This window comes from Cucumis melo, chromosome 3 (assembly GCF_025177605.1).
Source record: "Cucumis melo cultivar AY chromosome 3, USDA_Cmelo_AY_1.0, whole genome shotgun sequence".
NCBI lineage: Eukaryota > Viridiplantae > Streptophyta > Magnoliopsida > Cucurbitales > Cucurbitaceae > Cucumis > Cucumis melo.
In genome coordinates, this window is record NC_066859.1 from 1,942,417 (window position 1) to 2,014,505 (window position 72,089).

Genomic DNA, 72,089 nt, shown 5'->3' on the forward strand with positions numbered 1-72,089 from the left:
TAATTTTTTTCTCCAAAGAGCGAAATCACCATTTCCATTAATCTTAAACACTTCAAACCACGTCGAAGCCATCTTTACAAAAAAATAATTTAACCGAGATATGCCAACTATGAACTACTACATAAAACCCAAATCTCCTTTGGATCGAATGGAGCTCTGATACCACTTGTTACGTATTCCTTCACTAAATCAGAAAACACAGCAGAACAACCAACCAGAACGCAATAGCCAGATAATCACGACACAAAGATATATAATGGTTCGACTAATTCGGTCTACATCCACTTTGAGAATCAGCTTGGAGGGGTTTTATTAAGAGCCAATCCAAGATACAAATTACAGAAATCAACACAATAATATGTAATCTGTAATTTTACCGCCCTAACCTGACTTTACCGTCGACCAAAACACCAAGAACATGAGAGACACATGTGTTGAAATATACCTTTGAATCTAAGTACGAAAAGCTTAGAAAATACCTTAGAAACAAGAACCAAACACATTGGATTAACACCCAATGACGAAACTGATCCAAACCCGTCGGAACCCAACGTCACTGCCCGAAAACTGAGACTCAAACGCTGCCCAAAACACTTTGTTTTTGTCCGTCGTCGTAATAGCCAAAAATCGCTGTCAAGCTTTACCGCGAGGACGCCGGACATCAAACGTTGTTGTACTCTCCAATCACAAAAATCGCCAATCTTCCTTCACCAGAAGACGCACTTGATGCCAAACGGAATGGTTCACCCTCGAACGCGACCTCTCTCTCAAGTGATGTATGTTGTCAATCTCTCTCTTTATACTGTGTATATCCGACTACCCCTTCTCTAATTTCAATCTTCTTCTTTTCTTTTAACCTAAAATAAAGAAGATTGACATATTTGCAAAAATTTCATTAAGCATAATTGTCATTCTACCCTCAACTTAAAAAACCTAATTTAAACCTACTTAAGTATTTGTCACTTTTCTACATAAACTATGAGTTTAGTCTCCACCTTTCAATGTGTGCTTGTTTGAATATTGTACATTTAATAGGTTCCAATATATATATATATATATATATATATATATATTCAACTTTATGTCAAACAAGTCTTTGAGCTTTAGAAAATGACTAATATGAATTCTTAAACTTTCGATTTTGTATCCAATAATAAATTTTTGGATTTGTAATTTTGTATCAGATAAATTATTGACATATTCAATAACTTTAAAGTTAAGGAAACTAAATTGCACATAAAATTGAAGTTCAAATATTTACTAAATATCTAAAAGGTTGGATGAGTTCTCTAACACAAAATTAAAGTGGTTAAAAATTTAATACCAAATAATGAAAAATAAATATCAAAATTCAAAAATCAAAATTTAATTTAACCATATAAAAACTTAATATTACAGTGCTATTATATTATACAAAACATGATTCCAAGTTACATAATTTAAAAATGTGAATTGGGAAAGTGGAAATAGTAAAAACTTTGTCAATTTTTCTTTTGACAAATTCTATAATAAATAAATAAAAAGGGTGTTGGGAATGGAAGTGTGACAATGTGAAGCATATAAGTGATTGAGAGGTGATATTAAATTGGCCTCATGCCTACTTTCACTTTATTTATTCATCACCCCATTTTCTTTCTTTTCATTTACAATTTCTTTTCATAAGATTATTTTTAAATATATCAAAATAAACTAAAATATTTATACAATATAACAAAATATTACAATGATAAACTACAATAGTCGATAGACGAAGATAGATTATTATATTTGTAGTTAGACCGTGATTTTAATATTTATAAATATTTTTAAAAGCTTATCATTTAGAATATTTTTTTATTTAAAACCATAAATTTCATATTTTATCTATAATTGATGAACGAAAATAAGTAAGTACCAAAATGAGATGGATAGAAGTTGAAAAAGTTATATTCTATCCTATCTCTAATCTTTTACATTTTATTCTATTTTAAATATCAACTTTTTAATTTTTCATTCCATTTTTAAATTTGTGCGTTCGTTTACTTAGATTCCAATGCTTAGTAGAAAAAGCTACAAAAATAAAAAATAAAAATAAAAGTATAATTATTTTTTAGAGAAATTGTTGAAAATAAAAAAAAATTAACAAAATATTGAAGGGTCTTATAAAAAATATATCAAAACGGTAAAATATTTACACTTATAGAACAATTTCAAAAACGAAAAAAACTTACAGACCCATAATAGAAAATACAAAAAATATCATATCAATCACGCCGTAAAAAACGCAAAATATATTTGGTACATAATCGTTTAAATTTTGCTATTGTTTTGTATAGGATCGCCAAATCTAAAGGATTTATTATTTCAATTATATCGTTTAATTTGGTTACACGATCGTTTAAATTTAGCTAAACAAATTTTTTCAAGATTATTTTGGTACACTATCATTTAGATTTATTTATACGATCGTTTATTTGTTTTTGATACACGATTTTTAAGATTTGGTTAAAGACGATGGAAAGAAATCACACTGGAAAAAAAAAATAGAATAGAAAGAAATAAGATTTGATTACCTAAATCTAAACGATGTAAAAAGAATAACAAAGTCGAAAACGAGAAGAAAGACGAAAAATAAACTTAAAATATTTAAAAAGTGATTGTGTTACCTGACCCGTAAATATTTTAATAGTCAGTTATATTAGTGAAAATTAACCAAATATTTATTCTACATATAAAATTCACCCTGAGAAACAAAAAAAACCTTCGAAATTTGAATTGTAATTTTTAGTTTCCCATTATTATTCTCTAAACTCTACTTTGTGTATGATGTGACATCTAACTGCTCAATCAAAATCTAAATAAAAGAAAGTTGTTTTATTTGGTTAAAATATGGTTCCAATTAAAATGAGTATCTTAATGCTTTGTATTCTTTTACTTTAAAACTCTTTCAAGTTGAATGATTGGACTTTCCACCAAACAAATTTATCTCAATTCATTCATTTAAGTATTTAATTTAACTGGTGATTAAAAAAAATACAACTTAAAAAGTTTATTTTTCTTTAATCTATGTCACTTTTTCATCTATTAACATTTATCGGTCTCCTACAAATTTTCAAACTTCTTTTAAATCGATTAAAGTTACTTCTTTTTCTTAAATACAAATTTATAGTTGATGCAATTTTCAATATCTAACACATGTACTTCACGAGATGAAATAAAATTTTATATCTACAATTGATTATGATAGACCAAGATAGACAACTATATATGTATCTATTTATATCATGATACATCGTAATATTTTACCATATTTATAAATATTTGAAGATGTTTTGTGATTTAAAATGATTTCTGATTAAGAAAAGTAGTTTTCATGTACAGTATTTGTGTTCCATGAGGGTATTTGAGTTCCAAGTGTAGTGGAAAAAAAAAAGAAAAAGAAAAACTACTTCCAAGTAATTAAAAGCAATTAATCATTCAAATACAAGAATTACCTTTCTCAACTTTTTGACTACTTTTCTAAACTGTTTGTAATAATTTCAATTTTACTTTTATATGTCCCTCCTAAACTTTGTATAATAAATCATATTAATAACATAATTAAGTTTTAAAACAAACCAAACATTAAATATAAGTAGATATTTTTATAATTTGTATGCTTTATTAATTTCAATGTCGGGATAGACAAGTTCAAGCATCAAATTATTAATTAGATTTTATTTAATAATTAGAATGTAATTATAATATTTTTCAATTTTATTTTTTTAATAACATTTAATTAAGGTTAGTTTACTCTTTTTACAATGATTGAGGCTATTTAAGTCTTGTCCTTTAGGTTGTTTAAAGTGGTTTTGATATTTTAAAGATTTAGAGTTTTCTATCAAATAAAATTCTCTTGGTAGATGATTGAGCATCATCAATTCTATTCTTGACTCAAGGTTGCATGTCAAGAACATTCAGCTAAGTTTGATTGTCATCTTGCTTGTAGAGTGTTCGAACTTGGATTGAAGAACTAGTTCTCCTTATCTTTTGGTCTTCAATTAAAGGATAATCCGAATTTAATACATTTCTTTGGATTGTTGTCAAATTGAATTAGAGATTTTAGAATTTGATATTAGGGGTATACCAATTGTGTTCATAATTTTAAAATCTTAGGGTTTCACACCGAGTGTTTGAAATGCATGTCACATGTAATGTCGTTGTTGCCATTTTCAAACCAAGTTTTTGCAGTAAAACAACGTATAGTCACATTTAAAATACGTCAGGACACGGAAAAATCATTATTTTAATATCATCTTTGCCCGATGTATCATGAAAAACGTCGAGAAAAAAGAAGCCAATCCCAACGCTTATCAAACGGCGTCGAAAATACGAGCATAGTTCCCAACGGTTACACAGGACGTCGGGATAAACTCGAACATTTATTATATGTTAGAGCAAGATCCTCGACGCTTCATGCATGGCGTCGGAAATAGGAATATAGTTTCCAACAGGTTACATGAGACGTCGGGATAAACTTAAACATTAATTATGTGTTAGAGCAAGATCCCCGACGTCATGCATGGAGCGTCGAGAATGGTTCACCTACTCTTGACGATATTAGTGATTCATCGGAACTTTATCTAACTATTCCCGACGAATAGATAACGGCGTCGGAAGTTTTCCTATATATTTCATTTCAATTCTCTAAAAGACAAAACTGAAATTTTGAAAATCAACGTCTTCTCCGTTCTTTTCCGTTCTTCGATTCGAACTGTTCTTCTCTGTTCACGATTCGCGTCACAAGTTTCGTCGTCTCTGTCACACACAACCGTCGTTGGAGATCCGTGTCTTGATCGGTCTTCAACGCGTGTCGTCCATCCGCCGCTCGTCGTGCCTTGCCCTCATCGTCATCTCCCTTGCCCTCATCGTCATCTCCCTTGCCGTCGTTCTTTCATTTTCGGTAAATTTCAAACTATTCCAATTAATTTCTTTTAGATGTTGGAACTGGTGATTTTCTTATTCCTTTCAAATATACAAATTATATCCCTTCTCTTATTCTTACCAAAACCCAACGATTAGATCATTATGTTCATATCAGTTTAATAAACATATATATTGGCATTGCCCCATCATTCTTTACCTCTTTAGCATGCTTTTAAGGATATTTATTTTACTGTTTGAATGAGGATAATAAGAGTTAGACGGTATATGTAACATAGAACGCCACAAGTCACACATTATGTCATAACAAGATAAATAACACTAGAATAAATAGCACAAGAGGACATTGCAAATCTGGACATTGGGTTCTGTTGTATGTATGTTGATGTTGTTAAATGTATATTGATGCTTTTGAATATATGTTGATGATTGTTCTGTTGTATGTATGTTGATGCTTTTGAATGTATATTGATGGTTGTTCATTTATTTCCTACAAATGTATATTCTGTTGTATGTATATTGTATCTATTTTTGATATCGAACTTGTTGTGCATTTCAGCATTATGTGCAATGGAAGAACTCAAACAGAAGAAAAGAAGTTGAACATTATTTTAGCTAGTTTGACCATAGAGACATGGGTAGCATGTGTAAAGAGGGTAGTTGGACATTATTACAAGTCACGTCCAAAGAAATACAAACTTGCTTGAAACAGAAAGAATTCTAACTTTGTTTCAAGCAACCTCGTGTTTCTCTCAACACAACTCGTAATAATGTTAAATTTCCCTCGTTGCACATCCTACCCATGTCCCTATGATCATACTAGCTATAGTGATGTTGAGGCAATGTGCAGAAGTTGAGAAACTGGCATCAACACTTTGAATTATGTTTAAGTTTTCATTTTTACTTTGTATTATTGATATAATTTATATTTGAACTACCTAGAACGTGTACTTTTTTAATATTTCAATTAATAATAAATTCGACTTGGTATTTTTGTAATTTTTTTCAATTTTACGTTAATTCTAATTCAATTTAGAATTTTAATATTTTTTTTATTAAGTTTACATTAATTAATAAAAGTTAGAAGTAAATTAATTTTTTATTAATTATATGTTAATTAATAAAAAATAAAATCTGATTGCACTGTCGACGCCGAGTATTAGACAAAACTGACACACACGACGACGACAATAGTGAGGTTTTTGGGATGCTGTTAACACGCGTCCGTAGTTCCGCATTGTCGACGTATTGACCATGTTGGCGAAGAGTGCACCGATATTAACCTTTGTAGACGCCGCCCTATTCTCACGTCGGGAGAGGTGACACCTACATATTTCTCGCAACGTCCTTGTCAATATTGGTTCTGACGTCAGCGCAGCTTCATTTCGGGATTCTGAGAAGCCGAGCTGCGTCGACATACCCCCTCCTTCTTATAGTGGATTAAAAATTTAACTATGGTAAATAAAAAAAGTTACAAACCATAATAAAGAAAGGAAATAGACTTACATTTAAAAGTAAAATAATTAGCAAAGCATATCGAAATCTGAAGAAAAAAATTATTTAAATAACATAACTTCTGAAAATATGTATAAATATAGTAAAATATCATAATCTCTTTGATCAGAATAGACTCCTATCTATTTAACATGGTAATGATAATGCAATATTAGATAAACGAAAATGTTTTGTGCATATTTTAGTTTATTTTATTAATTTAGAAATTAAAAAAAAAACAAATTGAATAGATAAATTGGCATGAAAATAACCAAATCTAAAAGCAGAGAGGAAGGACGAAAACAATTTCACCAAGTCCAATGACCAACCAATCACATCTTCATTTGACTCTAAAATTTAAGATGATTATGTAGTAATTATTGATATTTTTATGTACCAAATTTAGTTAAACAATAATGAGAAGAAAGTGGGATTAGTAAATCAGTGTCAACCAAACAACAAGATTCCTTCAATTCCATCTAAGGACAAAATAAAAAATTGTTAAAATAAAAAAGTGTTAAAAAAAAAAAAGAAAAAAAGAAAGTGGGCTCACATTTTCATGATAAAATTATAAACCATACATTTCAACAAATATTCAGAAAAGAGAAAGAAAGCATCTTGTTGGAGTGATTTGATTTTATGGATAAAAGACCCAAACCTGTAATCTCCAAATTTTTTCCACACCAAACACTCAATCAAACAACACCAAAGCTCTAAATATGGGACCATTCTTTTTAAGTTCAATATATATATATACAACTTTCTCGTAGATTTTAATTTTAATTGTAACCTTAGAAAATCTTCCTGTTAAAGTTTGAAGATATTTGTATAGTTAAATCTATTTGTTAGTCTCTTATTTTAGTTTTGGATATGTTATATATGCCTTTTGGTTTCTCTTAGCCATTTACTTATACATTATCTTCATCCTTATCCATTTCTTTATCTTCAGTTCTTGAGGATATATATATTGTTACTGTATTTTGGAAGGTTTAAAAAGCCAAAGAATAATAATAGTAATAAAGTTGTAATGTTTCAATTTTTCTAATTAGAATCGTTAATGAATATCGTTGAAATTGAACAGTAATGACAACTTCATATTCAAAAGAAAAGGAAAAAAGAAAGAAAGAATCAAATCCTTTTTTTTTTTTTTTTCTCTCTTCAAAAGAATAAACTATTAGGTCTCGAAATAATATCTTGAAAATTGTAATTATCTTCTTTCTTGTAGAAGCAAAGGGACAGCGGGCATTTGATTAACAATATTTTTAATGGGTATCTTTTTTGGGGTTCCTAATCCAATTAGGGAAAGTGTATTAGATGAAAAAAAAAAACGGTCTATGTTTTGCATATTACATGATAAATATGATAGGTAATTAGATATATCCAGAAAGTTAGAAGATTATTTATTTTTAAATTTGTTATTTTTACAATTTAAAAAATACATTATTAATGATGTGCAACAATTTTTTTTTTTTTTTAAATCTGTTTAAGTATAACAAAATTCATCAATAATAAATTGTATGGCATTACTAAAATTTTGGTATATTAACCAGACTTGAACTTAAACAGAGGCATTGAATGTGGAATGAGTAATTCATAATTGTCAGAACAAAAAATGAATAATTAAACGGAAAAATGTACCAAAGTTCTGATTTCTTTGACTGTGACCAACATCAAAAAAGACAAAAGAGTGTAGTCAACTTCATGTGGTAGATTGCCTATGCCTACCTTCACATTGAGGTTGAGTTAAATGCCTTCAAATAATTAACAAACCTCCTATTCTATTACTACCTTTTTTAAAAATAAAAAATAAAAAACTTTGTTCCTTCTTAGGCCACACTCTTCTGAACATAGGTTAGTCCCAACATGGCTAATCAATATGCATCACCATATCCCAAATATGATAAATATCTCCCTTTTTTTAACACTACTACTACACTACGAATTGAATTGAATTTAGATGTCTTGTCATGTTCACAAAATTGTTTCTGGAGCATTATTATATACAAGCAAAAACCATATTTAAACCTACCATCTATTATAAAATTTACGCATTAAAACTTCACCACATGAACCATGCTCATTTTAAGATATCATGTATTGCTTGTTAGAATATTGTTATCTGACAATTCAAACGATGAAGTATGTATTTGTTATCTTAGTGTAATTTATATTTTCTACCCTATGCTATCTTAGTGTAATTTATATTTTCTACCCTATGTTTAGAAAAGTAAACTATGTAGACACTCTGACCCTATAAATATGAGAGTTTAAAAAATAGTTGAAATTCGAATCGATTGACAAATCTAATCGAAATCAAATGCACGTGGTTCGATTCAATGTGTTAAAAAATTAATATATATATATATATATATATATATATATGTAAAGAATTAAATATATAAGTAAAACTTACTTAGGATAGATGGTATTGGAAGTGGAACTCAAACGGCATAAGGAGACGAAGATGACACCCTCTGGCATGCAAATTCTTATTTCATTCTCATCAATTTATTTTCATTCTAAAAGCTGTAAATTTATGTTTCTAATTCTTCTATTGGTTTAAATATTTTGTATATTATAGGCACTAGGCAGAATATAGCCAAAACGTCGACAATGTTTGAAACTTCTGTTTTTTACTTAATTATTGTACAGATTAATTTAATCTACGTTTGTAACTTTGTAGGACTTTTATTTATGTATAATGTTCCTAAAGTATTTCTTTCGGTTCTAATATTTATGTATAAACGGTTCAATTTCTGTTCGATTTTATTTATGTATAAACGGTTTGATTTCGATTCGGTTTGACACACATGGGTAGTTCAGTTCGGTTTCATATAATATTTCTTTTGCATTTTGCAGTTCAATGTAATTTTAGCTTCAAACCGAACCGAACGATGAACACCCCTACCTAGAGATGCTTTAATTATGTATTTTTTTTTTTTATCTTATAATGTCAGTGGACTATGTAGATTTGTATGTCGATTCTTTACTATTTTACAATTTTTATATTTTTTTATTCGATAGAAAACATTAGTAATATTTGGTTTAATTTTATTCTTCCTCCTCCTTCCACTATGAGCTATATCAGGGTGAAGTGCAATATTCCATAGCCCCTTTACACATTTTCACTTGTTTTAAACCAATCCTATGAGATGCTTTCAAACTACAAAGGTATAAGTCCAACAATATGTCCAGTGTGCTAAGAAAGCTTCTACTCATAATCCAATGATTTCACTCAATAACACAAAAAGACGAGAAGATTTAAATAAGAACAATATTGACCAATGTTAGGATAACAAATCTATAAATATCTTCACAACAGTATGATATTGTCCATTTTGGACATAAACCCTCGTAGTTTTGTTTTTAGTTTCACCCAAAAGACTTTGTACCATGGAAGGCCGTTGTTCTTTGATCCCTTATAAACTTATGATTATTCCTTTAGTTAACCGGTTTTGAGACTTTGATTGCATTTTCAACCACTCTAATATATATAAGGCCCATGAGTTTGGAGAGGCCATAAGCTTTTAGACATTTCCGTTACACAACATCTGAAAATAGAAACACGTACAAGAAGTCAAGGCTTAGACTTTCAAAGTGGCAGAATTCAAAAGTAAGTCTAATTTTAACTCCGAAACGGCGTAGAGACAGCTCAATATAATTAACAAAACAGAAGTGGAATATCCAATTACTTGGTTGGTTGAGGGAATAGGATCCAAACGTCAGATGGGTATAGATCAGACTTTAACTTGGTTTTCTGCATTGTTTATATAAACCCACTTGAAACAGTAAAACACACTACTTTTCTTAAAAGCTAGCTGGTTGTGCTACTGCTTAAGCACGCAAGTGACAGTAGGCTTGAGAACATGCTCTTCAAATACGACAAGATGAAGAGCGTGTTGTTACCATAGGTCCAAAGTTTAATATTTGTAACCGCATAGATTGGATTGGTCATTGGAGAACAAATATATACTCATTTTATTTTTTTGTCTTTCAGTGCAGAAGACAAGAATTACAGCACAGCATTACCATTCCAGTAGATGGAATGGATATTCATTGCAACTTGGAAGTTAATAATTGCAATGACCAGAAAATTACTTAGCAGAAAATTGTTGCTGATTCTTCCAACAATTTGAGAGGAAGCCCCTGCACCGAGCATAAGGGGAAAAGGATACCAAAAGAAGGTTAAATTACAAATTTAGACATCCAACTTATAAATTTTTTGAAATTGACAAATCTACTCTACACAAAAGTATATGATTTTATTAGACTTAAAAATTCTATCCAGTAGATCAATTCATTTTAAAAATTAATTAAAAATTTCAAGGATCTATGGTATTGGGCATTAAACACAAAATTAAAAGTTGGAACTTACTAAACAAGTTTGGAAAACAATTAGAAAGTTTTGAAAGCCTAGAAACTAATAGACACCAACCTTAAAGTTTAGGAGCTAAACTTGTAATTTAACTAAAAGCCCGATAACAAATAAAGCATATCTCGGCCTTGGCTTTTCATTTGTTAAATTAATGACATAATCAAATCTAAAAATTTACCCGTGTCCACCCAAAATGGCCACAGGCTACCTCGAGAAAGTAATTGGATGCAACCCTTCGATTCTAGGAAAATGAAAGGAGCCAGTAGAAAAGGGTAAAATCACTCACTGTATAACAAGGTTGCACTTTTATTTTTCCGATTAATGTTGTTATTCAGCGCATGATTGGTCAGTAGAAGATTCCAGATAAGAAATTACAAGATCAGCAGCTTTACATCCGGAGGCTATAGATTTGCCAACAGACAAACCATCCCTGTGGTTACCTACATGGTACGTGATTCATAAGGCTGACAATATACAATTCACAAGGCATCAAAAGTATGCAACATTTACTGTGTGCAACCATGCATCTAAGGGTGCATGTCCAATGATTATCAAACGCGGAGGGTCTAAATAACTGTTGCCACCATTTTTAAAGTCAAAATATAACGCCAATAATGAATAAACATGGAAATACGTGGCAACTTATAGACCTCCTATCATTCACCAATACAGTAGAAGAAATAAGAAAGCAAGCAGTGCGGAAATAAGGAGAAGCACGGTGTAGAAGAGAAATAGTTAGTTAAAAAATGTTACTAATAGTCTTTTACTTTTTGGGAGGAAAGTTAGTTAAGAATTTTGAAGTGTATTACTTTCTGTTTCATTTTTTAAAGAAAGAATAACACAAGTGCCCCTAGTCCAAAAATTGAGATTCTCTCAATTCTCTCATTCTTTCGTGATATTGTAACAAGGATTATTACCTTGAACATAATCAATAATATTCGTAAAATTCTTCAAAATCGGGTTCTCATCATATTGGCATCAGAGAGTGTGAAACCTGGGAAGGAAATCGAGAATTGTGCAAACACGGATCGAGGAGAGATTGGAAGTTTTCGATCAAGAAATGATCGGGACGAAGAGGGAATTAAGTAAAATACCAGTGATTAAGCCAAGTCAAAGTGAAATAACGAAGAACCTAGAGTTGATGAGATTGCAGTCGGAGAAACAGAAACAGGTGTTCATGGAGACGATGGTGAAAGGAGAGGTCAATGGCGAGTGAGAGATTGACAGAATCGGCGATTCGCGATTCTACATCAACGAAGATGAAGGAAAATGAAGGTTCATCAAGCCGCGATACCGTAATTGAAAGACATGGAAAAAGAACAGAGAATGACGATGGAAAAGTTTCGTGGATATCAAGAATTAACTATCTGGGTCACTGGATATCAAAAAAAGGGGTAGAAGCCGATGGCGAGAAGGTGAAATCCATGGTTAATTGGCCTCAGCCCACTAGTGTCTCAGAACTAAGAGGGTTCCTTGGGTTGACGGGATACTACCGGAGGTTCGTCAAAAATTATGGAAACATTGCTGCGCCGCTGACCAAATTACTACAGAAGAATGGGTTCCATTGGGGTGAAGACGCTACAGCAGCCTTTGAATCGTTAAAACAAGCGATGATATCAGTACCGGTTTTGGCCCTTCCAGATTTCTCGTTACCATTCATCATTGAAACCGATGCTTCGGGGACAGGTTTGGGGGCTGTTCTTTCTCAAAACCACAGACCGATAGCCTATTTTAGTCAGAAATTATCTCCTCGAGCCCAAGCAAAATCCATTTATGAAAGGGAGTTAATGGCGGTAGTGATGGCTGTACAGAAATGGCGCCATTACGTGCTAGGCAGAAAATTCACGATTATTTCAGATCGGAAGGCTGTGAGGATTCTCACTTCTTTCTTATATTCTTTTACTAACTCAAGGGCAAAAACAGAGGCAGCACTCTGTGTTTATATATTTATATTGCCAAAAACAGTAGATACAAGATATATGATAGAAATAACTAGGAAATAAAACAAGGAAAACAGTAAAGAACAACCCAACCTATTCTCCTAGGCTAAGGTAGGGTTCCCCAGCCGCCAATCTCTCTTCTTTATCAAAACATTCTTCATAAATCTCTCATACCTAGAATGCTACCCTCCCCTTGCTATTTATAGGACATTTGGCCGAATAGGACACACAAGATGATCCTGTAGGGCCCACTTGCTGCTCCACTAACCCACTATTTCATTTCCATTCTCTCTTTCCTCCTTGCTGTCATGTAACTTTCCTTTCTTACCCCTCCTCTTATACACATTAATAATAGGAGGTCTTACAATACCCCGGGGTTCCAAAATCACCTTGTCCTCAAGGTGGAATGAAGGAAACTATTGATTCATTGAGTAAACTGATTCCCAGGTGGCTTCACTGTCTGGCACTCCTTTCCATTTCACCAGCCATTCATTGGCTCCCAATTCAGGACTCCAACGTATGCCTAAGACTGTCTCCGGCCAAAGTTGTAATTCGAACTCTGCTGTGAGCTGTGGTTGTTGGGTTTGGACGTTGTGTTGGTTGCCTAGTTTCAGTTTGAGCTGTGATATGTGGAAAACATTATGAATTGATGCTTCGGGTGGTAAATCAAGTCGGTATGCCACTTCTCCTATGGTCTCAGTGATGCGATACGGCCCATAATATTTAGGAGCTAGCTTTTCTGCCCTTTTCCTTGCTAAGGAGCGCTGCCGGTAGGGTCTCAACTTCAGATAGACTTCATCTCCTACTTTAAACTTAAGTTCTCTCCTCTTTGAGTCCGCAAACTTCTTCATTCTGTTTTGAGCGATTGTGAGATTTTCCTCGAGCGCACTAATAGCCAAATCTCTTTCTTTCAGCAATGTTTCAACTTCATCATTAGGTGTCTTCTTATCTCCATAGGATATCAGGGGTGGTGGGGGTCTACCATACACAGTCTGAAAAGGAGTTGTGCGTGTTGACGAATGGAATGTGGTGTTGTACCATAACTCTGCCCATGGAATGAACTGATGCCATTTGTTTGGTTGCTCATTACAAAAGCACCTTAAGTAGGTTTCTAAACACTGATTGACCCGTTCTGTTTGGCCATCAGTTTGAGGATGAAAGGCAGTGCTTCGTTTAAGGATGGTATCCATGGCATAAAATAGTTCTTTCCAAAAATTGCTTACAAATATTTTGTCCCTATCTGATATAATTGACTTAAGGATGCCGTGTCTTCGAACTATCTTATCAATGAATTCCATGGCAACTTGCTTTGCTGAAAACGGATGCTTCATGGTGACAAAGTAAGCATATTTACTCAGCCGGTCTACGACCACCATAATCACGTTCATACCTCCTGCTTTAGGCAATCCTTCGATGAAGTCCATAGTCCAATCTTCCAATATGCGGTCGGGTATGGGTAATGGTTGTAGAACCCCTGCCGGTTTGGTTGCTTCACTCTTATTTCTTTGGCAGATTTCACACTGTTCAACATACTTCTTGATGTCTTCTTTCATACCTTTCCAAAACAGCTCACCACTCATTCGCTTGTAAGTCCTCAAAAATCCTGAATGGCCACCCAAAATCGAATCATGGAAGGTGTGTAAAAGGCTGGGTATAATTGAAGATGATTTGGACAGCACCACCCTTCCTTTATACATTAGCGTGCCATTTGTTAAAGAGTATTTTCCCTCCAATGCTGGGTTAGTCTGCAACTGTTGGACTAGGAGTTGAAGTTCTTCATCTTTCTCGACTTCCTTTGTAACTACTTCCATGTCTACAATCCCTGTTGTTGACAGCGCCTTTAATTCTATTGAATGATCCATCCTTGAAAGAGCATCTGCTGCCTTATTTTGGAGTCCCGGTTGGTACAAAATTTCAAAGTCATATCCCAATAACTTGGTTAACCACTTTTGGAACTGTGGTTGTACCTCTCTCTGCTCCAATAAAAACTTTAGAGCTTTTTGGTCTGACATAATGGTGAATCTCCTTCCTAAAAGATAATGCCGCCACTTTTGCACGGATAATACTACAGCCATCAATTCTCTCTCGTATATGGACTTGGCTTGAGCCCTTGTAGACAATTTCTGACTGAAGAATGCTATGGGATGGCTGTTCTGGGATAGTACTGCTCCCAATCCACTACCTGAGGCATCAGTTTCTATCATAAAGGGTAAAGACCAATCGGGTAATGCCAGTACTGGTATGGTAGACATTGCAGATTTCAGACTTTCAAATGCAAGGGTGGCATTCTCATCCCATTTGAAAGCGTTCTTCTGCAGTAGTTTAGTCAGGGGTGCTGCAATCTCACCATAACTTTTGACAAAACGCCTATAGTAGCCCGTCAGCCCCAAAAAACCCCTTAAACCTGTCACATCTTTGGGTTTCAGCCACTGTAGCATACATTTAACTTTATCCTGATCGGCCTCTACTCCATATTTTGAGATAACATGGCCCAAGTAATGTATTTGTGAGTGAGCGAAAACGCATTTCTTGCGATTAGCATACAACTGGTTGTCTCTTAGTGTTGCAAACACCATTCCTAAGTGTTTCTCATGTTCTGTTATGTCCGAACTATAGACTAGTATATCATCAAAGAAAACCAAAACACAACGCCGGAGAAAAGGCTTAAATACCTGATTCATGAGGGATTGAAAAGTGGCAGGTGCGTTGGTTAGACCAAATGGCATCACCACGAATTCGTAATGGCCTTCATGCGTCCTAAACGCAGTCTTCTCGATATCTTCTTCTTTCATTCGGATTTGATGGTAACCTGACTTTAAATCTAATTTGGAAAACACCGTGGCCCCATGTAACTCATCCAAGAGTTCTTCAATAACCGGAATGGGAAACTTATCAGCTATTGTAATCTTATTTAGCTTCCTGTAATCGACGCAAAACCTCCAGCCGCCATCTTTTTTCTTGACTAACAGCACTGGACTTGAGAGAGGGCTGTGACTTGGTCTAATGATTCCGGTTTGCAGCATTTCAATGACTAGCTTTTCTATCTCTTCTTTCTGTTGATGGCCGTACTTATAAGGTCGGACATTGATTGGCTTCTGCCCCGGTAGAGTGAGTATGCGGTGATCGATGATTCTCTTGGGTGGTAGAGTGGTCGGACTGTTAAACACATCGGAGTATTGATGGAGTAAGAACTGAATCATTGGTAATCCCTCTTCATCTCCTGTTTGGCTCGTGTTTTTGCTATCAGCATCCTCATTTTCGATCTCATATCTTTGCCAATCAAGCAAAAAACCTTGATCTTCCGCTTCCCATGTTTTCTCTAAGGTCTTGAGTGAACATTCTGCCCTTATCAAAGCCGGGTCTCCTTTTAAAACCACCTTATTCCCTTCTTTCCAAAAGACCATTGTCAACGATGGCCAATGAATCTTCATGGTGCCTGTTGTATCCAACCATTGCATTCCCAGCACCACGTCTATTGTCCCCAGTCCCACAACCAACAGATCAGTTACTACTCTTAGCCCTTCAAGCTGGATTTCCACTTTGCTACAAATGCCCTCTCCTTTACAACTTGTGCCATTGCCAATAGTAATCCCAAACTGAGTGTTTCTATTGATGGGGATTTTCCTTTCCGTGACCAGCTCATGATGAATGAAATTGTGGGTTGCCCCACTGTCAATCAATACAATAACCTCTTTTCCTTTGACTATTCCTCTCAGCTTCATAGTTCCCTTAGTTGTCAAACTGGTGATGGCCCGGTATTCGATCATAGTTTCTTCCGGCTCTTCCAACTGATTGATCTCTACTGGTCCTGTGTTTGGTGCCTCTGAACCTTCCCCTTCCTCGGTGCTTTCTTCTTCATTCAAGATAAAGAGCATGAGCTCCCTTTTTTCTTTGATTTTGCATCGATGTCCATGAGAGTATTTCTCATTACACCTAAAACAGAGACCCTTGTCTAAACGTGCTCTAAATTCGGCATCAGACAGTCTTTTAACGGGGGGCTCTCCTTTTTGATAACTTCCCTTGAGGGGTATAGTTATTTGCTTCATTTGGAACTCATTTTTCCTCATCATCCCTTTATCGTTGTTCCATTGCACCTTATTACCAACTGATTCGCTTCTTTTTGGTTCGATCATACCCACCTCTGCTTGTGCCAATTTGAGTGCTAAGTTACGGTCATTCACCAACTGGGCTGCCATCATACAATCTTCTAGTGTTTGAGGGTGTCGACTCATCACTTCAGCTTGAAGCGCAGGTTCTAAGCCAGTTAAGAAGGCACACGGAGCACGCTTTCAGCCATGTGTGGGAGAGGTGCCGAGTAATTCACGAACTTCTTAACATAATCACTGTAGGAGCCTTCTTGTTGAATGCGTATTAGCCTAGCCCCCAAGCTTTTCTGTCCAGTATCCCTGAAGAATTCAAACATTCTGGTCTTCAGATCTTCCCACGATTCCACCTTTCTCCTATTGTGGCTCCACCTGTACCAGTCCACTTCATCTTGTCCAAAGCTCACCACTGCCACCTTGACCTTTTCTGCTTCTGGTAAGTTGTTGATCTCAAAAAAGTGCTCTGCCCGGTAAACCCAGGATTCTGGATTTTCTCCCAGAAACATGGGCATTTCCAGCTTCTTATATTTGCTTCGATCGATCTGGTGGATATGTATTTCTCCAGTTACATCTGTCTCTTCCATTTTTCCTTTCATTTTCATAACGGACCCGTCGGATGTGCCCGATTCTTCCTTTTTCTTATAAGACTGGTCCCTCAACTCATCGGCCAATCTGTCCATACTTTTCTTCATCTCCAGCATCATTTCCTTGAGGCTCAACACCTCTTTTTCCGTTCCCTCCAGCCTTTCTTCCATTTGTCGTTGTGCCATCAGTCTTGTAATCACTCCCAGTTTGACAAGGCTCTGATACCAATTGTGAGGATTCTCACTTCTTTCTTATATTCTTTTACTAACTCAAGGGCAAAAACAGAGGCAGCACTCTGTGTTTATATATTTATATTGCCAAAAACAGTAGATACAAGATATATGATAGAAATAACTAGGAAATAAAACAAGGAAAACAGTAAAGAACCAACCAACCTATTCTCCTAGGCTAAGGTAGGGTTCCCCAGCCGCCAATCTCTCTTCTTTATCAAAACATTCTTCATAAATCTCTCATACCTAGAATGCTACCCTCCCCTTGCTATTTATAGGACATTTGGCCGAATAGGACACACAAGATGATCCTGTAGGGCCCACTTGCTGCTCCACTAACCCACTATTTCATTTCCATTCTCTCTTTCCTCCTTGCTGTCATGTAACTTTCCTTTCTTACCCCTCCTCTTATACACATTAATAATAGGAGGTCTTACAAAGGCATTGAAATTTTTATTGGAGCAGAGGGAGGTGCAACCACAATTCCAAAAATGGTTAACAAAATTGTTGGGATATGATTTTGAAATTCTGTATCAACCCGGTTTACAAAATAAAGCGGCTGATGCCCTATCACGAGTGAAGCTACCGGCCGAATTCCACTCTTTAATGGCTCACGGGCTGTTAGACATTGACATAGTAACAACGGAAGTGGAAAAAGATGAGGAGTTGCAAGGTATCATTGAAATCTTGAAGGAAGACCCGGAAGGCAAAGCCAACTACAAGTGGAAAGCGGAAAATTTATTTTACAAAGGAAGGTTAGTTTTATCCAGAAAATCCACCCTTATTCCATCACTACTGCACACCTTCCATGACTCGGTATTAGGAGGTCATTCGGGGTTTCTCCGAACATACAAGAGGATGAATGGAGAGATACACTTGATGGGCATGAAAAACGACGTTAAGAAGTACGTAGAGCAATGTGAAATTTGTCAAAGGTGAACTTTGAACCCACCGGTATTGTAAGACCTCCTATCATAAATACGTATAAACGTAGAGGAAGGAAATCCAATATCCATATAGACAGCCCGGCCCAAGACAAGAATGAATAACGAATAGGCTGAGAGAAGGGGTGGGACCCACTAACAAAAAAAGAGGGGAATATTTAAGGGATGTTTAGGGATTGCTGAGGGCAGGTTTTGATTTTGAGAAAAGACTGCTGTGGAGGCTGAAGGGAGACACCAGCATCTCTAATTGCTGGAATTCTGCTACTGTTTATTTTGTTGTTATTTTCTTTCCGTTAGCTAGCTCTTTGTTTGAGTTGTTTAAGCTTTCTTGTGAACTCATTCTCCCTTTATATAAATAAAGAATCCACAGAGTGCTGCCTCTGTTTCTTGTAGTTTGTTGGGTTTTTCTGAGTGCAGGTGAAGGTTCCTAACATGTTTCTCTGATGATAATCTCATCAACTCAATACTCTTTGTTAATTCGCTCAAATTCGCTTCGATTGCAGGTATTTTGCTCAATTCCTTTTTTATTCCACGCATTTTTTGATCGAAAACCTCCCATCGTTCTTCTATACGTGTCTGCACCATCTTTGATTTCTTCCCAATCAATCACACGCTCTGATACCAATATGATGGGAACCAGAGTTTGAAGAATTTTCTGAATATTATTGATAGTAAACAAGATAGGAATCCTTGTTACAATATCAAGAGAGTATGGGATGAATTGTTCTCTCAATTCATGAACTAGAGCACCAACGGTTATCCTTTCTCTCAAGGATGAAACTGTGAACTATTACAAATTGAAAACATTAACCGACTTTCCCTCTCAAAATAAAAGACTATTTATAATGCGCCTAACTAACTTTCTTCATCCACTCCCTGCTTTCCTTCTTTTCCACACGTGTCAATTTTCTTTCTCCTTCGGCTATATTGGTGAATGATAGGGGATCTATCAGATTATAACAATCTCAAAGTCTAATTCTAATTCAGTACACTTAAAAGATATCCATCTACAGATTCAATACTAGTTACCTGCATAAAAGAAACCAGGAAGATTTTTTTCCATTGTTTCAATCGCCTTCACAACTGAATCATAGTTAGTTAAAAAATGTTACTAATAGTCTTTCTTTTTGGGAGGAAAGTTAGTTAAGAATTTTGAAGTGTTACTTTCTGTTTCATTTTTTAAAGAAAGAATAACACAAGTGCCCCTAGTCCAAAAATTGAGATTCTCTCATTCTTTCGTGATATTGTAACAAGGATTATTACCTTGAACATAATCAATAATATTCGTAAAATTCTTCAAAATCGGGTTCTCATCATATTGGCATCAGAGAGTGTGAAACCTGGGAAGGAAATCGAGAATTGTGCAAACACGGATCGAGGAGAGATTGGAAGTTTTCGATCAAGAAATGATCGGGACGAAGAGGGAATTGAGTAAAATACCAGTGATTAAGCCAAGTCAAAGTGAAATAACGAAGAACCTAGAGTTGATGAGATTGCAGTCGGAGAAACAGAAACAGATGTTCATGGAGACGATGGTGAAAGGAGAGGTCAATGGCGAGTGAGAGATTGACAGAATCGGCGATTCGCGATTCTACATCAACGAAGATGAAGGAAAATGAAGGTTCATCAAGCCGCGATACCGTAATTGAAAGACATGGAAAAGGAACAGAGAATGACGATGGAAAAGTTTCGTTCAACGAAGGTGGAGATGCCGATTTTCAATGGAGAAGATCCCGATTCTTGGTTGTTTCGCGCCAACTGGTACTTTCAAATCCATAAACTTACTGATACTGAAAAAATTATCGTAGCCACAATAAGTTTTGAAGGACCGGCATTGAATTGGTATAGGTCTCAAGAAGAGCGAGAGAAATTTATAGATTGGGCGAATTTGAAGGAATGGTTGTTAGTCCGATTCCGATTGATTAGGAAGGGATCGATATGTGGCCAATTTCTGTGGATTAGACGAGTCGACAATTGAAAAGTATCGAAACTTGTTCGGCAAGTTAGTGGCTCCATTACCCGATCTACAAGAGAAGGTGATCGAAGAAACATTTATGAATGGTCTCTTACTGTGGATCAAAGCAGAGGTTGAGTTTTGCGAACCAAAAGGATTATCACAGATGATGCGAATAGCTCAAATGGTAGAGAATAGAGAAATCATTCGGGGAGAAGTATATCTTAAAGGGTACTTTGGAGGGAAATACCCATACTATCCTTCTGTAAACACTATATCTAATATAGTTACTACGGCAAATGAAAACAAAAATAATACTACTTTTCCAATGAGGACTATAACATTGAGAGGAGTAGCTACAGAAGAAAACCACAATCGAAAAGATTTTCTGACTAAGAGACTGTCTAATGCTGAATTTTAAGCAAGAAAGGAGAAAGGGTCATGCTTCTAATGTAATGAGAAATATTTTCTTGATCACAAATGCAAAGCCAAGGAACAAAGGTAGCTTTGGATGTTTGTAGTTAAAGCTGAGGATGAAGAGTTTGAAAATATAGAGAAGGAAACAGAGAGGAAGGAATTAAATTCAGTGGAAATTACCAAGGAAAGCAGGGCTATGGTAGAGCTCTCCATCAATTCTGTGGTAGGATTATCCAATCCGAACACTATGAAGGTACAAGGGAAGCTTCAAGACAAAGAAGTGGTTGTGCTAGTTGATTGCGGTGTCACACATAACTTTATATCAGAGAAACTGGTTAAGGAACTACAATTAACCATGAGAGATACTTCAAACTATAGAGTTATTCTCGACTCGGGCACAGCGATTAAGGGAAAAGGAGTGTGTGAATCAGTGGGAGTATTATTCAACGAATGGGAGGTGATTGAAGATTTTTTTGCCATTGGAGTTGGGTGGAGTGGATGCCATATTAGGAATTCAGTGGCTATATTCCTTGGTTATCACAGAGGTAGATTGGAGAAATTTAATGATTTCTTTTATGCATCAAAATAAGAAGATAGTTATTAATGGGGGCCCAAGCTTAACAAAGGCCGGTGAGTTTGAAAAATATTATGAAAACATGGGAGGATTCAGATCAAAGCTTCTTAGTAGAATGTAGAGTGTTGGAAGGAAGTGAATGGTTAACAGGGAAGGAGGAAATTGAAGAAGTCCTAACATTGGAAGAAAGAGGAGGAAATTGAAGAAGTCCTAACATTGGAAGAAACAATGGCTGTGGTTTTAAAGAGTTTTGGAGATGCTTTTTAGTGGCCTGAAAAACTACCTCCTCGAAGAAGTATTGTGCATCATATTCACCTTAACAAGGGTAATGATCCGGTGAATGTTCAACCATACCGATATGCATACCAACAGAAAGCTGAAATGGAAAAACCAATAGAGTAGATGTTATCTTCTGGAGTGATCCGACCAAGCACCAATCCCTATTCTAGTCTAGTACTATTGGTGAAGAAGAAGGATGGGAGCTGGAGGTTTGCATTGATTATCGAGCCTTGAATAACGTGACTATACTAGATAAATTTCCTATACCAATGATAGAGGAATTGTTTGATGAATTGAACGGTGCAGCATTATTTGCCAAGATTGATCTGAAAGCAGGCTACCATCATATTAGAATGTGTGCTAAGGATATTAAGAAAACAGTTTTTCATACTCACGAAGGGCATTATGAATTTATGGTGATGCCATTTGGGTTTGACGAACGCAACTTCCACTTTTCAATCATTAATGAACGCTATATTTCGACTATATCTAAGGAAGTTTGTATTAGTGTTCTTCGATGACATTCTGATCTACAGCCGTGATTTGGAAACACATATGCAGCAGTTGAAACAGTCTTAGAAGTGTTGAGAAATAATGAGTTGTATGCCAATAAGAAGAAATGTAGTTTCGCACGAACTAGGGTAGAATACCTTGGGCACATTATTTTTGGTCAAGGAGTGGAGGTAGATCCAGAGAAGATCAGAGTAATTAAAGAATGGCCCGTCCCTACAAACATTAGAGAAGTCGAGATTTCTTGGGTTTGACTAGCTACTACAGAAAGTTTGTGCAACACTATGGTTCTATAACAGCACCATTAACTCAATTGTTAAAGATGGGGGGATTTAAATGGTCGAGTGAAGCTAAAGAGGCTTTGATAAATTGCAGCAAGCAAAGATGACTTTACCTGTATTAGCTTTGCCAGATTTTAGCATGCCTTGTGAGATAGAAATCAATGCATCAGGATTTAGGATAGAGGTAGTCTTGATATAGGCTAAGGCGTCCAATTGCATACTATAGTCATACATTGGCTATAAGAGACCGAGCTAAACCGGTTTATGAGAGAGAATTAATGGCAGTAGTGCTCACAATGCAAAGATGGAGGCCATATTTACTTGGAAGAAAATTCATAGTGAAGAGTGATCGGCGATCCTTGAAATTTTTGTTAGAGCAAAGGGTCATACAGCCACAATATCAGAAATGGATAGCAAATTGCTTGGCTATTACTTTGAAGTCATATATAAGCTCGGACTAGAAAACAAGGTCGTTGATGCCTTATCTAAAATGCCTCCAACGGTCCATCTCTACAATTTGACAGCCCCAACTCTCATTGACTTGGCAGTTATTAAAGAAGAAGTAGAGAAAGATGAGAGTTTAAAGAAGAAAATGTTTGAATTAGAGGAGATCGAAGGGAAAGCAAAGGGAAAATACTCTATACAGCAGGGAATATTAAAGTATAAAGATCAGTTAGTGATTTCTAAATCCTCTACCTTGATTCCTACAATCCTACATTTTTACCATGATTCTATATTTAGTAGACATTCGGGGTTTTTGAGAACATATAAACGTCTAACTGGAGAACTTTTTTGGGAGGGAAAGATGCAAGACGTTAAAAAATATTGTGAGGAATGCTTGGTTTGTCAGAAAAATAAATCACTAGCATTATCCCCCGTAGGGTTGTTACTTCCTTTGGAAATCCCTAATCGTGTGTGGGATGACATATCCATGGATTTTATTGAGGGGTTGCCAAAATATTATCATAGTACTGCATATCATATGTGGGATGACATATCCATGGATTTTACTTCCCCTGGGATGGCACGAAACTAAACCATAGTACTACATATCATCCACAGTCGGATGGTCAAATTGGAGTGGTAAATCGAGGATTAGAGAACTATTCACGGTGCTTTTGTGGAGAACGACCAAAAGAATGGATTCGGTGGTTGCATTGGGCAGAATTTTGGTATAATACTACATACCAAAGGTCCCTCGGAGTAAAACCATTTTGATATACTAAGGTGATAGAGATACCCCAAATTCAACGCTTGATGAGTAGTTGAAGGAGAGAGATGTGGTTTTAAGGGTGTTGAAAGAGCACTTGAGAGTTCCACGGGATAAAAAGAAGAAACATGCATATATGAGGAGAGAAGTGGAGTACGAAGTAGGAGACATTCTTTTTGAAAATTAGACCATACCGGCTAGTTTCATAGAGAAGGAAGAGAAATGAGAAATTGTCTCCTAAATTCTTGGGTCCCTATAAGATTATTGAAAGATTAGGGCTAGCAGTGCAGCCATACACCCGGTGTTTCATGTGTCACAATTGAAGAAAATGTTTGGCCAGCATACTGAAAATCAGCATGACATACCTTATATAACAAAAAATCATGAGTGGAAAGCAATTCCTAATGAAGTGTATGGGTACTTAAAAAACAAAGCTGGAGGATGGGATGTTTTGATAAGTTGAAGGGTTGCCAGAAGCTACATGAGAGTGCTATGAAGAGATTTAGCAACGATTTCCAGAGTTTCAGCTTGAGGACAAGCTGAGTTTGGAGAGGGAGAGTAATGATAGACCTCCTATCATTCACCAATATAGTAGAAGAAATAAGAACGCAAGCACGTGCGGAAATAAGGAGAAGCACGGGGTAGAAGAGAAATAGTTAAAAAATGTTATAAATAGTCCTTTACTTTTTGGGGGGAAGTTGGTTAAGAATTTTGAAGTATATTACTTTCTGTTTCATTCTTGAAAGAAAGAATAACAGAAGTGCCCTAGTCCAAGAATTGAGATTCTCTCAATTCTCTCATTTTATCGTGATATTGTAACAAGGATTATTACCTTGAACATAATCAATAATTTTTGTAAAATTCTTCAAAATATGGTTCCCATCACAACTGCCAAAAATGAAATCGTACTTATTATTTAAGATAGAAAAATTGAAAGTAACAAACAGTATGACACATCAGATTAAATCATAGGATTTTAACATTTTGCTTAGGCTCCAAATAGGTAGGAAGCTAGTCGAAAAGTAAAATAAAACAAAAACAAAAACCAAAAAGTTCAAAGTTTAATATGATTTAAGAAAGAAAGCTCGATGATTGTATAAACCTTGAACTTACCAGCTTTTAATTAGAGAAATTTAGCTTAAAATTTTGAAACTAGTAATTATTTAAAATAGTATCAAAAAAGAGATTCTCGATTTGAATCTTCATATGCTTCTCCTCTTGAAAGGAAAAAAAAAAAAAAAAAAAGAATCTTCATATTACTATGTCTCATGTTAGTCATTGTTAATCAAAATAATCATTTTCTACGCAAGGACAACTAATCATCAAATCCAAATAAAAGAAGATGCACAAAAAATAAATTTTGGTCCAACTTAAAAGTTTTACGAATTATGATGGGAACCAGAGTTTGAATAATTTTCTGAATATTATTGATAGTAAACAAGATCGGAATCCTTGTTACAAAATCAAGAAAGTATGGGATGAATCGAGAGAATCTCAATTCTATGAACTAGGGTACCAACTGTTTTCCTTTCTTTCAAGGATGAAACAGTGAACTATTACAAACTAAAAACATTAACTGACTTTTCCTCTCAAAATAAAAGACTAATTATAATGCCCTTAACTAACTTTCTTCATCCACTCGTGCTTTCCTTCTTTTCTGTACGTGTCAATTTTCTTTCTCCTTCGGCTTTATTGGTGAATGATAGGGGGTCTATATTACATTCCTTCTCCAAATTTAGCTTGTCCTCAAGATGAAGCTCTGTAAATCATTGTTGAATATCTTCATAGCATTTCCATGTAGCTTCATGTCTTGGTAGCCCCTTCCAACTTACCAAAACATCCCATCAACCAACTTTGTTTTTCGGGTGCCCATACACTTCATCAGGCACGCCCTCCACTCATGATTCTCTGCTACATATGGAATTTCCTGCTGATTCTCAGTATGCTGGCCAAGCATTTCTTCAATTGTGACACATGAAACACTTGATGTATAGCTACACTGCTAGGCAATTCTAGCTTATATGCTACCGATCCTATTCTTTCAACAATCTTATAAGGACCAAAAAATTTAAGAGAAAGCTTCTCATTTCTCTTCCTTCTCAATGAAACCTACCGTTGATCTTCAAAAAAACCATGTCTTCCACTTGATACTCAACTTCTCTCCTCAAGTTTGCATATTTTTTCATTTTATCCTGTGCAACCCTTGAATGCTCTTTTAAGGCTCCCAAAAATACATCTCTCCTTCAACTGCTCATCAAGCGTTGAATTTGGAGTATCTCGATCTCCATAATATATCAAAGGGTAACTTCCTAATCCTTGGTTTACTATCACAACTTGCTCATCGATTGTGGATGAATGCAGCGTTGCGGTTTAACCTTGTGCCAGCCAATTTGAAAAGTTCTTTCGAAAAATTACTCAAGAACACATTGTCTCTATCGAACACTATCGATTAAGGATAGCCATCAAGCCTCACTACTTCTTTAACAAACAAATCAGTCACTGTCTTTGCATTGTAGGGGTGCTTTAAGGCTAAGAAATGGCCATATTTGCTAAACCGATCCACCACCACTAAAATCACCTCGAAACCATTGGATTTTGGTAGCCTCTTAATAAAATCCATGGAAATGTCATCCCATACACGATTAGGAATTTCCAAAGGAAACAACAACCCTGCAAGAGATAATGCTAATGATTTATTCTTCTAACACGCTAAGCATTCTTCACAGTACTTCTTTACAACTTGCTTCATTCCCTCCCAAAAGATCTCCCCAGTTAGACGTTTATGTGTCCTCAAGAATCCAAATGCCCTCAAAATACAGAATCATGATATGTATGCAACATTGTGGGAATCAATGTGAATGATTTAGAAATCACTAACCAATCCTTATACTTCAACATCCCCTGCTGTATAGAATATTTCCCTTATGTCTCTCCTTCAACTTTTTCTAATTCAGATATTATCTTCTTCAATTGCTCATCCTTCTCCACCTCTTCTTTAATTATTGTCAAATCAATTAAGGTTGGAGCTGTCAAGTTATAAAGATGACCTGTTGGAGGCATTCTGGATAAGTAGCCTTGTTCTCCAAACCAGGTTTATACACCACTTCAAAGGAATAGCCAAGCAACTTTGCTATCCATTTCTGATATTGTGGCTGAATGACCTCTCTTCTAGCAAGAACTTCAAGGATCGTTGATCAGTCTTCACTATGAATTTTCTTCCAAGCAAGTATGGTCTCCACTTTTGCACTGTTCTACTGCTGCCATTAGTTCTCTTTCGTAGACTGGTTTAGCCATGTCCCTTATAGCCAATGTATGACTGTAATATTCAATTAGACGCTTAGCTTGTATTAAGATTGCCCCTATTCCAAACCTAGACACGTCAGTTTCTATCTCAAAGGGCATGCTAAAATCTGACAAGGCCAATACAAGGAGACTCATCATGGCTTGTTGTAAAAGCTTCTTGAGCTTCTATTGACTACTGGGTCAATGAAGCTACTATGGATCCATAATGTTGCACGAATTTTCCATAATAACCAATTAAGCCCAAAAACCCCCGAACTTCTCTAACATTTGTAGGGACAGGCCACTCTTTGATTGCTCGAATCTTCTCTAGGTCTACCTCCACTCCATGACCAGAAATGACGCGCCCGAGATATTCTACCCTGGTTCTTGCGAAGCTACACTTCTTGTTGGCATACAACTCATTTTCCTCAAAATTTCCAAAACTAGTTTCAAATGCTACATATGTCCTTCCAAATCTCGACTGTATACTAGGATGTCATCAAAAAACACTAGCACAAACTTTCTTAGATACAATCGAAATATAGTGTTCATCAGTGATTGAAAGGTAGAAGTTGTGTTTGTCAACCCAGATGGCATCACCAAGAATTCATAATGCCCCTCGTACGAAAAGTTGTGTTCTCAATGTCGCCAACACACATCCTGATTTAATGGTAGTGTGCCTTCAGGTCAATCTTTGTAAACAAGGTTGCACCATTTAGCTCATCGAAAAGTTCCTCTATCACGGGTATAGGAAATTTATTTGGTATAGTAACGTTGTTTAAAGCCCGATAATCAACGCAAAACCTCCAGCTTCCATCTTTCTTTTTCACTAACAATACTGGGCTTGAATAAGGACTGGTGTTGGGACGAATTACTCTGGAAGATTAACATTTCCTCCACTAATTTTTCCATTTCAGCTTTTTGTTGATATACATATCGATATGGTCGGACATTTACAAGATTTGTACCCATTTTAAGGTGAATGTGATGCTCAATATTTCTTCGTGGAGGTAATTATTCAGGCCATTCAAAAATATCTACAAAACTCTTCAAAACCACTACCACGGATTCTTCCACAGTTAAGACTTCTTCAATACCTTCTTCGGATAACAATTCCCTCCCTTCCAAGGCTCTAGACTCTACTAAGAAGCCTTGATTTGATTCTTCCTACGTCTTCATGATGTTTTCCGGACTCACTCTTGCTTTTGTCAAACTCAGGTCTCCTTTAATAATGATCTTGTCCTGATGCATAAAAGTCATCGTCAAATTCTTCCAATCTACCTCTGAGATGCCTAAGGAATATAACCACCGCATTCCTAATATGGCATCCACTCCTCCCAATTCTAATGGTAGAAAGTCTTCTATCACCTCCCATTCACCAAAAGTGATATCTACACTGATTCACACACTCCCTTCCCTTTAATAATTGCGTCAAGCCTAATATCACTCCATAGTTTAAGGTATCTCTCATGGGCAATTGCAATTCACTAACCAACTTATCTGATATGAAGTTGTACGTGGCACCACAGTCAATTAACACAACCACTTCTCGATCTTGAATCATCCCTTTCACCTTCATAATACCCAGGTTGGATAGTCCTACCACGGAATTTATGGAAAGCTCCACCATGGTCTTGCTTTCCTTTGTGATTTCTACTTAATTCAGTTCTCTCTTCTCAGTTTATTCTTCTTCTATGATTTCAAGTTCTTCATTCTCGCCATTAACTACGAACATTCGAAGTTCCCTTTGTTCCTTAGCCTTGCATCTGTGGTCATGAGAATATTTCTCATTACATCGGAAACACAACCCTTTCTCTTTTTTTTGCTTGAAATTCGGCATCAGATAGCCTCTTAGTTAGACCTTCCTTTCGGTTTTCTCCGGTGGTCACTCCCTTTAATGTGATCGTCCTCATCGGAAAAAGTATTACTCTTGTTATCACTCACATTTGTGATCATATTAGGTTTAGCACTTATGGAAGGGTAGTATGGGTATTTCTCTTCGGCGTATCATTAGTGCTAATCCTTTTGGTTCGTAGAATTCAACCTCTGCTTTAATCCATGGCAATAACCCGTTCATAAACGTTTCGTCAATCACCTTTTCTTGTAAATTGGGTATCGAAGCCATAACCCGTTCATAAACGTTTCTTCAATCACCTTTTCTTGTAAATTGGGTAACGGAGACACCAGCTTGTCAAATAAGTTTTGATATTCTACAATCTTATTGTTGCTACGTTTCTTCTTGAGATCAATACCAATTAAATGTCGATCCTTCAAAACTTATTGTTGCTACAATCATTTTTTCGGAATCAGTAAGTTTATGGATTTGAAAATACATGTCCGCGCGAAACAACCAGAAATCGAGATCTCCTTCGTTAAAAATCGACATCTCCACCTTCTTGAATTTTCGTTCATTACTTCCGTCGTCACAATCTGTTTTCTTTTCGCGCTTTTCGATTCTTTCGATTCCGGTATCTCTGCTCGATGAACCTTCACCTTCTTTCATCTTCATGGATAGAGAATCGCATATCATCGATTTCGTTAATTGTTTGCTCGTCACCGATCTTTCTTTCACCATTGTCTCCATGAATCTCAGAAGAATCTGCTGCTGTTTCTCCGATGGTAATCTCATCAACTCAATACTCTTTGTTAATTCGCTCAAATTCGCTTCGATTGCAGGTATTTTGCTCAATTCCTTTTTTATTCCAAGCATTTCTTGATCGAAAACCTCCCATCGTTCTTCTATACGTGTCTGCACCATCTTTGATTTCTTCCCAATGATTCACACGCTCTGATACCAATATGATGGGAACCAGAGTTTGAAGAATTTTCTGAATATTATTGATAGTAAACAAGATAGGAATCCTTGTTACAATATCAAGAGAGTATGGGATGAATTGTTCTCTCAATTCATGAACTAGAGCACCAACGGTTATCCTTTCTCTCAAGGATGAAACTGTGAACTATTACAAATTGAAAACATTAACCGACTTTCCCTCTCAAAATAAAAGACTATTTATAATGCCCCTAACTAACTTTCTTCATCCACTCCCTGCTTTCCTTCTTTTCCACACGTGTCAATTTTCTTTCTCCTTCGGCTATATTGGTGAATGATAGGGGATCTATAAGATTATAACAATCTCAAAGTCTAATTCTAATTCAGTACACTTAAAAGATATCCATCTACAGATTCAATACTAGTTACCTGCATAAAAGAAACCAGGAAGATTTTTTTCCATTGTTTCAATCGCCTTCACAACTGAATCATAGTTACGCCCATATAAGGGAAATGCTTTGCTCCAATAGAAATGGCTGTCATTACACACATAATGAACCAGAAGAAAGTGTGAGCACACAGGAAAGTTCTTGACATATTTATTTCTAATCAAAACCATTAGAAGTGATAAGATGAAAATTGATTGATAAATGAAAATTCATGTACTTGACAAAAGTGGGCTCTCCTTCAACTCCCAACAGCTGTCTCAGATCCGTTGTAACAATTTGCTTTAACTCGTCTCTAGAAAGCAAGTGAAGGAAAGGTTAGTTGCAATTTGCGAGAATAAAACAGTAATAATAAGAAAACAAAAAAAATCAATTTGTTGAATTAAATCATGGCAGGAAGAAATTTTTTGTTTGTATGTTTGTTTGTTTGCATAATAATGAAAATCAAAAAGAGCTCTCCTAACGTTGATGACTTTGCAAGCTCCCTGTTTCGACTCCCTCCAATAAAAGTAGTATACAGATATTCATCGTTTGATGCACGATTTGGAAACATCATGGAGGAAAAGAGCGTGCCTGTAGAGCAGAATTATTCATTTGTTTGGAGGAACAACGTAAGTTTTCAGTAATCCAAAAGAACGAATAAATGTTACCAAGGGTTCTTAAACCATTTTGTTGTTCTAAGGAAGGTACAAGAACTCCAAATCCTTCCAGTGGTCGCTTAACACTCTCCTTTCTGAAGGTAGTTATCATGACGGATAACGGCATGTAAGCCACCTGTAATAAAAATAGTGAAGTCTACTTCAGGTACTCTTGAACAACGAATGTCAACTATACAATTTTCATCACCAATTTTTATGATTTTCCAACATCTGTGCAAGAACTAAGACAGACAAAATCTAAGTTTCTTTGCGGTTTTAGTAGACCCCAATACTTTATGTGTACCAAAAGAAAGAAAGAAAAAAGTCATGAGGGGAGTTCAGGTGTTTAAACTATGGGATAACAGATGGGGAGTTGAGTTAGAAAGTACGCAAGGATGATGTCACAAACATCCATCTAGCTATTGAAGTGAAACACTGAGAATAGAACTTGGGCAAGAATTTATGCGTGCATCGGTTTAAGGTGTTACAACAAGCAACAATCCAAACTATTGAATCAGAGTATATACACAAGTACAGAGGTGGTTGAAAAATTCTTCATATTTACTGAAGATTATACCTAGATACAACAGAGAAGCAAGTCAATGATGTTGGACAAGAGCTTCGCCAATTAAACTAAAATAAAAGAAAAATTCAGACTGTAGTGACTTCTTGGCGGACCATATTTTTTACTTGTATAAATACTTGGAAACAACCATACCATCTAGCCCAAAGAAAAATTAAGTTCTCCGAGAGAGAACAATAACATATTGCTCTTCTTTTCATAATAAGTGCTTGTTACCTCGGGAAGAAAATTTAGGGGAAAGGGAATTCCTCCTTTCATAAACTTCATTTCTCTGACACTGCAAACAGGAGCCTGGAATAAGACAAGCTCCAGGTCAGCTACATTATCGCGTTGTTAACTAAAAGAGTCATTAGATGCCTCAACTTATTTTTAATCAGCAGAAAAAATATAAACTTAAAATAAGACGCTTTAGAAAATAACAATCAATTGATAATAATATTTAAATATTTGTCTATACTCAAGATAGAGTAGGTATCTAAAACAAAAATAAATGTAATTAATATTTAAAACTGTCCCTAGGGATGGTTCCAGTCAAGAGAATCTAAAATTTAGGTTTTCTTTTAACCAGTGGTACCCAGTTCTAAACTTATAATGCCCCAATATAGTGATATCATGAACTTCGCTCATTTCCCTTTAATGAAGGAAAACTTACCACAGTACCTTCAGTAAAGATCTTATAACATAAAAAGAATTGTGCACATCAAACACATTAGTAAGCTAAGATATGCATAAAAAGGAAACAAAATTCTTCAATGGGGCTAACCGTCATGATAACAGCATCAGCAATTAAATCCTTTGAATTCTTGTCCTTAGAATAAATGAGTGACCAATTTTGTGATGCGTATTTCCCAGCATTGTAAGATAGTGACAAAACTTCAGATCTTAACTTAAGTGCGTCCTCACCAAGCTCTTTGCTTAGTGTATCAGTGAGTGTCTGCCACAAGATAGGATTAGTGTATCAGTGAGTGTCTGCCACAGGATAGATTAATCCAAACGTTTAGTTTCAGCTGAGGACACAACAGTTATCCATGTAAAACAAGGGTTATTGACATTTATCAAGAGACAAGTTAATAGAAAATGAACTCAACCACAGTGAAACTAAATGAACCAATCCTATAAAAGAGGGAGTTAAAAGAAAATGCCATAGAAGGTACCTGCATTCCATTCTGAAAGGAAAAGGAACCACGGCGAGGTTTCCTTTTTTCTGTAGTACCATTTCTCACTCCACCACTCTCCTTTTTGGTAGAGAATTTTGAGAGGACTAATCCGGCTAAAATAGAACCAAACCTGAGGAAAGAGGAAGCTTACCAACAAAAAAATCGACACATATTGTATAAAAGGCATTACAATGTCATAGCAAGACTGCTTCTAATTATAGACAGATCAATTTATAAAGAGCCAATTCTAGAATACTTGTAAAAAATTTAGCCCAAGGATGTACATCGTATGCAGCTAGAAAGGCTAAAGCAATTCCAATTTGATTTTTCATTTGCTAGATAATGATACTGCATGGTGCAGTGCAACAAAACTTTTAGACCCAGATTACAGAACGTGTAGAGCCATCCATCAACACACTGATTACAATAGTCGTAGAATTGTTAAATTTCATCAATTTGGAAATAAAGTTACCAAAAGATATTTTCCTGATACTCTTCCTAAGTGCATGATTTGCACCAGAATGACTTGATTGAAGTTCAATTAGAGCAGTAACAATTTAATGGGTTATAAATAAAGAAATACGTAACTTATTATTTAGGTTTCTGAAATCATAATAATAATAATAAAGTAATTCAAAGTGAAGATGAGTATTAATATTACCTTTTCTCTATATTCCACAGCTCCGGAAATGAATGACTCATCTATTAGCAAAAGTTAAAAAAGGAAGCAGAACCGGTTTAGTTACAATAGGATAACAACACATATGCTCCGCATATCAGTTGATTGATGACAAATTTGCAGCATTTTTCATGCATGATTGGAAGCAAAACTCGACCCTAAGCATGACAATTGTCAAATATGCAAACAACGTTTGAACATTAACTTGAGTTTATTTACTAGTATGATTTAAAAGAAATAATAATAATACAACCATGTTTGTTTTATAACTAAAAACAAGAAACAGAAAAGCTAAATGCAAGTACTTACAGAAAGAGAGTCAGGATCTCCAGCACTTGTACCAGCAACAATAGGGTCAATTAGATAGTCAACAACCTTAAGATTCAAGACAAGTAGAATAAAGAAGGCATGCTAAATACAATACTCAATAACAAATAACTAAATTATTAGAGGCCCTTTTGGTGAAGGGTTTAAAAAAAAAGATTTTTTAAATTCATTTTTCAAACTAGTTTCAATACTAACGATCATGTTACTGCTATTGTGCACATTGGATTTATTATTCACAAAGTTGTGATTTACAAAGAAAGAACTTCAGTTATTCCAAAAATCAGTTCGTTCATGCGAACACTCTAAAAGAAAAAAAAAAAAAAGAAGAAGAAAAAATCCAAACGTGTTCTTATTGATTTTCTTTTTTGAAAAAATGAAGAAACCAACTAAACATAAAATTACCTCTTTTCCAAAGTGGCGCTGAAAGAACCCACCCACACTGAGCCAAAAACATTAGAAACCAGTGCTAAGATCACTTCCTCAAAAAGTTGGAACAAAAGAAGTGAAAATTTTGGTGAAGTTATTTTTGAAATCTAGAGAAATGAGTCATCACCTTTCATCAGTACCATCATCTGACACTTTCGATGAATCGTACTTTTTCCACAAAAATGGCTCCAAAATGATCTGAAACTGCAGTGGAAAAGTGAATCAGTAATATGGAGGAAATCTTTATAATGTGTGTTTGTGTTGCAAGAACTCCCTGCAGAGAGAACTCTAGGAAATTCGTGTACCCTGTCAATGTAGCCCATGCCCAATAAAATACCACTAACACCTTTCACCTCCCTCCTGCCAGGACTCTTTCATATGCATTTCAGTACCATCAAATTGCCAACTCATAACACTTTACAAATACATAGAACTGAAAGACACAATAGGACAACCTATTAAACAGATCTTGTTCAACTAAGGTCATAACATTTACCAAAAACTATATATTTTCACAAAAAGCTATATGAATAAAAAGTACTAAAGTATTCTCCATAGGTATAGCTACTTCCTGTAGGCTGATTCATCGCTCTTCTTTCTTTGTGCATGGGTGGAACTCTCTGTGGGCTTATCATCACTACCTTCCATGCTTACTTTGCAGTTCACCCAAACTTAGGAGAAACTGAAAGAGAGATGAAATGCCAAGAGACTTCTAGCTTCAACTTCATCATAAGTATAGGGGCCACCATGGAGAACTAAAGAGAGGAATATCTTGATTTTACTGGATTACTCGTCCTTCTTTTTGTTCTAGCTTTCCTTAAGAAAAATGATTACTGGGTCTTTTTTGTCTAGCTTTCATTGAGAAAAGTGAATGCAGGGTAGAAACCTCACGAAAGGAGTCTTGATATTAACTATGTAGACGGGCTCCAATTTGAAAGAATAAAATCAAGCTAAAAATTACAAAACGGCTGAAAGATTCACCCCCACAAAGAGGTGGTAAAGCTAACAAGTTTCCAAATCTCCTCCATGATCTATAACCCCTTCTAACACTCCTACTATTCCTCTCGAACTGGCAAAATGAGGGGGGAAAAGGCGTGTCAAAAGTCTACGTCCTTGTCCTGGAAGGAAGGCTTCAAAAGAAGCTCTTCCATCTTAGAGCACCAACCTAAGCGCAAAACAGTGGTTCCACAAAGACAGAGCAAATTGGCAACCCCATATACTTTTAAATTGATACACATATTACAGGATAAAGGTGTCATCAGACCACAGAATAATGGCTATCAAGAAGAAACGCCAGAAGGCTCAAAGTTCCCCACTCTTCTATCGAATATCAAACTTGTGTAAGTATTCGTACATTTGTAAAAGAGCTATTCATTATAAACACTATAACATAAATACTTCGCTGAACATCCCTCTAATGTCAGTTAGTAAACAAACCTTTGATTTTGCAGAGAGAAAGTTGCTCTTGATCAATGCAATGGGATTTGTAGGCAACTAATCTCAGTCGTGCAAACAAAACAACATAAGAGAAAGACTAAGAATGTAAAACAAAATTCGTGGCATACCTAAATCATTTATTAGAAGCACAAAAGAAAGGACTTACCAGTACTGGCACCCCATTCCTCACTATATATCGTTTATTTTGAGAAATTGGCTGCATGAGAGAACAATTTATCTACTTAGATACATTCCAATCAGTGGTTTCCATGCATGTACAAAATGGAAAATTAAACTTAATCATACATAAAGAAAGAAAAGACAATTACAAATTGTTGTTTGTCTCGAAGTCCAAGATCATCAAGTAAGCACTGGACCTCTGGTTCACTCTCAGTCTACATAGGCTCAAGAAAATAGTTCAGCTAATTCAGTGGCAGAATATTTGAGATGGTCCAAAATATTGATGAAAATCTCTAGTGAAGAAAAATGTTAGTCAAATTACTGTCAAGAAAGCTTGCCATTGTATTCGCTCCTTCATCCCAGATAAGTCCTTTGTATGAGACACTTCTTAACTTTCCTCCAGCTCTTTCATCTGCTTCAAGCACCGTAACATCGAAACCATGTGATTTCAATTTGTAGGCCGCAGCAAGCCCACTTAACCACAATACAGAAAAAATCAAAGTCAGCCTAACTGGAGGATACTCACACAGGTCAAAGAAATTATCAAATCACAGATATTTTTTATAAGAGGAGACAATAATATTAGCAAAGAACAAGGAAATGAAGTCACATAAGAGCTTTCGGAAATTTTTAAAAGTGTTGAACCGTGTTTGGCCCAAGGGTTATGATAAATGGGGATTAGGGTTATCCTAATCCCCATATAACCCTATCTTCTCCTCTCTTTTCCTTTCTTACAACCTTATATTACCCTACCCAAATAACCCAATTCAAATTCTATTATTGTTTTTTAAATTACTACAATCATAATCCTTCCCTCCAAACACATATTATTATAACACTACTATCATAATCACTTCCCCAAACACGTACTATCATAATACTACCTTTCATATTCCTTCCTCCAAACACATACTACCATAACACTACCAATCCTCCAAACACATATTATCATTACACTAGGATTATCATAATCCTAAGGTTATTATAATCTTTTTCCCTCATAACTCTTTCCCTCCCCAAACGCACCCTAAAAGTTCTTCGGGTTGTTTCAATCTAGATATGTCATAGGAAAGCTCTAGTTGCACAATTCTAGAGGATCTTAGCCTTTTCTTTTAACCAACTCCTGTGAGAGCTTCAAGCAACCACTAAACAATAAATGGTTTCTCCGTCTAGTTGCACAACTCTAAAGTATTTAGCTTTGTGTTTCCAAAGCAACACTTGGGACCCTGCGGGATAATCCATTAAACGGATGTTCAATCTCCAATGGTGCATTACTTCTCTCAATTCATGCATTGTTTCTAGTGTGCCGACCCGTTTTCTTTACACCAATAAAAGTACTGACCAGAGAAAAGGAGATAAAATTTGAAATTCAAAGCCCGTATTATGAATTATAGGTGAAAATTACTAATCTAGAAAGACCAAGCGAAGACAAGTAGAAAACATTATAAAATTAAAAAATTAAACTAAATCATCATAAACGCGAATGCAACTAAATTATCGAAATGTCATTACCACAACTCAAAAATTAGTACATAGACTTCATTTCTATGCCTCACCACTTAAAATATAATCAGAAGCTAGAAAATCAGAGAGACAACAACATACCTAACACCAGCGCCAACAACAGCCACCTTTTTTCTGGAGGCTACAAAATCGAAGAAGATGCACTAAATTTCAGCTCAAAAAAAAAAAAAAAGGCATCATCTATATAGCTACGTAAACGGCTACGATAAAGATAATTTGAGGAGAAATGGAAATCTACGACAGACTCGTATAAGAAGAAAGCTGGTGATAGTTACATTGTGAAGACTTCATAGTAGAATCGAATTAGAGAATGAGGATAAGTAAGAAGTGATTAGTTTTATGAATGATGAATGCAATGAAAGTGAAAATGCGGTTAAGAGAAAGAGAGACTTGGCTGGTCTTGTTTGGGTGGGGAGGCCATTTGTGTGTGTAGCTTGGACCTTGGTTAAGTAAATGGTATGTCAAAGTTCTTCAGAATCATCCATGAGAAAGTTGGGAAAGAGATAACCGTCAAGAACACAGGAAATGCCGCCGGTTTCATTTGAATGGGCCGTTGGGCTATTGACGTCAATACTAATGGGCCTGCACGCGGGTACTGACTCCATATTCACAACCCCTTCAAAAATTCACCATCCTAAACAAAATTATTACTTAGTTAATAAAAACAGTCACTAATAATAATGGTTTAGGGGTAATTTTGGATTGAATGATATAATTGTCCTATGATAAATAATAAAAGCAATAAAATCAAGAAAATAACAAGGTTTGGATCAAAAATAGCACCCTTCATTAAAAATGGCTTAGATGAGAGGATAGTTTGTGTCGAAGCCTGAATTAATGTGTTTATCCTCGACAAACTCTAGCAAAAAGTGAATTGAGTATGTTACCTAGCATCCCGATCTAAAGCATCATCATATGACCAAAGTGGATTTACGGAAAAATACTTGGACTCGACCAAGACCAAGATTGACCCTAGCCAAACGCGAAATAGGGGTGTCTCTTTCAACCTGATAAGGATTAATCAACACTATAAATAAATTGCTATAGATTCGATAGGTAGTTGTATGTACTTGCTGGTGTCCACGTTGTTTCTAAAATGTCAAAGTACGTGTGTAACTTTCAGGTATAAAATAATCTTATAAACAATTAATAAATTTTGAAAAAATTTCATAAATATAACAAATCAACAAAATATTTACGGCCCATGTAATAAAATGAAAAAATCCATAAAAGTGGCCTTTTTTAGAAAAAAAATATTTCAGGTTTGTCTTCCTTTTCATCATCTTCTTCTCTTCCTTTTTTTTCAAACTATTATTTGGTTCAAGATCTTGTACAAAATATAAATATCTATTTTTTATTTTTTATTTTGAAAAAATTGTTATTTGGTTGTTCAAGATCGTGTACTAAATATAAAAAATCTTAAAAAACATTTAGATTTGGGTAGCCAAATCTAAACGATTGGTGTATAAATCATTTAGATTTGTGTGGCCAAATCTATACAAAAGATAAATGATCGTGTAGCCAAATTTAAACAATGGTTTACATTTTAAAAAAAATATTTAGATTTGGGTAGTCTAACAATTCCAAAATGTGAGACATAATCAAAATTCCTTATACGGAGGAAACAATAGTAACTGCCTCACTTCCCCAAAAGCTGTTAGGGGAGACAAACGGCCTAGCGGAGACCAAAAAGCCCTTCCAAACAAATATGAAATCTCCAAATAATAGCCAAATCTAAACGATGTACCAAATATATTATGCGCATTGTTGACAGTGTTGTTGACGTGGACATTTTTTGTATTTTCTATTGTGGACATGTGGGTTTTTTCTGCTTTTTGAAATTGTTCTATACAGTGTAAATATTTTGTCGTTTTGTTATATTTTTTAAAATACCCCTAAATTTTATGGGTATAATGGTTTGTTTTATGAATATTAAATATTTATTTATAAAAAAAGTATCATATATATTATATATAAAACATAAGATCAATAATAATAATAGTAAGGGGTCTTTTAAAAAAATATAACAAAACGGCAAAATATTTATACTGTATAGAACAATTCCGAACACGGAAAAAGCTCACAGGCCCATTGTGAAAGATACAAAAAATGTCCCGTCAACAACGCGCGCGTAATATATTTGGTACACGATTGTTTAGATTTGGCTACAATTTATTTTTTCAATTATATTATTTAATTTTTTTACAATCATATAAATTTGATCGTTTAGATTTGAACCCAAATCTCTTTTTCAAAATTTGGTACATTTATATTTGGGCAAACAATTTTTTTAATTCTTTTGGTACACGATCGTAGGGGTGTAAGAATAACCCGACCAACCTGACAACCCGGACTACCCAACCCATATTATATGAGTTGGGTTGGGTTGTGGGTTGGAGGGTTGAAAAATTCAAGTCAACCCAACCCAACCCGAATTAATATAATAAATAAATATATATTATATTTCATTGTTATTTATTTATTTAATAAAAGTTAAACAATCTTGAGTTACAAGAGCTTTTTTCTTTACTTAACTTGATGCAAAACATATTCTATTTACGGTTGATGATTTCCATTTATAAACATTAAAATTTAGAAACAAAAAAAAAAAACAACAACAACCCGACAACTCAACCCAACCCAACCCATATTCGGGTTATTCGGGTTCGGTTCGGTTGGGTTGGAAACTTAATTCGGGTTATTCGGGTTGGCAACCCAACCAACCCGAAAATATGGGTTGGGTTGAGAATGTCTCTCAATTCAACCCAACCCGTTTACACTCCTACACGATCGTTTAGATTTGTTTATACAATCATTTGTTTTTTCAAAATTCTTTAGTACACGATCGTTTAGATTTGGTTAAACGATTTTTTAATTCTTTTGGTACACGATCGTTTAGATTTGTCTACACGATGATTTGTTTTTTTACACGGTAATTTACTTTTTTTACTTGATCGTTTATATTTGACTACTCCAATCTAAATAATTTTTTTCAAAGTTCTTTATACACGATCTTTTAGATTTTGTTATTTTTTTGTACACGGTCGTTTAGATTTGGTTACCCAAATTTAAACGACATAGAAAAAGAAGAAAGATTATGGAAAGAAATCACAGTGAAAAAAAAAAGAAGAGGATAAGAAGAAAGACAGAAAGAAATCGTAGCGAAAAAAAAGAAAAAAAAGATAATGAAAGGATTAAACGACGTAAAAAAGAATAAAAAAAGAAAGACTATAGAAGGAATCGGAAAAAAAAAAAAAAAAGAGAAATAAAAGAGAGACGATAAAAGAAATCGCAGTAAAGAGGAAGACAATGAAAGAAATCGCAACGAAGAAGAAGACAATAAAAAAAATCGTAGCGAAAAAAATAAGAAAAGAAAAAAGATAATGAAAAGATTAAACGACATAAAAAAGAATAAAAAGAAATACTATAGAAGGAATCGAAAAAAAAAAGAGAAATAAAAGAGAGACGAGGAAAGAAATCGCAGCGAAGAGAAAAACAATGAAAGAAATGGAAGGGACGAGGAGGAAAAATATGGGAAGATAAACCACAGAAATATTTTAAAAGCGATTAACTTTAATAGGAAGAATTTAATTAAAAATAACCTAAAAACAATAAGAATTAAAAAGGAAATAGAGCCAAAGTTATTTTCATAGGATACAACTCCCTAGAAATCATAATAATAATAATTGTGACATCGACAATGTTAATGATTTTGAACCAATTTCAAGCAATCAGAATTTGTTCTCTTACCAATATGGTTTGACTCATCCTAATCAGCTTGAATTTTTCTTCATTAATTTATGAAAATTAACAGGTTCCAAATATTTAGCTTATGAGTATTGTCAATTGGCCATCAATAATCAATTTTGAAATTAATAATTGCTTCTAAAACACATATTTCATTTTTCGCCCTCTTGTTAGAATTTTCTATCACCCATACACCACCCATTCCATATGTAACTTGATTATGTTTTATGTTCGGTTATGTTTTATTTTCTTCATACCATTTGATTATGTGTTGTTATAATTGTTTAATCATAATAAAATGCGAGCTACTCTATAGTTTGATTGTAAAATTAACGGTGATCTATCTGATTGTATTTTGAAAATTTGAAATTCACAAAGAGACATCGTTATTGTTTTCATTATGGTTATAGAAACTATCATTGTTACAATAAGAGAATTATGCATCTCTCACATTTACTGTTATCGGTACAAACATCACTGTCAATGACCCTAAACAGGAAGACAATACAAACTTTAAAAAGATAATTGTAATAGATAGCAATTTTAGAAATAATAACCAATTATATAACAATATTAAAAAAAAAAAACAGATAGTAAAGTTAATTAGCAATAGAAGTTTATATATTAATAATAGACTTTATTATATCTACAAATTTTATAAATGTTGTTATATATATTAACACTTTGGATCTAATTATTATATTTTTCACTACGTCTTTTTGTCTTTAATAAAAAAGACGTAATTATAATCAAATTAATTACACACGATGTATAAATAAACGAAATAAAAAACAATTAAATTACTTTTGCAATTGAAAACAATAATGTAATTAATCTCCTTACTATTACACCAATATTGATTATAAATTAATAAACATTGATAAAAAATTAAATGACATAGGGATACATATAAATATTCTTAAATGTTGAAATAATCTATGATATATATTCCATAGGACATATTGTGTATTTATAGTTAAAAGAAAGGACAGTGGACCAAATGAAAATCATACATAGATTTCATTGTGGTACAAGAAACAATGATTTTTGGCAACACATATATACATAACATATAGTTTGAACATCACACATATTATTTAGTATGATGAGTCACTTGGTTTTGCCGTCACCTTAATGTTTTTCCTAATGTCATTACTTCCCTCTTCCTATCCTTCCTTCAACCCCACGTTAATTATATATGTTTGCGTTTTCTATTTATGTATTTACTTATTTTTGTCCCTAATAATGTATTTTAGAAACATATATATATATATATATATATATATATATATATATAAAAGAATCGGCCACTTTGAAGATAACTACCAAAAAAGAAAGTATATAACAAAATGATTGTTTAATTTATATTAATAAATTATGTTTAGGGTAGCTAGGTACCTACAACAACTAGGAAACATATTTCTAATATATATGATATAAAAAAAACTTATTTTAAATTATAAAATTTTTAAATCATTTGTAACTAGTTTATCTTGATTCAATCGTGTATATATATCAATCGTGTATATATATCGTGATATTTTATAAATATTTTGATTCATTTTACTATATTTAAAAATATCTCGTTAATAAAAATGGGAGTCTTGTTCGATTTTTTTCTATATAAGATTTTCAATGGGTCTAAAGTATATATTAATAAAATTTATGTCTATTTCATTTCATCATTAAAATTTTAAAATTAGAAATTTAGACGATTTTTAAAAAATTTACAAGTTGGAGCACTACTAGAACCAAATTTGTAAGTTTAGTGTTAAACTATATTCAATTAGATTATTCATTTTTCAAAATTTAAAAAAATTTCACAACCAATTAAATATTAATTGTATTGAATATTCTTAAAAAAAAGTCTTGTTTTAGCCATCAGCTTAAAGACGGTTGGTGGTTAAGTGGAATAGTCTATTATAATTTATTCCATGTGTTTCGGATCCAACTACTAAAACTTATTATCGTCTCTTTCTTTCCATCTTTATTATTTTATATTATACAATTAAAATAGTTTACACTCTAAACAAAAAATCATTATAATATCATAATAAAAGAGCATGTGTTTCAAACACAAACTATATATTATAACTCACAAACTCTTAAACAAGTTGAATGAATCATCTCATTTCATGCATCAATCTTCTATCTAACACCTAAATATTGAATGACACTACATATATTTATAGACTAAAGAATAACAGAAGTTTGCTATAAAGTTTGTTTCAAAATAACAATATTAAAGCTTCACAAACTTCAATTCTTCAATCTTCTACACTCATTGTGTTATTTTAACACAGTTAATAAGAATCAACTTAAAAGAAAAAACATTTATTGCTTGAGATTGACGATATTGGAAGAGAAGCAAAAATTGGGAGTCTTCTTTTGGCTTATATTGTAGAGGGATATGATTAAAGTGGCCCCTACTTTGTTAACCCTAAACTTAAAACTTAACTATTCTATATTATTGTTTGAATGTCGTCGCCTCCCTCTAGTTTTCAAATGCTTAACTTTTAATCTTATCGTTACACTTGCATGGCTTTTAATTTCACCAACTTTTATAATTTGAAAAAAAAAAAAAAAAAAAACCCTTTTTAAACCATATTAAAAGAAGTGTCAAAAAAGATTCAAATTTAAATCTGGCCATACAAATGTCTAATTCAAAACACTCAAAATAAATTTTAAATTAATTACTTATTAAAAGACTAAAATAAAGTTAACTAAATTAAAAATTTTACCTATAAAATAATTCAAACTTTGGTTTTAATGTTGGAGGATAGTTGTTACTTTCTTTTTCTTGTAAAGATATAATATGTAGACGCATGCATATATAGAAATTGTGTTGTGTGCATCTATCAACTATCAACTTAATAATAATAGAAGCAATTTTTTATTCGATTAATTATAGATGGGGATAGAGTTTGTGAGAAAAGTTTGATTTAAAATGAATAATGGATAAGTAAATTGGATTATGGTATAGATGAAGAAGGTGTATGATGATGATGTGAATGGACCACAAAAGTGTTGGAGACATGAAAAGCTCCAAATGTGTTGATGTTGAGTTGAAGAGAAGGCTTGGGTTGTGGCGCCCCCACGAATTTGAATTCTAATGGAGACATTCGGTTACCACTTACCAAATCGGCATCACAATATGTGGGGTTGAAAACCTTTTTTAAAAATTCCTCACTCTATCATAATCCATATATCTCTCCTTCCATTTCCTAACTTCACTTTACCATCCTTTTCTTTCCAAGATGAAAAAATAAATCTAAAACATAACATTATGAATTATGAATTATGAGTAAAAGAAAACATATATTAGAATTAGATTGAAGTTTAAATAGCATTCTTTAATCTATAACGTCTTTCTTCTAAGAAAGTGCGTCAAAGCGTTGAAAAAATTATGAAAGTGAAAAAAAGATATCTTTCCGTCTCCAATTCCATGACCTTACCCTCGTGTCAATTTGGTTTAACAACTTCTTTGTATAACACCTTACTTTAATAAACAAAATACTGGTTTTATATAATCAATAATCTTACCTTCTATTTATATAGAAATTCATTAAATAATAATTATCTTCTGATAAAAAAAAATATCATGTAAATGTTAATTTGGATTTAGAGATAATCAATTATAACAATGATATGTTATTAGTTGAAGCATATAATTACACTTTAGTTAATTTTATACGGAAAGCTTGTGGAGATGCTTCAAAAGGTATTAAAATACTAATGATATTTCTTTTTACTCGAAGATAATTATTATTTAACGAATTTCTATAAAAATATGATGTAAGAATTGTTAATCACATAAAGGTTAGTATTTTCTCTATCAAATTAATATTTTGTATAGAATTTAAAACACCCGTGTGATTTGGTACATTTTCATTATCCACTAATTTTACTTAGAAGAATCGGTAATATATTTTTTAAAAAAATAGAAATTTTGATATTTACAAAAAGTTTTAGTTTTTTAGTTTTTTAGTTTATTAGCAAAATGACAAAATACCAAAATAATTTTTTTTATCTATTTTACAATATTCGTAAATATTAAATTGATCCTTTTGCTATATATATATATATAAAGCAAAATTTTTTGTTTATATATAATAATTTATTATAAAATGTTTAAATAAGTAATATATTTAAAATTAAATTTAACATCGCTAAAAAAAAATATGAAAAGAAAATACATGATACAATATGATAAATAATTATAAAAGAAGAGTGATATTATATTTTTTAAAAAAATAAAGGAAATGTTTTTGTAAAGAAAAATGAAATTACGTAGGTCTCATTTCAAATAATTAAGATTATTCTAAACTTAAAAGGAACCTTTTTTACTAATAACAAAAAAGAAAAATTACTGGTGTAAAATCCGCACAATTGAAATACAAAAATAAAAAGGATAAATAAAAACGGAATGTTTCACATTTCTCCGCTATCTTTAAATTTTATGGATTTTTTTTCTGATGTGTATATGTTACAAATCCACCTGATGTCATTATTTATAAGTAATTTGACAAGCATAAGGTGACCACTAAAAATGAGTATGAATATATTCAAAATATTTGTCAAAAATATCAAAGGAATAAAGAGGTGACACAGAGTGAACACTAAACTTAATAATAGACATCTATTTTAATTTTTAGAATAACTATCACATTTTTTCTAAATAAGTTCAACTTTGTCCCTGTTAGTTTTGTTTTCGATTAACCAGATTTATGTGAATGGACAGAAATTGTAATTCCCTTACTAAAAAAGAATCAAATAAAAAATTGGGGAAGAGTTGTGAAAGTTGAAGACATTGGTGGGGACTTAATTGGGTGAAGCCAATTGAACTCAAATGAAAGGACAATAAAGAGTTTCGATGGTTTGAAACGCCAAAACATAGCCATTAATAGAATGATTGAACGGTTGAGATTGAGAAGAAAACAAGTCATATAGCAGTTTAATAAAATTTGTTAAGGTTTTACATTTCATAACTTGGAATGATGTAATAGTTTGTTTGAAATATACTTTCAAACGTAAAATTTATAAAATAAAGGCATTTTAGAAAAAATTTCAAATATTGGTAACCGTTGGATCAAAATAGTTTAAATAAAATTAAATATTTTTTTCCTCTTATAAGTTTAGTTTGTAACCTTGGTTAATTTATTTTTTATTACACTCAATAAATATAACTTGTGACATTCCTATGAATAGTCATGAGTTGTAATGAATAATGGATATTATTCAGTTAATTGTTTTTTGTTATAAATATAACACTTTATAATTATAATTATTTTATAAATATTGAGTAATGTGTGAATGATTGTCGAATTTTTTTCCAATGATATATTTAATAATTGTAATGTTACTAAGTATATATTCTCTATTGACACTTTTTGTTTAAATACATTACCAATTATTAGTCAAATGGGAACTTTGTGTTTTCCTTTTTATTGGAAAAAAAATTACATAATTAACTAAATATCATATGATAGTACTTAATCTTGTGTGTTATTAGTTAGTTTTTCTTTTCTGTTGGAGACATACAATTTTGGTTATCAAATTTTAATTTAGACAATATTTGAGTCCCTAAACTTTCTAACCCAACAATTTTATTCCTTCTTAATAAGCACCTTTAGTCTTTCTATTAAATTATTTGCTATTTAAAAAGAACATGAGCTAAAGAGAAGGAAAATCCTTTTCAATGTGAATTTCATGTCTGAAAATAAATTTTAAATATAAAACGTAGTCTTCGTTGATTTTTCTTTAAAAGAAGATGATTGAACCAAAGAATTTACGATTTTAATTAGATATTAATAAAAGAAATTGTGGGTTTAAATAGGAGGAACTGGTAAAGAACAAAGAGAAAGATGAGAATTTGGAAGTAAGGTAAACGTAGGAACAATAATTAAAGAGAAGTTTAGAAGATGTGAAATTAAAGTTTAGAATCATTAAGACAGCCAATCCAAAGTTTAGAGATATTAAATTATTTTTGAAAATTTTAAACTAATTAAACCCTAACGCTGCAAAATTTAAGAGTAAAATAAATTCATTGAGTTTGAATTAAATGAAACTTGATTTTCCCAAGTGTGCGTGTTTAGGGTGTGAGACTGTCAATCCTAAAGAAGACATAAACATTTGTCTATTAATTAGCGACAGATGTTAGACATTATAAACTCAATTTGTTGATTCAAATTACAATAGAAAAAGCTACAAAGTGTCGGGAAAATTCCCCTAAAGAGTACTCAATAAACCACGTGTCAGTTAATGGTTGGTTGAAAGAATTCCCCACGTACACTCGTTGAAGCTTCCTAAGAAGGAAAGAAGAAGAGTGTAGCTGCCGGCCGGCAGCGTCCGGCGCGGCGTCATATCTTAAAATAAAGGGGAAATTGTCCGGCAGAGATCTGAAGTGGTCCATATCGATCTAAGAAGGTCAAATCCCTTAGTTTAAATCGTTAAAAGAGAAAAAAAAAAAAACTAAAAAGTCCGTCACGTTCCGCCACGTGCGATCTCACATGCACCGCCGACTCCTCTGTCGTCTGTGGAATCGGCTCGGCTCCACTTCGCCCTTACAGATAAAATTTAGGGTTGGGGTCGTCACTCGTCAGGCCGTGGGGGCAACCGGTGATTTTCCACGATCTTCACATTTTCGTACATTCATTTTCCAGGATCTTCGCACCTTTTTTTTTTTCCTTTTTCTACTTTCCAATTTAATTTCTAAGGATGTGTTTCATTTGCCTTTAAAAGAATTTAAACTCGAAAAAAAGTTATTTCCAAAATTTGGAAATGTTTTTGTAACTTTCTAAAACGTATTTTTAAAAAATAATAATAAAAAAGATCGATTTATAACAAACCGAGAAAATAGGTTTTTTTTCGGTGATTGATTTGAAATTAGGAGATTTATTAAAAGGTCAATGGGACACATGCTCCGACGATTGTTTCTTCACTCTTATGATCAATAGTTTGTAGATTTAAATCTTATATTAGTAAATTTTAATATTTAAATTTTTTTACATGTGTTTATTAATCTTGCTATATAAAATTTTTGGATCCACCATGGTTGGAATTCATGAGATTTTTCATGTTATATTAAAATTACTAAAATATCTCTCATATTAGCCCTCGCACACAATTTTTATCTAGCCAAATGATTTTCTCTTCTGTTGTAAAATGCCGACCAATTAGAGATTCTTTTTAAATTGCACTAACTTCTTATGTCTAGTTGATATTACTTAGAATTTATTATTATTATTATTATTATGTTTTGTTGTTGGGATCGATTATAGTTTTTATGATTACAAATTTACATATTAAGATATTTGAGCTTCTAAAATAAAATTGTCTACAAAAATTTGTGTCTAGTTTTAATTCTAATAATTTCAAATTTCTTAAAAATCATCGATTTCAAGTTACATGTGCTTGATAGTGTTTAATATGGTCCTTTGTTGTACTTTAAATTGAGTATAAATATTTTCGATATATAACAAACCAAACAAAAATTACGTATATAAACACTTATTAAAAGATCTTAACCAAACATGTAAGAAAATATATTCTTGAAAAACAATCTTTCTCGTAGATAATCCAAGGGGACTCTAAGTTTTATATTTTTAATATAGATTTTTTACTTAAACATTCATTTTTGTTATCTTTATAGGTTAATTAATATACAAATAAAACAAATAATAAAAAATAAAAAAATAAAATTTGACAAAATATTTGTAGAAAATTCAAGTGTAATTAATTCATCTTTTAGCGATTTTGTTCTATGGATTGTAATTAGTTTGTTAATTTTCCTATTTTTGTAAGAAAACATAAAATAATTATAATTAAAGTAAGTTTTTACACACATATGTAACAGATGTTAAATAAGATAACAATTTAAGAAAAATCCATAAAGCTCAATTACTTTTTCATAAATTCTATATTTGCCTTATTAGTTTTGATTATTGCGGGATGATTTTTCATTTTTCTTCTTCTTTTTTTGTAATTTATTATTTATTTATTTTTTATATTATTACTTCTCGTTGTTCATAATTTCGCTTCTTCTTATTTGAGATTTCTTCATTCCATCTTCCAAACTTTCTTCTTTCTTCATTTCTCATCTTCTTTTTTTCTTTTTGGTACAAGATCTAAACGATTGTGTATCAATATTTAAACGATCGTATACCAATATCTAAACGATTGTGGGCCAATATCTAAATGATCAGCACATAAACAAAAATAGGTCATTATCACTAATAGATTATCTAGAATTTAGTACAAGATCGTTTATACTTGGTACAAGAGTACAAGATTGTTTAAATTTGGTAAGATCGTTTAGATTGTGTACAAAATAATCGTTTATTCAACCAATCAATCATAAGAGTATGATTTTGACAGATTTTACTATATTTGGATTTTAAAAAAATGTTGCTATATACTTAATTTTTTTAAAAAATATAACAAAGCGACAAAATATTTACACGGTCCGAAAACGAAAAAAAAAACTCATAGACCCATAATGAAAAATAAAAAAAAAAATGGTCCGTCAACAATACGCCAAATCTAAATGATTTGTTTTTTCAATTCTATCGTTTAGATTTGGTTACGTGATCATTTAAATTTGATTACTTAATAATTTAGATTTGGCTACTTCAAATCTAAATGATTTTTTTATACGATTTTTTTGAAAAAAAAATTTGTTACATGATAGTTTATTTTTTTTAAAAGATTATTTAGTATACGTTCGTTTATATTTCATTTCGTTACTTTTAATCTAAACGACTTTTTCAAGTATTTTATACACGATCTTTTAGAATAAATAAAAATAAATATTAATCAAAATTAGAAGAGTAAATCCTTAAAGTCCAAATTGAAAGAACTATGCTTATTATAGATAAAAAGAAAATAAAACTATTTAACAAAATATAACAAAAATACTTAAATAGTTTTAATATTTTACTCGTTTATAAAATATTCATTGGAATAGTCTATGGGATACCGATACGTATTATTAAATTTCTTTTTTTAAAAAAAAAAAGATAAAAATGTAAGGCACCTGATGATGGGCCCCCATGATGTGCGGTCGTGATTTCTCTCACTCAATCAGGATGGATGGCTCTTTACTTTACACGAGGAAACAAAGAGAGGAATGGCACTGCCACTCCACTGCCACACCCACAGCAAGCAGAATAAATGTTAAAAATACGGTGCGTTTTGACCCTGAGATTCTTTACTTTCCTTTACTTGTCGTGTACGCCTTTGACTTCTCAATACCATCCATCCCACAAAGGAAAAAGATTAATATATACTTTTTTAACCTAAAGTTTTACTCCTATCATTATTTTAGTCACTAATGTCTGTGAGTCTCTGTAGTTTTAACCTTTATCCTTTTGTTTTGTTTTGTTTTTCTTTAGTGTAGGCATTGTAAGGCATGGGAATGCTAACTATGTCCCTTTTTGTTCTGTTGGTCTGTTCTTTTCTAATTCTCTTATTCTTTTACTTTTCACTCTCTTCCCTTCATTATTCTAATAAATTTTTCTAGTTATTTCGACAAATTGATGTTTAGCTTTGAACAAATGAAAAGAATACACTCTTGAATTTGACACATCACTTTTTCAAGAGGTCCTACTCCTATTTTCATAGAATATTGGGTGTGAGACGCCTGTCCCATACTTACCTTTTATTATACTCACATATTTTTAATAATCTCAATTTGGATTGAAGCTATTAAATTAGATGATGATTTATCATCAAAAAAAAAAAAAATAGTATTTATGAGAGTTACATTTGTAGTTTCTTCTATTTAATTTGTTATGTTTGGATTTGGTAAAGTAACCGTTTAATTGAATTGTGTCTAATGTAATATTTCAGTTTTGTATATATTTTTTAATTTTATTTTATATTTTGAGAAGATACCTGATTATTAGTCCATAAATAGTAATTTATTTATGTAGGGTGTCACATTCTAATTTCAAGATTTTTTCTTGTTGTTTTTTTTAATGATATTTAGTTGAATTGAGAGCAAATATCCAAAAGCTAAGTTTTTTTCCGATTTGAGTAGTAGTTCAAGACTTTATTCTAGCGAAATTAGTCGTTGCATCTTACTCATGCTATTAATGTATACTATTTACGGTTCATGCATACAAAATAATTATGTTCAAAATAACACTCATCATAAGTGTTAGGGTTGATACAAAAAACCAAAAATCCAAACCCATCCAATGGTTTGTTTTGGTCTTTTAGTATAAAATTTAACTTTTTGGTTTGTATTTGGTGAAAACAAAAAAGTATTAGTTTTAATTGGATTTTGGTTGGAAAAACCAACGAAAATCGAACTAAACAAAATGATATAAATATACTCTTAAAACTAAATTTTTAATTAGGTATTTATTAGTGTTTTAAATATTATGTTGCACGTATACCTTTTGTTTTTTTTTTATAAAAAAATCAAAATATTATGTAGCATGGATGTTTCTTGTTTAGAAAAGTGCCAAAACTAAAAAAAAATAAAAACGTTAAATTACAATTTTATTAAAAAGAAAATTGATAGTTTAATTTTAATTTAAAGTTAGCAAAAGAAACTCATTCAAAACAAAACGAAGAGCAAAAATAAAAAAGTGGAAGAAAAATAAAACGTCAACAACCAAGAGCAGCAAATAGACAATAAACCTATATATATAAAAAAAAAAAAAAATCAATTTATTGGTTTTGTTTGGATTTCTTAGATATAAAATTGATCAGTGAGGTTTGATTTTTTGTTGGCTCAAAACTAACAATACTGAACCAAGTGATACATGTAGAGAATTTTGGAGATATTTTTATAATAATATTTTTTTGTTACTTCAACTATAATCTTTATTATTGTATCTCACCTACCTTTTAGAATCATTAAATATGTATTATATGAAGTTGAGTTATTGGGAATTTAGTTAGTAGTGAAATTATATATATTGTTAGAACATTGAAGGTGGATATTGAAATAGAAAACAGATTATGGAGCCCCTAGAGAGTTTATACGGTAACACGTACACGTACCCCACGGGCCGTGGGATATCTGTACCCGTATCTGTGTGTGGCCCTCAAGTTATAATAGGGTACACGAACCCCACCGGCAGTGGGAGATCCTATATACATAGTTTGTACGGCCATATTTTGTTTCACCCCCACCTTTAAATTTATTTAATTTCCAACTGATCCAGTACGGAGGGGTCTTGTAATGGTATGGGCTTTGGAGTTATGGGATTAAACGGAAAAATACAATGTATTTGATTTGCCAAGGGACATCTTCTGAATAATGATTTTTGTGTATATATATATATGTTTCCTATAGTGTCCCATCTGAAAACATAAGAATATTTGTCCTATTCAGACACTCATACCCAGCCCCCCTTTGTCACCCACGTCCCTCGTCACTCTATCATTATTTCACACCATGTTATATATATATATATATCCCACAACAATTAGCTCATTGTTTAATTAACCATGGATTCTATTCAATTATAGTTCTATGGATCATCCAGTACTAATTTAACTTTTGTTGGTGAAAATTTCTTCAAAATGCCTTTTTTCTTTTTAGATTTTCAATTTGGTTATTTTGACTCATCTTCATAGATGAGTTTGGTCCTAATTATCTAAGCAATGTAGGACTTACTTTGATAGCATTACAATCTTCTCTCGTTTGAAGGATCACACTAACATGATTAAATTAGATGCATGGTTGTGATATCACTTGTTAAATATACAAATCTCTCAAATATTTCTACTGTGATATGATATTACCACTTTGAATATATAACTTATTAGCTTGAGAAACCATCCCAAAACTCAACTCTCATATTAATAGAGATAAGTATACTTATTTATATATCCAAAATCACTGAGAATTTGGTTGGATTAGACGGTCCATAAGTTTAGATATTTTATTTGTAGAATGGATGGGTTTAATTTGGTTTTAAATTGGTTGAAACACCGACTTGGAACTTACTAGCCCAGTGGCCACGGCTAGGTCCGCTACTGTAAGGATCGGCCCTCGTGATTCAAGCAAGCCGTGAGCCGCAAGCCGCTCAGCTATTCGGCGGCTCAAATTTTGAACAGTAAAAGGTGGAGCCCAACCCCACATCTTTAAATCTCAAAATTTGGCGTTAGGGACCGAGTCAAACAATATTTTTTATTTTTTTTATTTTTTAAATTCAAAAGAAGAAAAGAAAAGAAAGGAAAAGAAAAGAAAAGAAAAGGAACGATGGGGTTAAATTAAATTTAAACCATTCCATTAAATTCGCACGCTGGCTGTAGTTTCCTGCCCCTGCCGCTCACTTCTTTCAAGTTTCTTCACTCCTCTTTCTCTCTCTCTCTCTCTCTCTCTCTCAATTTCAAAAACTCTACTCACTGTCTCTTTCTCTCGCGCACACACTCTCAACCGACTATACACCTTTCTTTCCGGCGACTCTGTCCGACTGCCGGTCTTCTTTACCTCTGCCCTGAATCATGACGGTGTTCTCCGGAAAACAGGTGTTTCCGTTGAACTTCGAGGCGGAGGTCTCTCAGCGGCTCATTGAAGCCTCTCACTCTGGAGATCTCAAATCGGCTCTCGACTACATTGCCAACCCTTGCGTCGACGTTAACTTCATCGGTGCTGTACATCTCAAGAACAGGAAGACTGAGGTGGTGTTCACTGATGATGAATCCACCTCGCAAGTCCGCGTTGAGTATGATGAGTTTAAAACTGACGTCACGGCCTTGTTCGTCGCCGTTCATACTGGGAATGTGGCTCTCGTGAAGAAATTGCTGGTGCGTCTTTTTTCAAATTTGCACTTTTGATGAGATTTTGAATTCCGTCTCGTCGTGAGCATTTAACGACTTGTTTTCTTTCAATATATATATATATATATATAATATATATATATATACACATACATACAAATATATATATGTGTGTGTGTGTGCGCATTTATAGTCGTTGATTTTCTCTTGTCCCTAAGTCGTTTGTATTTCTCGGTTACTTTAATTTTCCTCTGCGTCATTGTTCGTTGGCGCAATTTCAATGATTTGAATCTTTGATGTATTTCACCGAGAAGTGCTTGTTGACTTTCGAATCCGGAGATTTCAAATTTCTGATGAGTTTGTCCAGAGTCTTTTGTTACGATCACATTGATGATTTCTGTTTTGAACTTCGGAGTTCAGATCGATTTTACGCGCTGAACTTAGATGTTTACTCGTTTTCTACGCGAGGTCGCCAATTTACTCTCAGTTAATAGCGGATCAGTCACTTCCTCCGATCTTACGTCTTCATACTTTCTTGTCTAATTTCTATACATATATATATTTCAACAGTTACAGGTTCTTTTCACTGATTTTTTTTCTCGAATTTTACTATTGCTTCATTATTGTATATTTTCTCCGTTGTCCCAAAAATTATGGGATACTAAGATTTTAAGTGGTTCGCTTGTGCGTTTCTGGTGATAAAAATAGACATCTAACTGATATAAGCAACTATTATTATACTGAAGCATATTCTTTGTGATCGGTTTGTAAAAGCGATATTCAATTATTTTTCATCATACAGCTGTTTATTCGGGATTTTATGCAATAACTATTACTTGATCAAAGTTCCACGCCATTATGCCTACCTGTCGCATCGTACATTCTTCTGTTTTTATCTCTTCTGCGTAGAGTCATTAGAGTTCCGTAATTTTTACATTTTTAGGGAAAATAGGAAGTTTCTAAAACCTTCACAATGTGATTCAACAATTAGTTCGTAGAATGCCCGTGTTAAACTCCTTGGAGAATCTTATCACTGGATTTCTGCTAAGACTTTAAGTTTAATTTCATTGTCAGAGCGTTGGAGCTGATGTGAACCAGAAACTGTTCAGGGGATTTGCTACAACAGCAGCAGTAAGGGAGTGCCATATTGAGATACTCGAGATCTTGCTCAAGGCTGGCGCATCTCAGCCAGCTTGCGAGGAAGCTCTTTTGGAGTCGAGCTGCCACGGACATGCAAGGTCTGCAGAGCTGCTCATGGGATCAGATTTGATTCGACCCCATGTTGCAGTTCACGCTCTTGTGACTGCATGTTGCAGGGGTTTCATTGATGTGGTGGACACTCTATTAAAGGTATTATTTGTATTAAGTATCACTTCTTTTGGTAGTAAAGTATAGAGTATTGGGTTTTTTTTCCCATAATTAGATAACTAGGCTTTGTGTTGCTGGTAAATAATTTGATGGCGGGTCGGAGCAACTGCGTCGGTTGGTCTTGGGATTTCAAATGGGTTTTATTTACTTTATGTTCTGGTGTAATTTCGACTTCATTTTTCTGGTTACAGTGTGGTGTGGATGCAAATGCAACTGATAGAGTGCTACTTCAATCCTCTAAGCCTTCTCTCCATACAAATGTGAATTGCACAGCGCTAGTCGCTGCAGTAGTTAGTCGGAAGATCTCAATTGTTCGTTTTCTTCTTCAGGTAATTTTTTCAACTTGAAAGAAAAAGATGGCGTATGCAAGGAAAAGTTTTATTATCTTTTAGTAACTAATTTCTGATGTTTTCAATAGGCTGGAGCTCAGACTGATATTAGCGTGAGGTTGGGAGCATGGTCTTGGGATATGGATACTGGAGAAGAGTTCCGAGTAGGTGCCGGTCTGGCGGATCCTTATAGTGTTACTTGGTGCGCAGTGGAGTATTTTGAAAGAAGTGGTGCTATCTTGCACATGCTTCTTCGACACACGTCTCCCAATGTTCTTCACTATGGAAGAACTCTCATCCATCATGCTATTCTTTGCGGCAATGCAGGAGCTGTCGCTGTCCTTTCTAAATGTGGGGCTGATGTCGAATTCCCTGTCAAAACTACCGGAAAAACAGAATTCCATCCGTTGCACATGGCTGCTCGATTGGGGAATGCAGCTGTCCTTCAATGTCTCATTGATGCTGGTTGTGATCTAAACTCGAGGACAGATTCAGGGGATACGGCACTTATGATCTGTGCAAAACACAAGTATGAAGAATGTCTTAAAGTATTGGGGGCGGCTGGTGCTGACTTCGGCTTGGTTAATGATGCTGGTCAGTCCGTGAGTTCTATTGCTGGCTCAAATCAGTGGATCTTCGGTTTTCAACAAACCGTAACTGATTTGATAAAAACTGGGAAAAGACCAATTTCCAGCAATATGTCTATCTTCTGCCCACTTATATTAGCAGCTCAAACTGGTGATACTGAAGCCTTGAAAGCTTTGATTGGCTGGGGAGGATGTGATCTAGATTACCAAGACGATCAGGGTTTTACAGCAGTCATGTTTGCTGCTTCGAATGGTCACACCGAAGCTTTCCGTTTGCTGGTTTATGCTGGGGCTGATGTAAGGCTGAGCAACAAATCTGGTGAAACAGCTATCACCTTGTACCAATTGCACCCAAATCACGACCAATTTGAGAAAGTGATGCTTGAATTTGCTCTCGACATGGGGAACCGTAATGCAGCCGGTTTTTACGCCTTGCATTGTGCTGCAAGACATGGAGACTTGGATGCAGTGAAGTTTTTGACAAACAAAGGCTACGATGTTAATGCAACAGATAGTGATGGCTACACTCCACTCATGTTAGCTGCAAGGGGTGGCCATGGATCAATGTGTAAACTTTTGATTTCTCTTGGTGCACGTGCAGATACACGAAGTACAAAAGGCGAAACCGCGCTCTCTCTTGCAAGGAAAAACGAGAAGAGTGAAGCAGAGGAAGTGATACTAGATGAGCTAGCGCGTGGGGTGGTGTTACATGGTGCTCATGTAAAGAAACACACAAGAGGAGGAAAAGGAAGCCCACATGGGAAAGAGTTGAGAATGATTGGGAGCATGGGGATGTTACGGTGGGGGAAGTCGAGTAGAAGAAACGTGGTGTGTCGAGAGGTTGAGGTTGGGTCGAGTGCGAGATTTGTGAAGAACAGAGTTAAGAAGGGAGATGGAAGTGAACCGGGATTATTCAGGGTGATGACTGTGAAGAACAAGGAAGTGCATTTTGTATGCGAAGGAGGATGTGAAATGGCTGAGTTGTGGGTGAGAGGCATCAGGTTAGTGACAAGAGAGGCCTTAATTGTGGAGCGAAAGGTAATTTGAAGAGAAGGGATTTTGTATATAATCCGGTGTTCTTGTGTACTTCATCTCGAAGTACATATTTTTCTTTTCCCTCGTTGAATGATGTAAATATTTTATCGTTTATTATAATATAGATAGAAAAGTAGTTGGGCTAAATACAGATTTTGCAGTGTTTTACCTCTTTTAAGGTCTTCTCTTTTCCTCTTAAAACTTCTCAAATTTCAACTTTCAACTTATGCCTTTTTCTTTTCAAACATTTAAAACTTGAACTTGATTCAGATTTCTAGTCAGTTTTAAAATAACCCTCAAATGTTTCATCTTTTCCTTCTGAGAATTTGTTGCAGTGTCTTTTAGAAAATTTATTAAATTGATTATTGAGATTTGAATAAAATTTTCACTTTTTTTTAATTAATGAATTTTTTTAATTTTCTCAGAGAAATCTCAATCAAGATGATCATCAAGATAACTTGAATTTTTTAAATATTATTAACCATGACCAAATCTTATTACAAATAGCTCATCTTTTTAACTTTTACCAAATCTTATTCCAAATAGCAGTTTACCAAATCTTATTCCAAATAGCTCTCAGAAGACCATATAATGTGATTTTCCAAATCTTATTCCAAATAGCTTTCAAAAGACCATATAATGCGATTTTCAAAATTCCACATGATCGACAGTTTGAACTAAGAAAAGCTATTTCAACAGGTTCTTTAAAATGATACTATAGTTGAGAAAGATGAAAACTTTTTTAGGTTACTTTTGATAATTTCACCGATTTTGAACGTGAAGACTAACGGAAATATACCCCTCATTCAAAGTAACAACAGAAGGTACTAAAGCACATATATGGCTTTGTTTCTGTAAGATCTTTTAATTGTTTCTTTTTAATATCCAATATCCACAAGTATCTGGACCAGCTTATGAAGCGCCTTGACTAATCTCAAAGAGACAACCTGCCTAACCCTACAACATTTACAACATTTGGATAAGGAAAATCTTTCAAGTGTTAAAATCTACAAAACATCACACCCTTCTACAAACTGAGAGATCCAACTCCGGAGAATTTGATTTCGTAGAGGTTTCAAGTTCATAGCTTCCTACATTACAAAGAATCAAAGTTGAAAAGGATTGAAAATTGAAATGGTAAATACTGAACCAGAGCTTGCTGACGAGAAATGACCATTTCAACATCCACTGTTACATCCCTCGCTATGATTATAAAAAGCTCTATAATGGGACGGCTAAAGTTTAGAAACAAATATCCAACAAGTTATTAGAATGACTCATCTGTCAAAATTGGGAACTATAATTTTTTTTAACCTCCAGTGATCTCCTTCTCCTTTGCCTTGCAGAGTTCTTCGGCTGACTTGATAAACTTCTTAGTCAATTCATCAACCTGAAAGAAAAAACGTAACAGTATTTAATTAATAAAAAGCAAATTTGGAATATGATTTGATTAGATTCAACTTTTCCAACTCACTTCCTTTTCCAGTCTTTTCATGTCATCCTTCGGGTAGCTTGAGCTAATCTTTTTAACTGTATCCATGGCCTGCGAATCAACCACAAATCAACTCAGTTCTGTAAATGATGTGAATAAATGAAGTCCTTTTACGACACACTTGCTAACACCTAGGGCTGTTAGGACTATCTGAAAGATTAAAAATCTGTTTGTGATGACTTTTTAAGTACTTAAAACACTTATTTTGCATTTAGAAAGCCATTCCAAACCGAAACTAATTCAACTTCTCCATTGTCATATACATATGAAACCACAGCTTTGATTTAGAACCTGTAATTTGCAATATCAGTTAGTAATTGATATTAGGAACAGTTGAAAGTGGTAAAAGAAAAGGTTAAAGAACAAATACTATTTTCATTTGAGAACCATTTGTTTCCTGCTTTTAAGAAAAATATGAGTTTGTGGTATTAACATAATGACTTCACGATTATTCGGGTGAAGTGAAGCTGGGGTTATTTTTTAAGCTAGCAAGAAACTTGATTCTTTTGCATACAAAGTAATGGATGAGGTAAGTGTCATAAAAATAATGCATCTTGGGACTTCTACAACTATTGAGCTTACCACACAAAGTACGTACATCACAAACCAATAGGAATTGTACAAGATCTTTTATGCTCTAGATGATTACTAGCAAAAATTTCTCAAAAATAATTATATAAAGTGAAGATGTAGCTAAAATAACCTTTTGACGAGCTCGTCGTATACTTTGTCTGGAATCTTCGCAACACTTGGTGACCAGCTTACACATAGCCTATATAAATGGGATTTTTGAGATTTCATTTAATCAATCTATTCGAACCATATAGGCATTATAGAACCAAGAAAAGGAAGAGATGCAAAATGATTTGGAGATTACCTGGATATGTTCTTTGGTCAATCTGGTATAGCAAGCATAAAAAAAGAAACATCAGGAAAAAATATTTGTCAAAGTGTGAAGGTCATGGTCACAGATACGATATGCTTTAACGTTTAAAGAACAACCATATAGACAGTGGAAGAGAAACATGAAAGCTTACGGTGGAATTACTGCAATTAACCTCTCTCCGTCTACTCTTGGTGCAACACCTAAAGGAGATGAGATTATAGCACTCTCTAAATTCTTTAGTGTCTGCATAGAAAAGTAATTATCATAAGAATGGCATTTCAAATACCACTTTTCACCTAAGAACACTAACAGATACGTCGATAGTGTCTACGAACTCTAACATCAGGTAGAGTAGAAACAAGAACCTTGTTTCGATAATGACAATAATAAAGAATTACTTAATTTGATACATTTCAAGAGTTGCCAAAGATGGTTTCGTAACTCAATTTGGGAAATTAACCACATCTCATGATGAAGAAAAAGTAAAATAAATTAACTTAAGAATAGGGTTTCGAAAGCTGATTACACTGGGATCATAAGGATTTATTGACAATGTTTTTGAATCCAAGACCGATACAGCCGCAATCTGATTCAACGGCAGCTTCACACCTGAAGTTTCTACTATAATGTGGTCAAGCATTCCTGTAAGTACAGTGTAAGAGACAGTGTCAGCAATTACAAGGGCAGGCTAAGACAACCTTGAAGTGTAAATGTTAGATAAATACGACAGTAAATGTACCAGATGATGCCCTGCCCGTTCGAAGCTTGCTTAATTCTCCTGATAATGCAACTATCGAAGCCTCCATTTGCGAGCTAGCGTTTGATTTAATCGTGGGTCTAATATCAGTCAATGCCTCAGCAATACTTGTAGAAGATTCATCTTCCCAAAATAAAAAATAAAAATAAAAATTAAAAATTAAAGCGATTCAAAAACTAAGCAGGAGAAACACGAACAGAATAAATAATATATTCAACAAGATCAAGAGAAAAGTAGAAAATTACTTGATTTTCGGCCTTTAGCAAAACCCCGACGACTCTCTCGGATGAAATCTGAAGGAGGAAGTGCAAATCCGGCAGAGGTGTCGGAGGTCCATGAGTTGGAGAAATGGTTGAGAGAGAAGGAAAAGTTACAAGTTTGATTAGCAAAATTTCGGAGAATGATGAAATTTCTGTAGGAGAAGGAACGTTTTAGAAACATAGCCATTGAACTAGAGGTTCATGCTCCAACTGATGGAACCACCAAACTTATTTCTTCGATTCGATGTTTTCTTGTTAGGGTTTTTCATAAAACCCAACGCTGGACATTTTACCTCTAACTATTATTTTATTCTTTTTAATGACATGAAATAAGAAAAAACAAAAATAGTTGGGGTGAATTTGGAAACAATTCATTAAATCAAAACAACTTTTCATATACTATGTTACACGAATAATATCATCAAACAAGTTAGAAAATGTATTAGATATCTTCTTGAAATAATTTTACTCACGCTAGTGCTGAATTTCTTGATTAATTGTCATGTCATATAAAATTGAACATATTAACTTTTTCATAAAAGCATAATCTCGTCTACAAGATCCAACAAATTATATTTTGTGAAAATAATACGAACTTGAACAAAGTTTACAAAAAGGAGAAATGTCTATCAGAGAAAATGATTATGGAAAAAAAGTCTTCAAAAGAAATTAGAAGAAGATGCTCGGTGTTTCCCAATGACAAATCTTCATCGAGGTAAGTAGTAAAAACTTTTAACTTTCTCTAGTGAACAACAATCTAGTTTACTTAGCTAATCAGTGGACTTGATGTCTTGAACTATCACCTATTCTATAATAAACTTAGATCATTAAAGTCACACAACCGTTGATTATGACAAAATATGTTCTCATTATTGTGTTCATTCTAACCTTGAACACGGTCTAATCTCATGAATGTTTTAGAGAACTCACCTTAAAATTCTCATAGAAGTGGCCCCTTCACACTCATATAGATGATTCCTATAAAGAACGTGTATATTCCATTACCATGAATAATTATTCAACCACTTATAGAAATCGTTAGAAGCATAATGCTTACCCTAAAACCACATGTACATGTCTCATCATCCTTGGAATGGGTACAAAAATAATCAACACAATGCTTACTTAGTTATCTATAGGTCATCTTTCCATTGAACCTAGCTAAAACTTGGAATCTCCGATCAGCTAGGTAAGTTAGGTTACCTCTCTAATTAACTTTTAAAATTAAAGGTTTTAATCTCATTCTCCTTGACAAAGTTTCTCTTTCAATAACTCTCTAGTCAAGTCTTTTACAATGAGATCCACAATGTTATTTTTGACTTTACAAAGTCAATCATGATACTTTCATTAGAAAGTAGTAGTCTTAAGTCTTTGTCTTATATATCAAAACTTTTTATTACTCACCAAAGACATACGTAAATTTTTTTATACAATTCATACATATTCCATTCCTTTTTAATTTGTTATCCAATACTCTCAAACTTTGATTATTAATTGGAATAGTCACTTTTCTTAAGTACTTTACGTATTACATGCATCAAATTTCGAAAAAGGTTTCACCCTTTCCATAATTCTCAAGAAATTTCTTGTCTTTTCATATAGAGAATTCTCATAGAATATATAATTAGCATTCAAGCATGGAGAAGACATCATGGAATGTGTGCTATCACAAATTTGGAATCATACATTTAAAAGAACACAAACTTTTCAACCATAAACTTCATTGTTATGACATCTTGTGTTTGCATATATTATTCTGCGTCAATGATTCTCTTATCCACCACTATAAATTATAATCATTATTAGTGTGCTATCCAATCCATTCCGAGGCCTCACACTTGCATATGTTTTTATGCTTCAAACGCACACAAATTCGCTTTGTTTTGTTGGCTTATCCTCTAACATTGCAATGACGTGATTTTTCAAATTTGTTCAGAGCCAAAGAATAACATTTCTTACGGCCATCAATCGAAATCATTGCCATTAAGTTTTTCATAAACTTTGTCATGATTTCCACCGATAAGATATAGTACAATAGCTTGAAATTGTCGATGACATTATTCATGTAAAATTAATCATAAATAATTTTACCAAACAAGTTCTCATAAAATAAAATCAAATACGACAACATATAAAACTCGAGACATATTCATTATTCTTAAAACATGAAACAACAAGAGAACATTTTGTTTAATGCTCCTTATGCATAAGTACTACATACCAAAATTGAGCAATTAAAAAAATCACCATAAATAATGCAATACTCGTGACTTAAATCACCGCTGTCATGCATACACATATCATACAATAAGAACTAATTATAAGTTCATATTGAAATGTAATTATAATATATAACTACTTAGTTCACTCCCATAAGATAACCAAATGACAGGAGATTTTTTCTTCTCTTTTAAGGAATGGTAAAAAATGGCAAAATGGATAAAACTATTTATGCTTTACGGCAAATTTCAAAGTATAATCGATTTTTGTTATTAAGTGCTTTTTTACCCTAAAATATAAATAGTTTACATTTTATTATTAACGGGAGAAAACTTTTTTTTTTCTATTTATAATTATTGAAGTTAAGTTTCAAGATAGAGAGAACAAATGTATTGTAGATGTGGAATTCATAATATTAAGCACAAATTAAATTCAAATTGAAGAGGGAAAATAAATTTTAATGATCAATTGAAATTTATGGTGGCTACATACCTAAGAATTAATTTTCTATAAGTTTACTTGACACCTAAATGTTGCAGGATCATACGGTTGTTGCGTGAGATTAGTCGAGATGCGCACAAGTTGATCTGGACACTTATCGATATAAAAAAAAATTGCATTTTTTCTTTCTTTTCCTTTTCTAATTGTTCCAGTTGAAAAGAAAGAAAAATCTTAAGTAATTAATTTTGAGATGTGAGAAGTAAAATAACATAAAACATACGGGAGAAAATTACGGTGGAGAAAAGTTATTTCAAACAAATTTAGAAAAGAAGCGTACTTATAGACGATTGGTGACCATTTGAATAATCACGTTTAGGGTTTAGGGTTATGAACACAATAATAGTAGTTATTCATAGTTATTCAATTATTAATTTATTTTATGAAGATATATTTTCTGTTAAAAATTTGAAAAAATTAACCTTCTATATTTCTAGATGGTTTTTTTAATCTTTATTTAATATATTTTTTCATTTTAAAATTTTAAAATTCAAATTTGAAATATAATAAAAACACAATAATATTGGTTTATAACTATTTGGATCATACAATTCCAAAAAAAAAAAAAAAAAAATTTCATAATCATAATTTGGGTTGTTTTCTAAACATTCACTGAAACTTGATGAATTCAAAAAAATAAAATATAATCTAAATTGCAAACAAAGCATACCCAAAATTTCTAAAAGCATTTATAAAGGTAACAAAATATGACATAATTATTTTTAAATTTGGTCGGTCTTTCATCTATAAAAATGTGGAAACATATTATTGATAATATCAATTTGTTTTTTTAGTGCATTTACGATATATTAAAGCAAAATTCAACGCTATGAGTTTAAGAAATGTAATATATGACAATTAATTACTTTGTCGCACACAGTTGAAAGAAAAACTAATATTAAAATTAAATTTCTAACTATGGATGAAATTTTTAGTAACAAAGATTACTTTTTCGAAAAGAAAGAAACGAAAAAATGGAGAAATTACGGTCGGCTTATACGTATCCGATGAACCGAGTGCAAAGAAAACCGTCGATTGCTGTCGGTTGATTTTGTCTCACAACAAATTCTTTTTAAAAGAACGGTTTGCCCCAATTGATTTCCGTCTCTCTATTTATCAATTTTCCGTTTTTTCCCCCAAAATTTTAAGAAAATTCCTTTTCAGACACATTTCCCATTTCTGACTATTACCTTACCAGTTTTCTTAAATGTTTCGTTTTCGTAGTGGCTTCAAAGATTCCCCAGCATTCTTCTTCTCCTTCTCCTTCTTCTTCTTCTTCCTCAATTTTGCATGAAGGTTTTGTACTCATTTGAATTTCAGAGCTCAAGCTTCACTGCCCTTTGAGTTATGTTTCACTCACACTGCCTTCTTTTGAGGAAAGGCCCATTAGGTGCCATTTGGGTTGCTGCTTACTGCTTTAAAAAGCTCAAGAAGTCTCTGGTCATGGAAACTGATATACCCTTTTCCGTTGGTTCGTTCTTCCCTTTCGTTTTTTTTTTTTTTTTTTTTTTTTTTTGTAATTTTATTTCACTCTTCATTTCCGCATTTCTGATTTGGGTATAGGGGGAATGTACCCTCATATTGAGTCGTTTACTGCTGTTATTACATTTTGCCTATTTTTTGGGTCATGGAGTTGTTTCTTACTGACCAAAATCTTATTTCCTAACATATTGTGAATATATCTTGTTTGATATCACCAATTTGTGAGGTAGACAGTGAAATCGTTGTTTACTCATTGTGCATTTGTGAATTTGATTATTGTTGTTTGTTTGTTTGTGAAATTCTTTATTAATAAGAGTCTGTCTAGAGAGGGAAATACTGTTGTATAGAGTTTCTGAAATTTCATTTTATATTTCGGGTTGGATTTATTGATTATAGCAGATTGTTTCCTTCAATTGGTTGCCCGATTTCTAGAAAACCTAAAATGTAAATAGAAAACCATTTGGACCTTTCTCACGTGTCAGAGTATTTTGTCCGACTTAACGTTCCACTTTTTTTTTTTTTTTTTTTTTTTTTTTTTTTTTTTATTTATTAGGAATACATGCATGAAAATAATTGGGAATGCATGTGTATGTTTAAACATGAAAATGTGCAATGCAGACCTCCATGGAATCGGTGATCAAGAAAGGAAGTTGAGATGTAGCTTTTGGGGTTTTGTCGATGAATGGCTTGATAGAATGTTATGAATTGCTTTTCCAGCTTGTCTTGTATAAACCTTTTTAAAAATTGTAACAACAGTGATTAGAAGGCGACCCTTCAAAAGGTCATCAAGTTTGATGGAAGAACAACTTCTATTTTTAAAACTTGAAAGTAAGCTACCTCAACAAAAGAAAAAACAAGGGGAACCGACTTTTAGAAACGAATGTCAAGCAGCCATCATGGCCAATGGTTGGCCTAGTAGTAGAAAGGAGACATAATCTTAATAAATGATTAAAGGGTCAAGGGTTCAAGCCATGATGGTTACCTACTTAGAAATTAATTTCCTACAAGTTTCCTTGATACCCAAATGTTGTAGGATCATGCGGGTTATCCCATGAGATTAGTCGAGATGTGTGTAAACTGGCTCATACACTCATGGATATCAAAAAGGAAAAGGAAACGAATGTCAAACAGTCTTGTGTTTGCTTACAAGTTTCTAGATGGTGATATTGTGGTCTATGGACAACTCATTCCACTGGTAGTGTAATAATAGTAAAGTCAGCTAGAGAGCTTTGCTAGCATGAATAAGAGACCGACCAACTAGCAACAGTGTGTGATTTCAAAGTGATGACAAATAAGAGAAAATGGATCTGTCATCTATAGAGAGCTCAAGGATAGCCATATATGGAATCCCTATATGGCTATATCAAATGACTAGTAAAGGCTATGTTTGTAACTATCATTTTCTAACTCTTAAGTTCCGATCACCATTTTCCCTCTATACTATACATGTTTCTGTGTGTCCGTAAATTTTAGATGAGTTGAATGTTGTCACACAGAGCCTAGCCCTTATTTTTAAATGTTCTGTTTTTTTTTCCTTTTCAATCTGGAGTTTCATATACACACCTTTCCTCTTTATTTTGTGGTTGCTTGTTATTGCTATTTTCTATTGGTTCTGATCGCTCTTTCCTCTTCGTAATGTATTTATTAACGTATGTAGATAAAATATTGCAAGATGAACTAAATGCTGTGACATATAGAGTAATGGCGTACCTCCTCCTTGGCATTGCCCGGATCTATTCCAAAAAAGTTGAATATCTGTATACCGACTGCAATAAAGTGCTGACTGAAATCAATGAATTTGTGGTCAGAACAAAGAATAGCACAAGAAAGGGAACCAAACTAACACCTTATTATGCTATTACCCTTCCTGAAAGATTCAAACTTGACGAATTTGATCTGGGGATTATTGAGGATCTCACTGGGTAGGCTATTTAATTGAGCTAATCTCTCTGTTAGGCATCTTATTTATCATCATTTTTAACTCGATGTTCCCTAATTTTTCAGTAGTCACACGGTATCTCATGAAGAGATCACCCTTAAAGGTATGGCGTTTATCTTACATTTTTCTGCTAATATTTTTTCTAATGACAGTTCTACTATGTATCTCATCTAATTTTTGCAGATAATATATGGAACAATGATATCGTGCTGTCACTTGATCAAGTAAGTCTTTCATCATCATGTTTAACACTCAAATGAGTCATATATAAATTATTTTGACTAAGTGTTCATTTATAAATAGTCGTCAATGACTTCTGAAATACCTCTAATCAATTTAACAGTCTAACTTTTAGAAGTTCAAATTTGATCAAACGTGCATATTGATGTAGTTGAAAATTTTATCTACACTGTTGCAGAACCATGACCAGGAAATCACTGCACTTCACAGCGTATGCTGTTCTGATGTTACCATATTCGAAGAGTATGTAGGCCAAGCTACCCTGTAATTTCCTTAACTTCATTTTCAGTCTGTTGGGGAGAAAGATTTTAATGTTCTTATTGCTCCAGTGTCTTTTCACCTCACCTCAAGGAAATTGAGATGCAGGCAAGCACATTACATCATCACATTATGCCAGAAAAATGTCAAGTGAGTACATTATCTGATGAAAGATACGAGGTTGAGGTATCTACTGCAATAGAGAGTGCAGATGTCAAAGCAATTGAACAATTTGATGAAGATCATCGATCTGATGAAGAAGAGACGTGGAAGGAGAAAATGCTGCAGCATGAAAATTTAGTTCCCGAAGCAAGCACAGAAATGGTTTTGACCAATAGCTTTTCTTATGAAGAAACTGTAACTGTCAAGACAGTTTCTATAACTGAGAGAGAATCTTCAGAGAATGTGAAATTCTCTCGCGAAGATTGTCATAGTGAGGGAATGGACAGGGAAAGAATTCAATCAGATAATGAAACTGAGTTTGTTAATGGAGGCAATAGTATCAACACCTCAGAAAGAAGCATCGAGAAACTTAGAGATAATACTATAACTTTACTGGACAGCATGGATATTGATATGTCCTTGGGTGCACAAATCGAACCGATGAAACTTATAGGAATGGGTAGTAGGGAAGGGGATAATTTAAAATTTCCTGAAATGCAATCACCCGAAATGAAAGACTGTGATGGTTCGAGGAATGATCAACTTTCTATTTCACTTGATGGAGTGCTTGATTCCAGATTTCCAGATTTTACTGGTGGGTAAAATTTCTCAACCAAGTTCCATCATCTTAAATGATTTGCCTACAATTTTGTCATGTGTCATATTTTCACGAATATTTTGGAGTTGAATAGAAGCCCTTTTTTTCTTCTTTTGACTACTAGAATCATGTGTTTCCATAATCTATTCAATGGAAATTAATATTACTTGGCATTTACAATTGTAGGCCTTTTGTTTAAATCATCTTCCCCTCCATGTAGGTACAAAAACACCTGAGTTTACAACAATTTCGACACCAGCTAATAAGGAGAGACCACGAACATCGAGGAAAAGAAAATGCATTGTTGATGATACTATAGTATTACCTAATGAGTAAGTTTCATAACATCTATATGTTAGATACTGCAAATGTTCAATGGTGGCTTTGGATTCCCAACCAATGTGTTTTCAACTCGTTTTGCATGTTTTAAGGGTCTCAATACTAGATGTCTTTTGAAGGGATTGTCAAAATATACTGGTTGTATATAATAATTGAAGAGCGCCTTGTAGATAGCAATTTGTTAAAAAAGATTGAAGAGAACCTTGCCATAGTATTTCAGCAATGGTAATGTTAAATAGAATTTTTACATGTTGCTCGCATTTGTTTGATCATAGCTAAGAATTTAGGTCGTTATTCTGGCATTTAAAGTGACTGGTGTTTTGCCTCAAAATCTAAAAATCAGAAGCCTTATTTTCCCTTAATAGTTTTAACGTGCCTCTTTGGGACATCCAATAAAATTGGAATGATACAGAGGAGATTATCAAGGCCCCTGTGCATGGATGACCTTATATAGTTCTAAGTTAGATCAGATTTATTGCTGAACTATTATCTTCTTTTGAGACACAAATGAGATAACACATTGGTAAACTATATCAGGGAACTTAAGCGAAGCATATACGATGCTAGGGACTTGGTTTCAAAAAGAAGAAAATGTCCTTGTAGTGCTCTCACTGCCTGGAAGGCTAGTCAAATATCTAGACTCTCCTTTGGCTTCTCAATGCCTTTGATGTCCTGTAAGTTTATGAGGTTCTTGTCTTCTTGATTGGGTTTTTGAAAGTCATGTTTAATCTTGAAAAGAAAAAAGCATTGAATTTTAAGTTTCAAGGACACTATTTTGTCTTATGATGATAGTTTTCTCTACAAGGTGTTTCGCCTGAGCTTAGGTCCCTTTTTGAAACCAGAGTGAATATATCAAAATCTACTGAACTGGTGAAATCTCCTGAAAACTTGGATGTTCCAAGTTCTCCAGCTTTTCACACATTAGTGAAAATGGATAGCCCCGTAACAATTTTCAAAACTGGAGAACATTCAAATGAACCAGAGATTTCTGGATCTATAGCTACCTACAGATCAGAGCAAATCACGACTTGTGTGGATAGAGTTGCCGTTTCTGAAGCTTCTGTCCTGGAGTTGTCCACATCAGAACCTCAAATTTCAGATGGACTCGAGCAAATAGCAATAGCACCTGGCACACCTGTTCGGTGCTCAACATCAGCTAGATTATTTAGGAGTCCAGATAGCCCTAAAGTTTCTAACTCGAATGCAGTAAGGCTTGTTGTGATCTTTTAGGAATTGTATACCAAACAATTTTTTTTGTCAACCCTAGGTATTCAAATTTTCATTTGTGTCTTGAACGAGTGAATATTATTTATCCTTGTAGGTTGGTATTTACTTGAAGCTGAAGTATAAGCATTTTTTTACAGTTTTTAGATTAGATGTTTGTCAATATATTGTTTGACGGTTCCCAATTTCCCTCTTTGTCCAGCAGATAAAGTTTTGTGAAGTGGATGAACTGGAAACCGGTAAGGAGCATCTTCAAGCGATTTTATTATGCTATTTAGGAATCTCTTTATAGGTTGTATGTTTAATTACTGGGTTTTTTTTTTTTTTTTTTTTTTTTTTTTTTTTTTTAATTTTTGATAAATATAGATGGATGGTCTGGGAGAACCAGGTAAAGTGTATTGATTTGGGTTCACGTTTCTCAGCTGTTCTTCATTTCATTCCCACTTGCTTTTAACTCGTTAAACCTCTGATGCTACAGAATGGTTGCTGAATATCTTCTCCAAAATTTTACAAATCAACGGATACAGAGTGCGGAAGAGGCTGTAAATTTGTCCCATCTTCTAAGCAACAAAACGAGAAAAGAGAGTGCTGGTTTATTCTACGAAATATTGGTATTTTTCTTCTTCTTCTTTCCCTATTGTCTCCTTGTTTCAATCCTTTGAACTCTATGTCTGGTGCTTCATTTTTCCTCTTGTGGTTTGGTTGATAGTACATCTTGAATTTTAGATATATAGGTGACAAGGAAACTTGAAGCACTTTAGACAGATGGGCGTTGTTACAGAATTTTATAGAAAAAGTTAACGCTCTCTCATCTGTACTGAATATTTTAATTTAACGAAAAGTTCCAACTTCACAATCAGCAATTGAAGAAAATTGAAACCCCAAGCCTAACAACAATCACCTCTTGACCTATCATTCTGTAGTTTTTTCTTTTTAAAAAAAACAGAAACATGTTGCTTAAAGTAAACCATTACAATCTTTGGTGTGAAGGGATGACATTCGAGCATGGTGTTGCAGGTATTGAAAACCAAAGACTGTGTGGATGTGAAACAAGATTGTGCCTACGGTGACATCTTAGTATGGAAACTATCAAACTGGAGCACAGCCTTTGGATCTGGTTTGTCTATCATGGGCGAAGACTAGGTGTAGACTTGTAGAATAGAAATGGAATTAGTTTAGTTGTTTTTGTGTTCAATGTCTACAAAATCAGAGGTTAATGTTGATGTACAGTAACGCTATTAAGTTAAACTGTACGTGTCGGTGTTAAAAGCGGGGATAATTTTGATGTACATCAACTTCCTTGAGTTAACAGTCTATGTAGGAGTAGTTTTGATGCATAGACCGATGGTGGCTGTTATAGTGAACCTCTGACTTGTTATAATCTTTTCTTCTAGAGGTAGATGTTGTAAACTCAAATTATATGTTTCTGGATTTTGTAATCCAAAAACATTGCAAATTTTGAAATGCTTTCATTATATCCAAAATTAAAATTTTAAATTTTAAAATACAGGATTGTATTAAATAAAGATAAATATTAAATTTATTTTTTATAATTAAAATTTGTGTTACCTAACGCATTCTAAACTGGGTTAAATTGCAATTTTGATCTCTATGTTTTGGAAAAACTTATAAGTTGGTCTACGGTTTGATACAACATAGATGCAGTTCTTATGGTTTGTTATTAAATCCTTTTATATAGTTTCTATTATGGTTTGTTAAATCCTTTTAGATGGTATCTATTATAGCAATTATATATGAAGATTATTCAATCTCTCCAAACAGCAGGTACCAAATTCAATTTATTTTATAAATTATATAATATTACAAAATAATAATTATATAAAAATTTGTTTAACATAAGGTATATTCATAAACAAATCAATAATTGTGGATAACTATAACTATTATAATCTAATTTCTAAACCTACTACCAAATGCTACCAAAGAGATTTAAAATTTTTTGTTTTCAACTCTCTGTCAAACACGCACTTAGTTTGTGGGAATGAAATTAAAGATACAAATAGTATTGGTTTTCTTTCACCTTCTCACAAATTTATTTTTTAAATATAAGTTTTGATAAAAGAGAGTATCCTCACATGTTAGTAGGGAGAAATCAATTGAATCAAGTTTTGTGGAGTGTCCCATTGACTAATTGTTGGAAGATGAACATCATACGAGTCCCTACCACCTCATACATGGGCCTCCGTGGTATTGGTTAGGTGGTACATGACTTCGACTTCGTTGGATTTTGTTTGTCTTGGTTCTCAAATCTTTGAAAAGATTTTGTTCTCTCTCTTCTATTTGCTAGGGATGGTTAAAACATTAATGTTGATATTGAAGTTTAGTTTTACAAATATTGATGATAGGTATTTCATATTGATAATGAGCAATTGGATTTATGGATATGTCGATACGAATATTTTAACCCTTGTTTGTTAGACAAGTCTAACATTATCATGAGTGGAGTGAATGAAGTTTTAAATAAAAAACCGATTTAAAAAAATTGATTTTCAAATAAATATTCTAATTTACAAAGGAATGCTACCAGACGTTCATGTTGAGTTGTCGGGCTATTTATTTATTTTATTTTCTTTTCTAAATATATTTTTTATTAACTTAAAATACTTGAATTTGTCTACGACAGATACTAATAACTAAAGTCTCGTAAAATTCAAAT

At 33.4% G+C, this 72,089-nt stretch overlaps 4 protein-coding genes and 1 non-coding gene across 16 annotated transcripts; 3 read left to right on the forward strand and 2 right to left on the reverse strand.

Moving 5' to 3' along the window:
* Positions 1-9,656: 9,656 nt before the first annotated feature.
* LOC103485496 (protoporphyrinogen oxidase 2) lies at positions 9,657-37,762 on the reverse strand. Of its 8 annotated transcripts, none has more exons than XM_017043976.2 (19): positions 37,641-37,762; positions 37,332-37,371; positions 36,065-36,200; positions 35,876-35,941; positions 35,713-35,763; positions 35,547-35,603; positions 34,237-34,313; positions 34,086-34,122; positions 33,666-33,731; positions 33,339-33,379; positions 32,675-32,807; positions 32,284-32,454; positions 31,737-31,811; positions 30,950-31,073; positions 30,764-30,872; positions 30,520-30,594; positions 30,283-30,389; positions 11,058-11,211; positions 9,657-9,947 (listed from the first exon to the last, which is right to left on the reverse strand). In XM_017043976.2, exons 1-18 carry the CDS (start codon positions 37,669-37,671, stop codon positions 11,099-11,101), a joined length of 1,509 nt encoding a protein of 502 aa, XP_016899465.2. In that variant the 5' UTR covers positions 37,672-37,762; the 3' UTR covers positions 9,657-9,947; positions 11,058-11,098. The 8 variants fall into 8 exon arrangements, with proteins under 8 accessions (XP_016899465.2, XP_050938623.1, XP_050938624.1 ...); XM_051082666.1 differs by having other exon boundaries at positions 37,526-37,744; XM_008443137.3 differs by lacking the exon at positions 9,657-9,947 and adding an exon at positions 10,058-10,542.
* Positions 37,763-53,272: 15,510 nt separating this feature from the next.
* LOC103485498 (uncharacterized) lies at positions 53,273-57,229 on the forward strand. Its single transcript, XM_008443140.2, has 4 exons — positions 53,273-53,765; positions 54,813-55,088; positions 55,298-55,435; positions 55,525-57,229. Exons 1-4 carry the CDS (start codon positions 53,463-53,465, stop codon positions 57,067-57,069), a joined length of 2,262 nt encoding a protein of 753 aa, XP_008441362.2. The 5' UTR covers positions 53,273-53,462; the 3' UTR covers positions 57,070-57,229.
* An 853-nt stretch (positions 57,230-58,082) lies between these two features.
* On the reverse strand, positions 58,083-60,751 carry LOC103485499 (uncharacterized). The gene is made up of 8 exons (XM_008443141.2): positions 60,438-60,751; positions 60,175-60,315; positions 59,962-60,077; positions 59,587-59,678; positions 59,427-59,448; positions 59,253-59,321; positions 58,532-58,600; positions 58,083-58,447 (listed from the first exon to the last, which is right to left on the reverse strand). The coding sequence occupies exons 1-8, from the start codon at positions 60,637-60,639 to the stop codon at positions 58,367-58,369; spliced, it is 792 nt and encodes a 263-aa protein (XP_008441363.1). The 5' UTR covers positions 60,640-60,751; the 3' UTR covers positions 58,083-58,366.
* A 3,526-nt stretch (positions 60,752-64,277) lies between these two features.
* Positions 64,278-70,876, forward strand: LOC103485500 (sister chromatid cohesion 1 protein 2). Of its 5 annotated transcripts, none has more exons than XM_008443143.3 (13): positions 64,283-64,641; positions 66,310-66,574; positions 66,657-66,694; positions 66,775-66,815; positions 67,010-67,074; positions 67,161-67,846; positions 68,070-68,181; positions 68,726-68,862; positions 68,994-69,394; positions 69,615-69,651; positions 69,779-69,800; positions 69,891-70,023; positions 70,430-70,876. In XM_008443143.3, exons 1-13 carry the CDS (start codon positions 64,518-64,520, stop codon positions 70,553-70,555), a joined length of 2,187 nt encoding a protein of 728 aa, XP_008441365.2. In that variant the 5' UTR covers positions 64,283-64,517; the 3' UTR covers positions 70,556-70,876. The 5 variants fall into 5 exon arrangements, 3 of the variants coding, with proteins under 3 accessions (XP_008441365.2, XP_008441366.2, XP_016899384.2); XM_008443144.3 differs by having other exon boundaries at positions 69,618-69,651; XM_017043895.2 differs by having other exon boundaries at positions 66,350-66,574.
* LOC127148759 (U6 spliceosomal RNA) lies at positions 68,561-68,664 on the forward strand. The gene has a single exon (XR_007819838.1). It is a non-coding gene; the product is annotated as a U6 spliceosomal RNA (small nuclear RNA).
* Positions 70,877-72,089: the final 1,213 nt, after the last annotated feature.

Bases quoted from the DNA above. Each gene is read 5' to 3' on its own strand.
- LOC103485496 (XM_017043976.2), bottom strand. From the start codon at position 37,671: ATGGCCTCCCCACCCAAACAAGACCAGCCAA. The intron at 34,123-34,236 runs GTGATGACTCAT...TTTTTGGCTCAG, and splicing joins GATGATGGTACTGATGAAAG to TGTGGGTGGGTTCTTTCAGC. The intron at 11,212-30,282 runs GTAACTAGTATT...CGTACCATGTAG, and splicing joins TCCTGGTTTCTTTTATGCAG to GTAACCACAGGGATGGTTTG.
- LOC103485498 (XM_008443140.2), top strand. From the start codon at position 53,463: ATGACGGTGTTCTCCGGAAAACAGGTGTTTCCGTTGAACTTCGAGGCG. The intron at 53,766-54,812 runs GTGCGTCTTTTT...TTTCATTGTCAG, and splicing joins CTCTCGTGAAGAAATTGCTG to AGCGTTGGAGCTGATGTGAA. The intron at 55,089-55,297 runs GTATTATTTGTA...TTCTGGTTACAG, and splicing joins TGGTGGACACTCTATTAAAG to TGTGGTGTGGATGCAAATGC.
- LOC103485499 (XM_008443141.2), bottom strand. From the start codon at position 60,639: ATGGCTATGTTTCTAAAACGTTCCTTCTCCTACAGAAATTTCATCATT. The intron at 59,679-59,961 runs GTAATCAGCTTT...TTTTCTATGCAG, and splicing joins TAAATCCTTATGATCCCAGT to ACACTAAAGAATTTAGAGAG. The intron at 58,601-59,252 runs GTTATTTTAGCT...GTTGATTCGCAG, and splicing joins TACGACGAGCTCGTCAAAAG to GCCATGGATACAGTTAAAAA.
- LOC103485500 (XM_008443143.3), top strand. From the start codon at position 64,518: ATGTTTCACTCACACTGCCTTCTTTTGAGGAAAGGCCCATTAGGTGCC. The intron at 67,075-67,160 runs GTATGTAGGCCA...TTATTGCTCCAG, and splicing joins GATGTTACCATATTCGAAGA to TGTCTTTTCACCTCACCTCA. The intron at 67,847-68,069 runs GTGGGTAAAATT...CCCTCCATGTAG, and splicing joins CAGATTTCCAGATTTTACTG to GTACAAAAACACCTGAGTTT.